This window comes from Miniopterus schreibersii, assembly GCF_964146895.1.
Source record: "Miniopterus schreibersii genome assembly, chromosome: 4".
NCBI lineage: Eukaryota > Metazoa > Chordata > Mammalia > Chiroptera > Miniopteridae > Miniopterus > Miniopterus schreibersii.
This window is the reverse complement of record NC_138105.1, coordinates 35,343,544-35,415,632: the sequence shown is the minus strand read 5'-3', so window position 1 is coordinate 35,415,632 and position 72,089 is coordinate 35,343,544. Positions and strand designations below refer to the sequence as shown.

Below are 72,089 nucleotides of genomic sequence, written 5' to 3'. Positions count from 1 at the left end.
CTATCTATCTATCTATCTATCTATCTATCATCTATCATCTATCTATCTATCTATCATCTATCATCTATCTATCTATCTATCTATCTATCTATCTATCTATCTATCTATCTATCTATCTATCTATCTATCTATCATCATCTATCATCTATCATCTATATCTACCATCTATCATTCCACTCTCTGAAAAGTAGTGGGAAAAATATCCTTGGGTGATAATTTTTTTTAAAAAGTAAGTAAAAATACCACTAAAACCACTTTAAAAATGAAAATAAGTATAGTATTGCTTGAGTAATAGACTGGTAATATTTACATACTAAAATAAATATTTTCTACCTCTCTTCAAAATTCTATTCATACTGCTGAATGTATTGAATGTAAAATGATATAAAATGATCGATTCTATAAAAATATTTTAACAATAAGTGCTTGAGCAGTTTTGCAAAATAAAGTTGATTGAATTTTGAAGTACTAGTTTGGTTGTATAAAGCATGAAAAGCTCATGTAAAAGAGTGCTAAACACTTCAAAACTGGAAACATTTATTTCATCAACTATACTTCATGCCATTCCACCAAAGATATAATGTGGTTTACAAAAGATGCATAAAATATTTTTTTAAAAATCATTAAGATATAAAGGAGTCTCATATGACGAGAGAGGGAGAGAGAGAGAGAGAGAACCAATAAACCCAGGGATAAGATTACCACATAGTTCTTCATATCGGATCCTTATATGGTTTGCTAGAGATAGGCTACTTATTCGATTGAATTTTATGATTCCTGAGCCTCTCCTCCTTTCTTAGTACAGTGTGAGAATATCACCTGCGGACTTTTAATCTGGAAAGCATGTTGCCTGCAACAGCTGCACCATCTCACACAACTTGATTGCCAGCTTCTGCTCTTACACTGTAGACAGTTATCTCAGCATAAAAGGGAAAAAGCAATAATTAGCTGGTGTTTTAGAAGAATTTCTGCATATTAAGCTAGCATAGAATGATAAGTTACACTATTGCAAGGATATCCTATTTTCTCTTTGGACACAAACAAACGCAAGGGGAAAGTCAGTAAAACTTTGAAAATGAAGATTCTTGCTTGAACACTACCCAGAATAAATCGAACAGTACTTTCTTCCTATGCCCTCTCAAGCTGCCATCTTCAGAACACAGTTTATACTTTTATACTAGGGTTTACCTGTTAGAGCAAGATTGGAGAATGCAGTTTGGATTCCACACAAAAATGTAGCTTTCTTCTGTTTACCCCTCCACCACCCCTCCACCAAACCCAAAGGATCTAAGTTACAGGATCCAATCCTTGCGAAAATGGGGTCTGAGTAACAGACACTTACCTCGACAGCAGGATGGAGGATTACAGCAGCTAATAAATGTAATACTGCGGAAAGCACAGTGGAGGATGTGAAAAGCCTGGCTGGGCCTGTCAGAGTCCTAGCAGGCTCCCCAGACTTCCATGCAGAGGCTGCCTCGTGGCTCTGGAGGGTAAGGAACAGTCTGGGCTGTTCCTGCAGCTAGTTACCTATCTGTCATCTATTTGTCTATCATTTATCATCATCTATCATCTATCATCTATCTATCATTTATCTATCATCATTTATCATCTATCATCTATCTATCATCGATCTATCTATTTGTAAAGTGTTGGTAATTACAGTAGACTATTGGGTTTTTGTCTTACTTTAGACAGTATTCTTTGGAGTCTGACACTTATCAGATTTAGGGTGATATTTAGTAGAGCTGATATTAATTGAATGTTATTTTCTATGTGGTCTAGTCCTAGTGAAGAATAATGGTGTATACCCTTACGTAATAATTATCACCGTGGGGTAGAAAACACAGGGGTTTACTCATGTCATCTCCTTCAGTATAACTGCCACAGAACAGTACAGATGGCTCTTAGTGCTCTGTGAATGCTGATAGCTAAGTTCTGCAAGTGCACAAGAAATAATTTGGGAAATTAATTGATAAGAGACGGGGTTCTCTCTCTGTAGTGAAAGATAATGAAGATAATAAGGATCCTGAAGAGAACTCTCAATATTTCTAATAGTGAATGAACCTAGGCCTCTCCTAAAACATGCCAGTTCAATTTTATCATGCTCACAAGATTCAAGCCATTCTCTCAGACTGACAGACGGCCTTGAACCGAGGTATACTTAATTTATTAAAGTCAAACTAAGACGTGACAGATTCCCAAAGACATGTGAGCATAATGCTGACTACGGAGTGTGCTGGGAGCTAGAACGAACTTACAGGTAGTAGCTTCCGTTCTGTTCTAGATTGTGTGTGTGTGTGTGTGTGTGTGTGTGTGTGAGCACATGTCCGCCCGTGTGTATAGATTATATACAATGTGTGATGAACTTATCCAAATTTTTGGTTCCTGTCTTTTAGGTATATTACAAATTACTCTCCCGTAGGTTAACACACTACATGAGGTATATGTCAGTGGATGTTACTTTCTCACCACTTTCACAATCAGGTAATAAAATATCTAGCTTCCATAATAGGAAACAGGGGAGTTTGGGGAAGGGGAATAGAGAATATCCAAGCTAATATACGGACCCTCCTGAGGAATGGAGGCTAAGCCCCCTACTCTCTAAAAGAATGAAAGATGGAGGTGATCATAATAGGGTAAGGGTGGGAACGGCATGATGCTCTAATCAATTAAGTATATTATGCTTCTTGGAATGGAGAAAGTGATATTTAACCTCTTTTAGATGCTATGAATATGTCACACTCTAAGGCATTTAGAGAAAAATACTTATAAACACAATTAAGTTTTACCTTTTTGAAAATCAAACTTAAAAATTTTTAAATACCATTCAACTTAAAAAATGTTTAACTTAGATACTAAGTAGAGACTCTAAAATATATTGCAGCAAAAATTGTTTATTTTAGGGGGCCTGTTCCAAATCAGAATGTTAATTTTTTAAGTGATGTTGACAACACATCATACCTTGAACTTCATTTTGTAGTTAACTTTAAAGTTCGATGGCATACAGATGGGACTTAACCATGGCACCAAAAAAGCATGGGCATCCTGGGGCCTATTTTTTGTTCTAGTTCTACAGAAATCTGGCTAAGCTATGTGATGTAAGGCATAAAAATACATGGGTTTGAATTTTATTATTGTAATTTTAAGTTAAATAAAAATAATAAGTTGAAGATAATCTCTAAGGCCCCTTCCAGCTTCAATACTTGGGTTGATGTATGTGTCTTGGTCATTTTTATTATAAAAATACAGTACTTGATGATGATATTACTTGCTTGCATCTTAATTTTTTTCCAAGAATTAAGAAAGGTAAAAAATAAAACTGTCTTCTCTTTCTAGACCACCATTCTCAGAATTATATACATAGATTAATACCAACTTTCCCATACCTGGTATCACAATGGAGATATAGACCTGCAGTGCACTTTTTTTCACTTAATAAAAGATGTGTATTTTTTCCTTATTTATTATAAATATAATATATATCATCATGAATTCAAACATTCTTTTATTTATGGATATCTTAGTTATTTTCCATTGTCTGATATTGTAAATTAAGAAGAAATGAACATTCTCATAGTTTTTGCTAGATTTTGATAAATTATTCTTCAAGGAAATTTCAAATCCCACCATTAATATACAGAACGGCTCAGTTTTCATACTCTTACCACTACTGGGCAAGATCAGATTTTTCAAAGCTCTGCATATCTTCTCAGGAGAAATGAAATGTTATTGCACAGTCATTCCTGGGTGCCCAAGGAGGATTTCTTTCAGGATACCAAAATCTGCAGGTGCTCAAAACGCTTATGTAAAACGACATAGTATTTGCATATAACCTACACACATCTTTCTGCGTACTTTAAATCACCTCTTGATTACTTACAAGGTAAATGCTATGTAAATATTTGTTATACTGTGTTGTTTAAAGAATAATTTAAAAAAAAAATGTTTGTACACTTTTAGGACAGACATGGCCATTGTGACCTAACTACATAGAACATGTCATCAACAACATAACATTTTTTAACAATAGCTTTGACAGGTGGTTGGTTGAACCTATGAATTTAGAACCCACAGATATAGTGGGTCAACTGTAGCTTGTTCTCCACTTTTTATTGGGAAATAGTTTAAATATATATAAAAATAATAAAATACTACAATGAACATCCATATAACCATCACCTAAATTTAAGAGTTATTTTGTCTTATTTTTCTAACCATTTCAAAGCTAGCATTAAACATGAAACTTCACCCACAAATACTTCAATGTATGCCTCTTTTAATAATCAAGGCATTTACTTGCCTGATCATCATATCATTATGTAATAATATGAATAATAATCCATAACATCATTACCATGAAATCTATATTCAGATCTCAATTGTGTTCCAAATAATGTTGCATAGCTATGTAGCTCTAATGGTCTAATCAAGGCCCACATAATATATTTAGATGTACATCTCCTTTATTTTAATGTAGAAAGATCCTCTTTCTTTCTCTCTCTCTCTCTTTTTTTTTTAAATATATCTTTATTGATTCCAGAGAGAGGAAAGGAGAGGGACAGAGAGATAGAGACATCAATGATGAGAGAGTCATTGATCGAGCCCGCAACCCGGGCATGTGCCCTGACCGGGAATCGAACCCCGATCGCCTGGATCCTAGGTCGACGCTCAACTGCTGAGCCATGCCCGGCCGGGCTCTCTCTCTTTTTTTAATGACATTAACTCTTTGAAAACACCAGGCCAATTTTTTTATAAAATGCTCCACACAGAGGATTTATCTAAGTGTTCTCTTGCGGTGTTATGAAATATTCTTCTAAATCTTTATTACTATAAGCTGAAAGTTAAGTCTCAAGGCTTTATTAGATCAGGTTAAACATTTTGTGCATGAATATTTCATGGGTGATGATCTTTCTTCATTCTGCAGCACAACCTGAGAAGCATAATGTCACCGGTTGTCCCACTATCAGTGTTGTGAGGATTAATCATGTTACCCTCCAGACCTCTCCAGCAGAAAGTGTTTCATTTGGAATTTAGTAAGTTATTGTGAGGTCTTACTTCAGCGCTGAGCAAATATTGCTTCTCAACAACTTGACCTAATCATTTTAACATTAATTACTAATCTTTCTCTGATTCTGTCATTTAAAAGCATGCATTTCTTCTATATTTATTAACAATCGTTTTTCTGTAAAGGAGTTTTCCCCATGCAGTGAAGATAATTTAGTTTTTCCTTAAAGAAAAATTCTTGATTTTTTTTTGTTTAACTGCTAAGCCTATCTATCTATCATCCATCTATCATCATCTATCATCTATCATCTATCATCATCTATCTATATCTATGTATTATCTATCTATCTATCATCTATCTATCTATCTATCATCTATCTATCTATCATCTATCATCATCTATCATCTATCTATCATCTATCTATCTATCTATCTATCTATCTATCTATCTATCTATCTATCTATCATCTATCTATCATCTATCTATCTATCTATCTATCTATCTATCTATCATCTATCATCTATCTATCATCTATCTATCTATCTATCTATCTATCTATCTATCTATCTATCTATCTATCTATCTATCTATCATCTATCATCTGTCTATCTATCTATCTATCTATCTATCTATCTATCTATCTATCATCTGTCTATCTATCTATCTATCTATCTATCTATCTATCTATCTATCTATCTATCTATCATCTATCTATCTATCATCTATCTATCTATCATCTATCTATCTATCTATCTATCTATCTATCTATCTATCTATCTATCATCTATCTATCTATCTATCTATCTATCTATCTATCTATCTATCTATCTATCATCTATCTATCTATCATCTATCTATCTATCTATCTATCTATCTATCTATCTATCTATCATCTATCTATCTATCTATCTATCTATCTATCTATCTATCTATCTATCTATCTATCTCTATCATCTATCTATCATCTATCTATCATCTATCTATCACTATCTATCTATATCTATAAATTTCTACTTGTTGTAAGTAAATTACACTTGTTTTTCTGATTTTTTGTTTATATATTGTGGTGGATTTTATTTCTGTTCACTAAAGTTATTTCCTGCCCCTACTGGAAGATTATACATTTCCATCCTGTAGAAGTCATTTGGGGCTATATTACTTGCTTTGGCCAATGTAGTATGAGCAATGTCCCGTATTTTCCCTCAGCATAAGTAATTGACAATTTTCAAAATAGAGGCTACTCTATCAACTTGGCCCGAGGTAAAGACAATGTGGGCTCAACCGGCATGGCTCAGCAGTTTGGATCTCCTGGGTCCTAGGTTGAGTATTGACCTAGGACCCAGGAGATCACAGTTGACTCCCAGTCAGGGCACGTGCTGAGGTTTCAGGCTTGATCCCCAGTAGGGGGTGTGCAGGAGGCAACCGATCAACTCTCTCATTGATGTTTCTATCTCTCTCTCCCTCTTTCTCTCCCTTCCTCTTTCTGAAATCAATAAAGACATATTAAAAAAAAAAAAAAGACAATATGAGACATGATTTACAATAGATATATAGATATTTTGGATCATTTCTTACTGCAGAATAACCTGGTTTATTCTAACCGATATAAATATGGAGTCATGGATTTTAATTGTTTTAGTTTCACTTTTTTATTTAGTACATATTTAACATTTCATATTAAATTAGATAAATATATTGAATGTTTTGTATATGTGAGGCATATTGTATGAGTTAAGAACTTCTGGCAGTAACTCAATTTTACAAATTAAGAAAGTGAGGCTCAAAGAAGTAAAATGACTTGCCTGTGGTTACACAGCCAGTAAGTTTTAAGCTGAGTTCCGGACTAAGGATTTATGGGGCTCTGAGACCCTTATGTTCTGAAATGGACTCCAGAAATGCCATGTGTAGCTTCTCTTATCTTATCAGAAAAATCTACTTATTGTCACCAAAGCATGTTTAAAGTCATAAATTAATTTTGTTTTTGTTTCAGAAAAGTTAAATGAAAAGTTAAGTTAGTTGCCATATGAGAGTCAGCAGCTGAGAAAAAAATGGAATTAATCTACCCATTCCTGGTATTCCATGGATATTTTCAAGCCTGCCTTTTAGAACCAACACTTTGTCATTTAAGAAGAAAACATTTTTAATTAAGTTGTTTGGGCAGTCACTGATTTTAACTGCCACAGTTTCAGCATCCCTCAAATAAATTATTTTTGACTTTTTATGTTTCAGTCAGTCTTTGAAACCTTTAATCTTTTTACTAAATAAATATGACGGTAAAGAAAAGACCATTTCAGCAGAGTGGGTTAGGAAGGGTACTAGACAATAATAAATTTCCATAGCAGTAGGAAAAATGATATTTGGAATTTATTGTTTATTTTTCAGCCTATGTTAACCTCTATAAGTCAATAAGTCAAATGCATTTATATGTTTTTGCTACAGGTAAGACACTTTCATTTCTTATTCTATGTAAAACAAACTGTTCTCACTTTCAACAAATAATATGCTGTCGTTTATGGGACTAATTTAGTATTTCAGAGCAAATGTTCTTACATGGGAAATCTAAGTATCATACTTCACAAATCTGTTCTTTCCAGCAGATTTGTCATACATCTACCAATCAAAACTAGGTCCTGATTTACTTAGATTGACTGATACTGTTTTTGAGTTTTGCTGCATACAAAGATAAGTAAGTTAGCTGTTCATTTTGTCAATGAGATTTCTGAGACAATTACTTTATCAAGATAACTCAATTGAACACTGGGTGTTATTACAATAGCTAAAAACAAACGGAAGTATCTATACTATTTGGGAATGGGTAATAAATTCTACGACTAATAAATATATTAATATTTTATTGTAACTCATTTATTTAGATATTTATATGTTTTCCTCTTTCTGGTAGGCTGTATGTACCTGAAGGTAAGACTGTATCTGGCATCACTGTCCCCTCAGCATTTAATATAATGCTTGGCAGCTACCAAACAGACATTTGTAGAAAGCATGTCTGAGCTGATTAAAACCACTTTACATATGTATTAAAAAATCACCTGAAATAACACATCCTCAAATAAAAGAGGACCTGATATTCAGATACACTTGTACATTTACTAATTTTTTTACTCTCTGCAATATAAAATAATATGCAAACATATAGCTATATATAACACATAAACATCTGTGCTTAAAAATACATGCATAGATCATTTGTAAAGAATTTTGCTCCTATAAACCCTGAGTCTATACTTGAGAGCAGAATTATACTAATTGTCCTTGCTAACATCAAGAATATTTACTCAAGTAATCTGAAGCTATTTAAGCGGACGTTCTGAAAAGCATAGATTTTCCTCCCTCATAAAAGTGAAAGTGAAGAAAACACTGGAAATATAATCTTGCTGCCTCGTTTTACTTTTAATGATAGGTGTCAATGTTATTGCTTATCAGCATTTAAAAGAAGATATTCCAATAAATATGCATCTATAGTTCACTTTTATAGAAAGGACTAAAAACTTATTATGAAACTAACAACAAACAATATATCCTGATTACCTAACACTCTTAAAAATATCTTTCTACTGTAACTGTTCCAAGCACCTAATAAAAAGAAAATATTCTGTATATACTTTAGTTAAACTTTTATGTGTTTGGAGCACTGATTTTAATATGTTTTATCTCTTGGCCTGATAAAATTATAAAATACACCACAGATAATAAATAAATAAATAAATAAATAAATAAATAAATAAATAAGAATGAACCTGAGAGATCATCTATTCCAGGCTCCATAAAGGAATTCCCCTTGTCATACTTCTGCTGTGTGTTTGTACAGCTTCTGCTTGAATACTTGTTACCACAAAACCAACCAACTTTTACTTTAAATTCCTCTAACTTTTAGTGATTCCTCAAATTATGCTAAAATGCTCCCATATGCAGTTACTACTCCTGTCCTTTAACATAAAGAGATTAAGTTCAAACTCACTCTCTCAAAACCTTAAGATTATAAGATTCAATTTTATAATCGTAGATAAAACATATTAAAATTCATTATAAGATTCCTATTTTCCAAGCTAAAATTCCGTGTTCCTCCAAATATGTATCTTATGAGGAGTTCTGTTTCTAGCTTATTCTAGAATAAACTTTAATATTTTTAAGCAAAATAAGAAAAATGTTATCACTCTTTAATGCTAAAGAAAGGGCAAATATCAACTATAATAATAAGGCTGATTTCTGGAGCATTTGTGAGCTTTATAAGAGCCACATGAGTTGTTACTGCAGAAAACACTTGATATCACTTAGATAAGACATAAAATATGGCTCACAGACAGAGGAAAGAGAGGTAATGATAAGATCATTAGCAAGAGATATATGATAGGAGCCACTGGAGAATTTGTCTCTGGGAGTTAAATTATTGAAAGAGATTTACATCTTAACCACAAATAGGACTGCAACATACCAGATGAGGTAAGTCCATGATCAACAAACATATTGTGTGTGTGTGTGTGTGTGTGTGTGGTGAATGGAAATTAAACCATTCAAAATGAATACAGTAATGGCCATAAAAGAATTAAATTATCAATAAAACAAAAAGTACCAACTAATCAATAGAGGAAGAGAACATAAATTATGGTTTACTAGGGAAAAAGTAAGAGGTAGACGTGTTTTTAAAGACAAATTATATTGGTGAAAGCATAGACGGAAGGTTGCTGAGGACTTTTTAAAATGCATATGACATTTAAAAAGTCAATTAAAAACTCCAGTTTAATAAAAGGTTGTCACAGTTTAGAATGCTTGCCCATAGAGGTTGTGTATCTAAGCCTTCTGGCGGCCCAGTGACCCTGCACTGTAAGAGGGGCTGACTGTCTTCCTGGGCCTAATTTGCATTTTATATGTGGAGTGGGGATGCGGATTATGTTGGTAAAATTGAAACTAAGGAAGTGGTGAGCAAAGTATATTGGGCTAGAGAGAGTGAAAAGGGCAGAGGGTGGCGGGGTAGGGAGGATACTGGGGCCTTCAGGGCAAGGGAAAGCCTTCGGTGGCTCACCAGTGCGTGAAGACCCAAGTCAAGCAATGGGGGCCAGAGGATTAACGAACCACAGACAGGGCTAACTTAGTGGGTGCCTGAGTCAGAGCTGTAATATTGGTACTATGTACAGGACAGCTGCCAGGGAAAACCAGAGACAGCGTGGACACCATCACCACTCCCTTTCCAGAAACAGCCTTCAGAATGGCCATTCAGCATTGTCTGAAGTGAATGGTTAACTCCTACAATATTTCTCATCAGTGAAGAAAAGATAGAACTGACCATACAGTCAGTTTGTCTAGAGTTCTATCTATACGACCTTCAGCAAGTTATGTAAACACTTTGTGCCTCACCTCTTCATCTGCGAATGAAGTTAATAACAGTACCTACCACATACTGTTTTTTATAAAAATTAAATGAGATAATTCATGTAATGTGCTTGTAGTAGAACATGGCTCATAGCAGTCTGCAATTGTTGGCTTTCATTACCATAACAGATAATTTTGCATTCATACACATGTCACAATTTCCCCTTCACCAATGGAAAAGTTAATCCTAGAAAATTTTAGAAAGGTGATTTCCCCTGACATCACCAGAGAAACAGCCTTTTTCCTCAGGTTGATCTAACATGATTCCAGGTCCATTTGTTCTATTTCTGATACATAGCATTTTTTCTGTCTCTCAAAATCATGCATCCCTCTCATTCTTTTTCCTTCTGGATCATCATCTCTGGAATTTCCCTGAGTAGAGGACTTTCAGTCGTTCATCTAAAATTGGCCTATATCTTTTTTGGGAACAGAACAGCTGGAGAGGATTTCAGCTGTCAGTGTAAAAATTCCAGAGGGTCAAGGAGGTCCCTGAGGGCTTCAGCTCAAAGACTCTATCCATCAAAGTGGCACATCTTCTCAGAATCCAACACCACAACCATGGCCTGTTGATACATTTGTCTCCAGTGTCACCTTGGCACACTGTCCATTAGGAATGCACACAGTATAACCTTGCAAATTGTTTAATTAGTTAACTGAGGAGAGGATGAGATGTAGTAGCAAAGTATAAGGGGAAGGTGAATTAGAGAAAAACCTAAATAAAGGCACTGAGAATGAAGATGGGATATTGTAAATGGCTATTGGGTTGAGTCAACAAGTGGGAATACAAATTTGAGTAATGATGGAATTTGAAAATTTCTTGAAGCTTTGTGTGTGTGTGTTTTTTTGGCTTTTTTAGTCAAAATGCTTGCTAGAGTTAATTTTTGTTAAAAAAAAAATAGAGATGCACAGCATAGAGATTATAGTCAACGATACATACTATATTATAAACTTCAAAGTTGCTAAGAGACTAGATCGTAATTATTCTTACCACAAAAGAAGAAATGATAATTATGTAACTGGATAGAGGTGTTAGCTAACTCTATGGTGGTAATTATATTGCAATATATAAATGTATCATTTCAACATATTGTATACCTTAAATTTATACAATGCTATATGTCAATTATATCTCAAATAATTAGACAGTCATTTCAAGTTTACAGAGACATTAAAAAGTATGTTTAAAGTTAATGCAGTATATTATTAGAGTAAATTTAGGAAAATAAATTTTGATTACATACCAGACTGACCTCTTGCGTATCTAACAGTTCTAAACTATTTTAACCCCCAGTGCCACTGTCTTAATTTAGGTCCTCCTCAGTAATCATCCCGTGGCTGTGTTCTGGCTCAGCTGCTCTGTCTCATTAGGTTCCTGTTCTTCCCCTCCTCACCTCTGGTGGAGCAGGGTCTTTAGGAAGGAAAACACATTAAGTTACTTGAAAAAATATTATGACAGCAAGAAGCAACCAATATTAGCATGAAAAAAAATGTGTTTTGTATTATATGTGCTCTTCTTGGAAGAATGTTAGGATCCAATGTTAACAGGTTTTGCTGGCCTTAACCACAAGAAGTGATACAGGATAAATTAGATGCAGAGGAAATAGAGCTAACTATGGAATAAGAATAAGGTATCAGCCTGGCCAGTGTGGCTCAGTTGGTTGAGCATCGTTCCATCACTGAAAGGTTGCCGGTCAGGGTACATACTCTGGTTGCGGGTTCGATTGCCAGTAGAGGGTGTGCAGGAGGCAGTTGATTGGTGTTTCGTTCTCACATCCATGTTTCTCTAGCTCTCTTCCTCTCCTCTCTCCCTAAAAGTCTGTAAAAAGTCTTTTAAAAAATAGAAAAAGATAGCGAAAGAGGACTTGTGGTTTGCCGTTTGAGACTGACTCTGTGTGTCCGAAAATGATTGTGGCTGGCTGTAAACAGAGCTGAGTCTTCCTGGCTACTTCACTGCGCTTGCACACAGCTCTAGACTTTACATAGGACATAATGGAAGGCTTGCATGCCAGGATCTCCCCCCAGATTGTGAAATCTGTAACTGATTACCCGGAATCAAATTACTGTTGTTAGAAACCATTAGAAGAATGGTTCATAGGATTAGCTGTAGATACAGCCTGAAAAGTTATAATCCTGTGATCTCTTCTCCAGAGAAGAATCCAAAGGAGACAAAACACCTTATCACTGAGACAGCTGAAGGAATGCAGTTTTTAAAAAGAGATTTTCTAACAAGAAGACCAGCCAAGACTGTGCTTTTTTATGTAAGTTGATTGAAATGATTCATACAGAGAATTTTCTGCGTGACATATTAGGAAGCCCACGGTGAGTAATGCTGAGAGTCCCGACATTAAAGATAATTGGATGTCTCATTACCGGAGAAAGAAAGAAGTGGCATGCACGCCATGGTAGAGTCAATTGAAGGAACCTAGTCAACTCTGGATTGTACTCTGCCCACCAAGGGACCATGGGCTTTCAGTCTTGGAAAGATAATAGTACAAGCAATCCAAACCCTCCTCAGCATCCTCAGATTGCAAAAGCTCAGGATTTTTGTAAGGCACATGCAGAAAGGAGGCGCTTGGCTTCAGAGACCAAAATGAAATATTCTGGAGACTGAAATTCAAGATTATGGAGATACCAGAGACTTCCTTGCAGGTTGTGGTGGACAGGCGAAATGTTCTCTAAAGTAAGTTTTTGATGGAGTGGACAATGCCAAAAATGTCCTATAAACCCAAGTTGTTTTCAGTTTGTTGTGAGGCTAAAGCTAATTTTGCTAAGAGCATTTGGGACAAATGGGGCTAAGGAAACCCAGTGAAACTTGCAAAATAAAAACCTTAGAAAAGGAAGAGGGAATGACAGCAGGCAGCTTCCAGTCTACTGATGGCCCTTAAGGCCAAGGGAGATGGTGGAGTGGTGCTGAGGGCAGAGACGTACCAGCAACAGATAAGTGAAGAGGGGGAAATGTCATTGAGAAAAGAGCCATCTTCCTCCAGCTCTGCTCCGTACCTGACCGAGCTTATCCATAACTCATTCATTTTTATTGGTTCAACGTCAAGGACTGTAAATGTTTTGATATTTTGCCCTACTTGCAAGGTACCCTAATACCAAGCTCACATCCCACAGTTTTACAGATGCTGGTAGAAGACAAACAACTTGATCTCTTATAGCAATAGCAGCAGCCAGAGCATAAATATTTCCTTTTGCCAGTTCCTCAAACACAACGCCCAAAGGGTCATGAAGAGAATCAGGTGAGCCCTAAATTTCAAGCAGGCTGAAAAGAAGAAAACTTGGGCTTCAGGAATGAAGGTCTTCTATAGGAGATAGTAAGACACTTGTTTTCTGCTTTGGATGGAGACACTATCATAATCTTCCAGGGTTGTTCACTGTATAAACATCCTAAAAAAGACCGTCTGGAAAAATGGCAGTCAGTGCCTCTCTTCACAGTTCATACAGAAGAACAACATGGAGAGCTGGCTCCTATCAACATCCACCTCTTAGTTCTATGCCATCTCGTCTTCAGCAAACTTTCCCATGAATATGCCACTTTGGTGGCCACTGTAACCAGCAGAGACTGGGAGAAAATTCACTCAATTTGCTCCATATTTATTGTTGACATTGGGGCTACTACTAACAGGCATTCAGATAACAGGTTGAGAGAAGCCTATAGTTTTACACTAAACCATGTATCAGAGTTCTAGGCCCAACCAACCAAACAACTCCTATCAACCATCACCCTCTACCTTAGGTAGAAAATTACTTTCTTCTTATTTTTCTTTATTTACCTTTCCACCTGACCTGAGGTAGTTATCTAGGTATGGTAAGGTATGCTTGTGACTGGATGGAAACTGCCCTGGTTTGCAAGGACAAAAAGTCTGGGAGATTCTTTTACCAATAACATACTTGGATAGTGAATTGGAACTGACCTGAATGTCTTCCAAGGCCAAGGTAATATTACTGATCACTTTAGGTAAAGTCAGGAACTGGTTTTGTACCACCTTTTCTAATGGGTAACTCAGATTATAGGGATAACTGTCCACAAGTTGAACATAAATAACGATCCAGTTACCTCTCATCCATGAGTTGCCTCATTTTGGAGAAATCTCCACAGTCCCTTGACAGCTACATGACACACTGGTGGTATTTCCACCACCAGTGGAAGCACTTGAAGGTCTCTTATGGTCATTCTTAAGGTGCAAGTTATCAGGTTTTTACGTGCCAGGCAAGTTAATGTTTGGTTTCTAGACAAAAGCACAACCCACAGACCCACAGAGTACCCCTGGAAAGAAAGTGTAATTACAATTATCTGTGCCCCATATGGAACCTACGCCAGCTGGGGCCACAGGTTGATACTACGTCTGATGTGTCCTCTTATCTTGTTGGTACATCTTAGTATTTCTAGTTCAGATTCCTAGTTCAGCTTAAGGATGTTTTTTGAAGGACTACCTGACAGAGATTGTCAGTACAAACCGTTTTTTCACCTGTGCCAATAGCTGGGTGGCATTCATCTACTGCATGGAACGACTGAACAACAACTGTGGAAAAGGGGGAGTGGGACAAACATCTGAGGCGTTGACGGTTGTGTGGCATGGAAAGCACAGGAGCCAAGACCAGCACCTGCTATCTTCAGTAGACAGTGAGTTTAAAGAAAATGGCATTTGAATCATGGTCAGAGACATGTGGTGGAGAGTGGAAGACAAAGCAGCCAGTTAAACTGAAAATGCTCTCCACAGTTTGGGAGCAGCACAGCAGGGTGCTTTTCTTAATGAGCAAGGTTCTGCAATAATTCCGAAAAAGATCATTACTGTTTCTTCACCACACCTCCTAGCACCTGAGACATTCCCTGGCTCCTTAGGTTGTCACTCTCCCTCCTTCTTCCCAAAACTGCTGTGCCCCTTGCAGGACTTATGACTTCACCCTTTTCCAAATTAGCTCTTTCTTTCACCCAGACCTTTCATCTGTGAGTGCCAGGTATATAAGAGACGAGGCCTTTATTTTTATTTTTTATTTTTGTTTTTATTTTTATTACACTTGCAGTATCCATATGTACCCCATTTTAACTGGCATGGACCAAAAGAGAGGGACTTGGCAAGTAGCGTACTATTTCATACTAACAATATTAGTAGTGTATTACTGACAAATGGTCATTTTTTTCTTATGCCCTAGGAATATGTCCAGCTAATAAAAGGGTATCCATGTGGCTAAATTAGAAGAGTTTTAATCCCTGTGCCCCCTTTGGCCAGGCTACTACTTGGAGGGTATATTACCCAGTCCAGCCTGGTTATGACGTCGGGGGAAAGGAAAAGCAACATGGTCAGGAACAGACAAGGTTAAATGCCACCTATTATATAATAGGTCTATATAAGCCACCCCCTCGATCCTCCTGATCATTACCCAGGAAGCAGCCAAATGAGACGATGGCTTGTTGGGGACAGCCCCACGCGGTGATTAAAACCTCTGACCAAAGGTGCGGACCAGGAGGATCATTGTGAGTTCTGATCCTCCGTCACACCAGATGTCTTTGGACAGAACAGAATATGGAAAATCCATTAAACACCTCGATTATCAGCCCATTGTTGAGTGGCTTTTGTGATAAGAGGTATTGCATTGTCAGACTGTAAATATTCCTGGCAGAAAAAGTAAAAAATACGGCAGTTTATCTTCAAAGGCCACAGTGCTACAGTCACAGTGGAGCTGACTGAACCTGAATAGCACAGTCACAGCAACACCACAACTGGAACGCGCATCCCTACTGGTTAGGCTGGGCTGGCTGCTCCAAGAGGGGATGACTCCAGGAGTGGCAGGGCTCCACGCAAGGTGGCCCTTCTCTCCTCAGACACACAGTCATGCAATGTAAAGAGATGACGATGGGCTTCGGCAGCGGTAGTGGTAACCTGGCCATGGAAAGTCCAATCTGCAGCTCCATTACTGTCAGTCTCATGAGTGAATGAGTCTTCCCGTTGGCGTTTATGCGAGGGACCCAGATGATCCGATAAGGAGCAGCTATTTATGTTTGTAGTTCAGTGACCCTAAAGAAGGTTGTCTTTAATCTGCCAATTTGCAGGAAGGTACAAGCACCTAACACATAAATTTCTAATATAAATTCAGTTGTGAGATCAACAAAAACAGTATATTGAATTGTGTCAAAGGACCCATCCACAAGGTCCACTTAGCTTCTCCTCCCTACTGTGAGCCATGCCCAAACCCCACCAGCTGGATTTGAGCAGTCCCTCCTTCCAGGAGACCAGGTAGGAGGATTATGACTTGGGCATCAACGTCTAACAAAGCCATAAAAATCTGACCCTCCCCCTCGCCTAAAATGCCCTCACATGCTTGAGTGTGTCCATTCGACATTTAGTTTCCCTTTGGGGGCGCTGAAGCCTTGGCCTAATCACTAATTATCTTTCTCATTAAGGTGACTGAAGTGGAGGTAGAGGTGCCAAAAAGAATCAGGGGATGCTTATAAAGAAAGCTGCCTCTTGCCATGGAAAAGGCCTCACATTTATTATCAGGTTCAAGTTTGTGATGGTAGCTTGGGATTCAACTAAGTGAGTTTTCCATATTTTCAGCTTGCTCAAAGGTCTTTATCGGGTGGTATGTTCTTAATGACTGACACCATCTCTTTCAGCTTTGGGGGACACTTACCCAGTGGTCACAGCCAAGCTACTTGCTTTTGGGGCTGCTGTGTTCATGTGCTGTAGCCAACTTAAGCTTTACACTTGCAGCAACCTTTTTAACACACTTCACCTTAATCTGAGGCATTTGCTGCTCTCTTGTCATAATAATATTGCTTAAGTTTTCATCTTGCTCTAATATAGGGGTTTTCCAGGGTAGTGGGGATTACTGCAGGAATTTACAAAACTTTCTTTGACTCTGTGATTTATTCTCCAGCGGCTCATCTTCCTCAAATTTAGTCAAGACAGTTAAGTGTGAACTCAATTACTCATCTGTAATGTCCTAGGAGAGGTCTTCCATTTCAGGAAAATCTCCCTAAGTGGGCCAAAGCCACTTTCTAGTAAAAATAAACAAAAACCTGGGGACCCTTTATTCTTGACTTCGAATGATTCTAAGGTTGGCCTGATAGACTGCAAAGCAGCTGAGCCAGGAGATGTCACACTTGCTGGCCATTCTTCCTGACCAAGCCTTGCCTACTCCACCGCAGCCTCATTGATCATGAGAACCAGCCAGAGGCCTTTTGCTTTGTCTTCTTAATGCCTACAGTGGTCATGAATTCCCTCCTTTTCACACTCAGGATAGGTACACGTCTCCATAACTGTTGTCTGAAAGCTTCAGAATAGCCTGCCAACCCTGGTTTAATCTTAGTATTAGTTGTCTCAGTAGGATGGGCATGAGGCAGACCACTAGGTTAGTGAGGAAACTGCCTGCCCCAGAGGACAGATGGCAACAGCCAGGGCACCATTTGGGCAGCTGACTTTATATCGATTTCCCTGTTCTTAACCTGACACCACCTCTCCAGTTCCTGCTGATTAACAGGCAATAAAATGGGAAAGCCATTTTTTGCCCCATAGATGATGATATTTGGCCAACAGTTTTTGCTACTGGGTCCCATAAATTTATTTCAAATCTCATTAATATGCCTGTGAGTCCTTTAACCTTCTTCCCAGAAAGCTGTGTCTGTAACAGGGTACCATCCTCCTCACCAAAACTCTCAAGGCTTATGAAGAGTCTGAGTGTTTACCTTACTTGTAAGCTGAGTAGTTAGCTTGCCACTGTTTTATGGTAAAAATAGACAGTGCTCCTGGGTTATAGACAAGACTTTATTGCTCACAGTAATAGCAATAGCCAGAATATTAGAATTTTTTGTGACAGTTCCCCAAGCTCAAATTCCCACAGAGTGATGGATGGCTGTTCAGGTAACATCTGCACCCACAGTGGGTTGCATATGAGGAGAGTAACCCAGCGCTTAGAAAACCTGAATGTTTTATAACGGGCAGGAAGCATGCCCGCCCTGTGCTCCAAAGAGAGACAGCATCTCTATCTTGCATGGCTGTGAACAAACTTGCACTTTGCTTCAGAGAGAAACACTATTTCTATCTTCCAAATCTGTTTGCTATATAAACACCATTTAAACCACAGTATTGAACAAAGGCATTGAGTGGATTTATTTACAAGATGTGCAGAAATGTGAGAGAACTATCAATAATTGTCTGCCCACACTCTAACATATGCTTTGAGAACCTACTCTTTGCTAATTCTTATTCTAGGCATTGAGAATATGGTGGTGACTAAATGAAACACAAGTTTTGCCTTCACGGAAATGGCATTTTAGAGATGGTGGTAATGGTGGTAGGGTGTGAGAGTGTGTGTGTGAGTGTTTGTGTGTGTGTGTGTTGGGGGAGTGACAGATAAAACTAGTTGTATATATGGTAATGGGATTGGTAGAGAGGCTATCACATAGCAAATAGCTAAACAGAAGGGTAGTCCCTAACCCTTAACTGAGTATTGGTTCTGGCAGCTTGGCGTTAACAGCAAGCATCAGAAAATGCAATTACATGACAAGGTAAGATCTCAGGAACTGCCACCCGAGGAAAAGATTTTGTTTTGAAGACAGAAGTTAGCTAACTGCAGGGAAGGGATTTTACACCTAGAAGACCTTTCGAGGTATTTAGTGTTTGCCAAATGCAACCAGAAGCCAGGAACAGGCAGAAAAGTTGTTGAATCACAAAACAGTTTCACCCAATTATAGAAATGGACCTGGTACAGGACGAGGGGAAGATAACTACCCACTCTAAACTGGCAACCGTCTGCTCACATTACTTAATAAGGCTCCCCTTCAGGGAGATGCGTGAAGGTGAAGGAGGGGAAATCAATGACACCTAAAGGATCGATTCCCAGTAACCATGTCAATCTCGTACCGCTTTTCTACTGTATTGACTTCCATAGATCTTAATGCAGAGACTTTTGAGGGTAAGCCCATGGGACCCGGGATACTGTTTCCTTAGTAGGTATTTGGCTGACTCATGTTAAGGGCCTCAGTGTAGAGGAGTAACGACTAAAATGAACAGGAAAAGATCTCTCTGACCAGTGAGTGGTTGGTTGAACCTGAAAACCTGGAACCAGTAGACAGGGAGGGCCAACTGTAGTTTGTTTTCCACTTTTTACTAGGAAAATCATAAACATATATAAAAGTAATAAAATAATACAAGGAACATCTATATATACTCACCACCTAAGTTTAAGGGTTCTTTTGCCTTAGCTTTTATTTTTATCCCTTTGAAAGATTTCTGTCCAAAGTAGAAAACATTCTCCCACAATGGGTGTCAAGAACATCATTCCTGTGTGAATGACTAGTAATAACCTCTCTATGGAAGATGCTAGATCTTCCCTGGTTTGAAAAGTAGGATAGTAGCCCTCAATCCCTCTTCCTTCATCAAGTTTAAAGCAAATAGGACTCTCTCTTTTTAAAATATATCTTTATTGATTTCAGAGAGGAAGGGAGAGGGAGAGAGAGAGATAGAAACATCAATAATGAGAGAGTCATTGACTGGTTGCTTCCTGCATGCCCCCTGCTGGAGATCAAACCCACAACTCGGGCATGTGCCCTGACCGGGAATCGAACCATGATCTCCTGGATCATAGATCAATGCTCAACCTCTGAGCCATGCTAGCCGGGCAGGACTCTCTTTTGAATGGCACATTAATAAAGAATGCTCTCCAAGAAGGGGACTCTCTGGCCCTTTCACTTCTTCTGTTCTTTGCTCCTGGTGAAGTTAAGGAGATGTTGTCACAATAATACAGTAGGTTTGTTAGGAGAAGCAATCGACACTGGTGATAGTCTGACTGCTTTGTAGAAACTAACTCTGAAGAATCTGAGAAGACAGGGTGAACAGTTTTCCTGGCTTTGACAATATGGGACAAAACAGTAAGGTGAGTCAGGATTCTGGAGCAAGGACAGAGAAGGTACAAGTGAGGTAAGGAGGGCAGAGAGATAAGAATAAGGTCCTTTGGGCACCCATCTGAGGACAATCAGGTTGGATCTCTAAATGTTTCCCACCACCACTCGTCACTTAGTAACCACTATAGTCTTATCACTGAGCACTATTTTACTCATGGATGGTTACATCACAGCAATGATTTAAGTAGACTTCGTAAACTACTTTTGTCTGATTATTACAACAGATTTCCAGTTTCAAAAGCATTTCCATACTCAAAGTAACTATTTATTTTCCCACAATAAAGACCACGGTAAGCAATGACTTTCACTGGGATCAATATCAGTGAATAGAGTTTTCCAGCCCTTTAGGCAAAACAGCATCTTATTCTGTCTTAAATCTGTGAGCCACCCGTGTAACAAACTTGTAAACTGAAGGGCAATTGAGCTAAAAAAATGAGGCAGACAAAATTACAACTTATTTCAGCACGAGGCAAAATATTGGCAATTAACTGAAATATTTTCAGGATACTTCAAGATTTAAGAAGCCATGCAAGTCAGCAACATACATGGCTGCAGCAATTTACGTGTAGGGTTATCAAAGCTTTGAACTTATGACAAAATTAGTACAGGCTTCCCCCATTCTTGAAAAGCAGAGCGGCATAAAGTGAAGGACACATCTTACTAATGCATGCTGCACAAAGTAAGTGGAGATACAGCACAGGTGCCCACAGACACGGTCCGGAGCTGTGGGCCTGCTGCTGAGATGCTGAGCGTCGCTCCTGGGGAAGGAGCTTGGTGCTGCTTCTATAACAGCTCCTGCAAAACAGAGCCAAGCATGATTTCCACTTTTTGCCTTCTTTTTGTAAAAGCAGATATCCTCTTGGGATTTCTTTGGGTTAATGAAAACAGATACTAATGTAGGTCTTTCGCAAAGGCTAAGTGGCATAAAGTGAACTTGTACATATGAATATGTTAAATTGCTTCAGAAAAGTAAAAGTATGTCAGCAGAACCGTTGAAAGAGAAAAAATATTGGAGAAAATGGGACTGAAGAACAATAGAATTTGATAATCACAGAAAGGATATTTTTAAAAGAAATAACTGCACGTTCATATAGAACAAATGAAGGATTAGTTTGACAGGAGGTAGATGTAGTTAGGATAGGACTGAGATTTTGCAAAGAGTTGAAAGTTATTTGTTATTTTTTACTCAAATCCTATGAAAGAAATGTTAGTAAAATTATCTGGTAGCAAAATGCAAGGTGGACTGTCTAGTAGCTAAAAGAAGATAAATAAATAAATCTCCTGGTAATTAGCAAGGAAATAAGGCAAAGGCAATGGCACTGGGAATGGGGGGAAACGGCACATGTAAAAGACATCCCAAATTAAGAAATTATTGAATGAACACAAATGACAAAAAGATGAGATTTAAAGCTTTAAAGAGAGGGAAGAATCATAGATGTTTAAAAATACATTGTTAAAATATAAAAAAACAAAGACAGCATACTAAGTAAATAGGAGCATGAGTGGTGGTCCCTTAACAAATTTAGGTTAATGCCTGTTGTACATAAGTTGATTAGAGACAAGAATATAGAACTAAATTCCGAATTTGGAAACTCTCACTTTTCACAAAATGTTGAGTGAACATCACACTAAAGTAAAACGAACAGCCTAAGAGTTCTTGAAATATGTTGGCCTCTTGCTATAGTTGAATTATTGTACAAAGAACTAATGTGCTCTTAGGCATTTTTCTTAGAAATAAAGTCTTGAGATAAAATTCTCAGGAAATATACACTTACGGACTTTCTTTTTTAAAAAAATCTTATAATAATGATTCTGGTGATTAGTTTCATTTCTTTTAAATAATGCCAAATAGTGTCTGAATTTTAAAGTACGTGTTGGAATGTTGCTGACATCCACGGTGTCAGCGGTCCACCTTCCTTTTGTAAATTGTAGCTCAGAAGACATGGTTGAAGAAAAGATTACTCAACTTAATTCGAACAAATGATTTCACAAGAGCAACACATATCAGAATAAATTTCACAAACATGAAACATTGTGACTAATTTAGGAGGAATCATAGACCCATTATTCAATTTTAGATACGTTCAAAGCAATTTGGACTTTACAGTGAAAACCATGCTGCATGTTTGGGGGGTGGGGGGGTCGGTCTATTACTAAGAATGAATTTTGCTATTGTTACCTTCTCAAAGAGAAATTTATATATTTTTTAGTTTTATATAAGAAAAGATGCCACGTAGGGACTCACTCATTTAGCGTTGAGGTCTTGATACTTAAGGTAGTGCCCAGAACAAGAGAATTCGCATCACTCAGGAGCTTTTAAGAAAAGTAGAATTTCCAGTACATTCCAAGATACTGAATCAGAACCTGTTTTCAGACAAGATCCCCAGATAATTCCTATGTTGATTAAAGTTTGAAAAACACTAAATTAACCTTATAGAAACCGTTCAGTTTTGCAGGTAATATATTTTCAGATGCATTATGATCAACATGTAAGGTTCTATGTAAACGATGTTAAGGAAGTTATTTATTTAATGCTAGAGGAAGCGAAACCAATGTTACTCAAACCATATTATGTCCCCTATATCGTGTTAGACATTTCCCTATCTGTTGATTCAATCATCCTTCTAACACTCTCGGAGACGAGGCACACTGTCTCCGTGTCCGGGGCACGAGGAGCATCCTCAGGTTAAATCCTCATCTACTCTCACAGTCCATGCACTCAGTGAGTGCTGGGCACCCCACTGCCCAAAGCCCTGGGCAGGCTCGGAAATAAAAGGAGCGTGGTCCCTACTGTCACGGAATGTCCAATAGATTGTAATTTAAACAAACGCTACTACTAAGAATGAATTTTGCTAGAGTATCTCATCTTCTCAAAAGAGAATTTTATATATTTTTTAGTTTTACATAAGAAAAGATGCCCTGATGCCACGTGGGGCATCTTTTCTTATGCCCCCCCAAGAAAATACAAGGTCGTATACGTTTCTAAGAGGGAAACCTAAAGTTTCATAAGTTGTTTAGGGAAAACTGATATTTGGATAAAGAATCTAAATGATTTCAGAGGAACCCATTTTTGTCACGTTGGCTCTGGGGGGGAAAAAAAAAAAGGTGCGTGTGTCCTGGAGTTCAGGGAGGGGAACCGGGCAGCAGCGGAGGCCGGAGCGCGGCAGGAATCCTGCAGAATTTTGGAAAACAAGGTGCAAGCGCAGGAGCCCAGCCCGCAGCGGAGGGCGCGATGGAGGGCGCCCGGCGCGCCGCAGGCCCCGCTCGGCCCCCGGACGGCTCGCGCGCAGACCCCGCGCCGCGGCGGGTGGGTGGCGGGCGCCCCTCCCCCGGGCGGCCCTTCGCGCCGAGTCGCCGCCTCCCGCCCGTCAGCCCCGCCGCCCGAGAGGGGTGGGCAAGGCGGGGAGGGGCGGGCGAGCCGAGAGCGCTCCCCGAACGCGGCGCCGAGAACACGTCCCCCGGGCGGCGAGCGCGCGGGAAGTTCAGCGCGCGAGTTCCGGGGCTCCCGCCCGCCCCGCGGCCGCGCACGGGTGAGCCCCCGACCCCGCTCCGCCGCCGGCCGGCCGGGCCGCGGCCGTCCCCGCGCCTGGCGGTGCGCCCGCCGCCCCCCCTCCCGCCCGCCCGCCGCTGCCGGGGGCCGCCGGGGGGTCTGCGGACCCGACGCTGGCGGGGCCCGCGCTTTCCTGGCCGCAGCGCGGCCGCGGCGCCCGCACCACCCGGTCCCCGCGGCTCCGGCTCCGGCCGGGCCCGCGCCGCGCGTCCCGGCCCGCGGCCTCCAAGGCCACTTGTGGCTCTCCTCTCCCCGCCGCTGTAACTCTAAACCGGCCCGAGCGAGGCCTGTTTTTCACTCGGAAGCCAGCCGCCGGGGCGTCCGTGCGGAGCGCGGGGACCGCGGGCCAGCCCGCCACCTGGAGCCCGTGCGCGCACCGGCCGGGAACGCGCGTCTCCCCCGCCGGCCTTCTCGGAGGTGGGAAAGTTATGTCGCAGGTCTCCTGGCAGGGCCTGGGCGGTTGCCGGGGGCCTTTTGATGAGCCTGTTGCCTGAGCCTGGGGGAGCTGCCCCTGAACCCCATCTCTCCAGCTCTCGGCCGGGACGCAGAGGCCCGCGCGCGCGAGCCCGGCCCCCAGCAGCGGCCCGGCCGCCCGCCTGCAGGAGTCGCTGTGAGCGCCCCTGGGGACAGCAGCATGGACGTCGACCCCAAGTACCGCCAGGCCTCCCTGTACGTGGGCGACCTCCCTGCAGATGTGACCGAGAACATGCTGTTCCTCAAGTTCAGCACGGCGGGGACCGTGCTGTCCATCCGCATCTGCAGGGACCTGGTCACCCAGCGCTCCCTGGGCTACGCGTACGTGAACTTCCTGCACGTGGCCGACGCGCAGAGGGCCCTGGACACCATGAACTTCGACCTGATCCAGGGCAAAGCCATCCGGCTCATGTGGTCCCAGCGTGACGCCTACCTACGGAAATCGGGCATCGGGAACGTGTTCATCAAGAACCTGGACCGGGCCATCGATAACAAAACGCTGTACGAGCATTTCTCCGCCTTCGGGAAGATCCTGAGCTCCAAGGTGATGTGCGATGACCAGGGCTCCAGGGGCTACGGGTTCGTGCACTTCCAGAGCCAGGCGGCGGCCGACCGCGCCATCGCCGAGATGAACGGGCGCCAGCTGGGCGCCTGCCGCCTGTTCGCCGGCCCCTTCAAGAACCGGCGCGCCCGCGAGGCGGAGCTGCAGAACCGCGCGGGCGAGTTCACCAACGTGTACATCAAGAACTTCGGCGACGACGTGGACGACGAGGCGCTCAAGGGCATCTTCAGCCAGTACGGCAAGATCCTGAGCGTCAAGGTGATGACCGACGCCAGCGGCAAGTCCAAGGGCTTCGGCTTCGTGAGCTTCGACACGCACGAGGCGGCCAGGCGCGTGGTGGAGACGATGAACGGCCGCGAGCTGAGCGGGCACCCCATCTTCGTAGGGCGCGCGCAGAAGAAAGCCGAGCGCCAGGCCGAGCTCAAGCAGCTGTTCGAGCAGCAGAAGCAGGAGAGGTTCCGGCGGCTCCGCGGCGTGAAGCTCTACATCAAGAACCTCGACGAGACGGTCGACGAGGAGAAGCTGCGCAGGGAGTTCTCCGCCTTCGGGTCCATCAGCAGGGTCAAGGTGATGCAGGAGGAAGGGCGAAGCAAGGGGTTCGGCCTCATCTGCTTCTGCGCCCCGGAGGAGGCCAGCAGGGCCATGGCCGAGATGAACGGCCGCACCCTGGGCTCCAAGCCGCTCAGCATCGCGCTGGCGCAGCGGCCCTAGGAGAGGGGTCCCCCGGAGAGGGGTTCCCCGGAGAGGGGTCCCCGGGAGAGGGGTCCCCCGGAGAGGGGTCCCCGCGCCGCCCGCGAGCGCCGCTGGGGGGCGCGCGCGGCCGCCTCCGCCGGCCCGGCCCAGCTCCACTCCCACCGGCTGCAGCCGAGCTTAGCAAACTTGGTGATCGAAGGGCCTGTCTACAAAGCTTTTTTTTTTCCTGTTTTTCTTCTTTCTTTTGCTGAAAAATAAATGAGTCTTGAGAAGGTTGGCTCATTTTACAGACGCACATCTTTTCATTACAATATTGTGTGTGCCTGTGTGTTTGTGGGGTTTTTTTTCCCTCCTGATTTTGACGCATTCATGGCGATAGGTTTCATGAGATACATTTTTATTTCACCTTTTGAACCAACGGAAGTGAGGTAATTGAGTGTATTGCGTATTTTCGTATTTGGGTAAACTCGATAGCTTTAACTTTCTTCTAAGGAACTATGTTCGAAATAGTTCTTTTACCTAAGGATGGCCAAGTAATTTGTTTTTACAAACAGAGGTTCTCATTTCTCATCTAAGTTTGTTTTTTTGTGTTTTGTTATTTTTTAAAAAAGAAACCAAAATTTTAAAAATTGCTAGTACAAATTCAGTATCTAGTTTTATTTTGAATGAATGTTTAAAGTACTGGTAATCGCTGGGCTTCTTTTAAATTTATATCCTGGCATGGTTTGTTTTTCTGGCAGCCGAAATTGATGATGGGAGTTTTTAGTGTTGCCTACAAACCCGCTTTATAGGATATTTTGCTCTTCTTTCCGTCGGTTGAGCGTAATTCATTTGCTTGCTAGGTGTCAAAATTGTGACTTGAATATTAAAACCTTAACTTCAACATTCCTTAAGTTATAAAGCAATTTAGGTGACAAAAAGTTGGCCTGGTCTTAATTCTCTTCATACCTAGGTAGCTTAATATTATGCCTTCAGTGTTTATCAGATACCCTATATTAAAAAGATTATATATATATATATAGAACATAGAAATTATGCTTAACAGCTATGTTTTCTAGTGTCTGTTTTCTACTGTTCAATGTAGTGATATTGTCTCAGGGTTCAGAAAAGTAAAAGTTGCTTTATTCTTATGAACTCTTGTCTCCCTTTATTACACGGTGAGAGCTATGTAACCCTTTCAGGTTCGTTTTTAGCCTTGATTGATCAGAAGCTCACTCATTGATTTTCTGATAAATTGAAAGTATATCACTTAGCCTGTTGTCCAGCATAATTTTTGTTTTAGTCCAATTTCCAGACCTTTCCTTCTCTCCTGACTTTCATCTATATTACTTAGATCCTTTTTATCCTTTATAAAGGGCTATTTAAGAGAAGAAAAAGAAAAAAAAAATCCCTGGCTGGGTGGCTCAGTTGGTTGGAGCTTCATCCCATACACCAAAAAGAGGTTGCTGGTTCTGTCCCCTTTTGGGGTGCGTATGGAAGGCAGCCAATTGATGTTTCTCTCATATGGGTTTCTCTCTCTCTCCCTCTTTCTCTCTCAAAATCAATTTTTTTTAAAAAAAAAACAAAAACATCCTTGAGTGAGGATTTTTAAAAAAGGGCTTTAATTACCTCTTGGCTTTTTGGCTGAGATCAAGTGTAAAGGGCTTTATTATATTGCTTATAACTACATGCTGTTTTAAATCCACTTTGAGAATAGAGGTAGTTGGAGTTATTTATTTACATTTAAATAATTACTTTTAAAATTCTGACTTACTCATACCAAAGGTGTCTAGAAAATAGTTTTGTTGTTTTGTGGCTGTTCTGTTTTTTAATCTGTTTAGTTATTTTTCTGTAACCATATAGTCAAATCTTCTGTTTCCTATGTTAGCAGTACAAAATAAATATACAGAGTATCTGATCCACAGACTATAGTGTATCTTTTAAAAGTGTCTTGCTTTTCAATATTTACTAACATGTTTCAGTAAATACTGATCTATTGTAAGAATCTATGTGAATCGCATATGCCAGCTCTAATTCATTGTTTCTCTGAATCACTGTGTTGAGAAGTATTTACCTCAAAAGCAGAGTTTTTAAGAAGGGGTACCAGGCAACAAGATGGGAAGGTAATTGTGTGTGTCAAGTCTTGACATCTCTTTCTGGATAATCCAGTCTATCAAAATGTTTAAATATTTAACCAGTGTTTCATAAGGCCTGTAAATGGATTACCAAAATAATATCAGAGAACTGTGTTCTCTCTTATGTGCACAAAGAATGACTAGAATGTAGTAGAAGATGCCTGGATGAATTATAACCATAATTTCATGGCACAATCTACCATATAGTAGAAATTGCTTATTAGAAATTGCTTATTTTTAATTATTTACCATAGGAAATAACTAAGCCAGTTTACAAAAATATGTAATCCTGTGGAATTTCTTGATTAATTTATTTAAATTTTGTTCATTCTAAATTGTGTGTATGTGATAATATCAAGGTATCCTAGTTGAGAGTAGAGGTTCATTCTTTCAAGCAAATGTAATCTTGCATGTCTTTAGTGCCTTGGTTAAATAAAAGGTGTCTTCACTTTTCTGATAAACATTCTAGTAAAAGGTAATCTACATAGAGACGCCTCGAGCTACTGCTTCTACTCTTGCCTCCCTTCCTGCACACACGTTGCCAAGATTGTTGTGTAAGATGCCTGCCTGCATGTACAGCCAATTCAATAAATGTGCCTTTTAACATTTTATTTTTCAATGGAAATTTATCGTTGCTAAAAGTAAACTTTATTTAAAGTGGTTTAGAATTGGTATTTTTGTGTCGTTAATATTTTTGTAAGTCCGTATGGAAAAGATCAAATAAAGTCTAATATTTCAGTGGAAAGCCATGTCTGAAAATGATTTATATTTATTGAATTTTTAAGTGTTTCTAATTTTTCAAAGATCACTTTTCTTTCTGAAAAGAACTTGCATTTTTAAATGAAAGTACACATATCGCATGTTTTAAAAGACCAACTCGCCTATGAACTATTGTTTCTTTCTTAAGTTACTCATAATTAGGGAACCAGTGATTGAGAAGAACCACTAATATAGATCAAGTTTTCAATTGATATTTTAAGGACACTTCTGAATTGAATTGTTGAAATAAAATTGTTGAGGATTTAGAATTAGCTTACTTGTATTATATTTGGAAAATCTGCTTCCTAATGGAATTTTAAAAAGTAGATAAAAAGCAGTAGGTAGAAAAGAGAATATTTAAAATCTACATTTTAAAATCTAATGAACAAAATAAACTGAGGAACAAAATAGATCCAGAGACGCTGAAGCATGCAACAGACTGATGTATAGCAGAGGGAAAGGAGGGGTGGGGGTGGGAAGAAGTTAACCAAAGAACTTACATGTCTATATGCGTAACCCATAGTATGGTGAAAGCCTGGGGAGGGGGTGGGAGGACGGTGGAGGGGGTAAATGGGTGGGGGAGTGGACATCCGTAAAACTTTAAACAATAAAGATAAAAAAATAAAAGGTGGAACAAATTAAATATCCTCAGGATATCTTTGGCTTCAAGTAACAGAAATTCCCAACTCACACTAGAAAAGGAAATTTTAACAAAGCATTCAGACTTTTATCTTCAGGCAAAACATATCAGGGCTTCAGTGTCATCTCTCTTGGAGTTCCTTGGCTCTTCCCCTCATCTTCAGGCAGACGGTAAGATGGTTACAGGAATCCCTCATCACACCGAGACGCAGCAACATCCAGGCATGCCCTTCCTAGAAACCTTTAAAAAACCTTCCCCCTCTGTTTTCATTGTCCATCACTGGTATACAGGTTCAACAAGATCTGCCACTAAAATTGAGAGAGGAGTCGGCTTTCCCAGCCCAGTTCTATGCAGAGTGGGCTGGTGATGGGAAGAAACGAGTAGAAATGGATGTAAGAGTATGCATCCACTAAATTCTGGGTGTTTTTTAATTTTTTTTTATTTCAGTTTTTAATATTTTCTTTTTTCTTTAAATTCTACTTACAAGTAGGTTTTGAAATTTGTAGGTTTCCTCCCTACAAATAGTTTCCAACACTTGAGTCAACCTGGTGACTTTTCTCTATCTCAAGTTGTACAATTATAGGCAATAAATTATGCAATATATTCTGCATAAAATTAAATTCATTTTTGTTTGGTAATTGGACCCATGTTTTTACATAATTATACTCTATTAGTTCTAAATTAGGCATCTACTAAAAATTATACCTGAAAAGGTTAGATTCAATTTAGTCACCCAAATGGATTTCCACCAAAAATAATTATCAACAGATAACAAATGGCCAAGAATGTTTCAAATAAATCCACATATAGTAAAAAATTATATGCCTAGAAAATGACCCCAATATATAAAAAATAAACCACAAAGATAAATTAATGGGTGCTCATTTTCTTTACTAAAGGATTTATTATTAGGCCCTTTAATACATTTAAATGATAAGAATTAACAAACCTGGACTTACCAAAGCTGTTCAGTATGTATTTTCTGTACTACACAAATGTGGTATAATTCTCACACATTGTAACCATGTAACGTATATTTAAAAAGTATCCAAATATAGGAAATTCTGAGTTATAATACACTAGGATTTGAATTTGTTCAAGTTGGATTATTTGCAAATTTGCTGAGAGGAAACACATAGCTATGGGTGGGTTTTGTCTCATGCTCTTGTTTTACCTTAGAGCTCACAGAATGCTCTTAACTGTATTGAAGTTCCCCTGAATGAAACAATTGGATACATCAAACAAGAGAAGAAAAATGATCCTCTTAGTGGAATTCTTTGCCATCGTAGAGAAAATGCTTAGCTTCTAAGAGATACTGGCAGTTTGTACAATGATATTGCATCAGTTTTTGTTAACCCATTTATATTTACATCACCTTAGATATTACAAATATCGCCAGTTTGAAGTTCTGCCAAATACTTAAGAGCACATTTGAGTTTCGAAGGCAATATCACTGAAATGGTGAATGTTATAAATTTTTTTTTTGCATCGAGGGAATGTTGGTCATGATTCACTGTGTTGTGTGTTTTTATGTGTGTGTTTTTAAATTGGTATTTCCAATGAGATTTGCTTATCTGAGGAAACCATATCTGACAGTCTGTAGTGAATCACAATTTTGATTTACATTCCATTTTATCTTTGTAAATGTGCCAGTGGCATATCAATGTACCACGGTTTTGACATATTGCCAATTCTAGTTCCTTGAAGTTAAAGTCAGCCTTTATAAAAGTAATTCCAGCAAATCTTTGTTAATCAAAGAAGCGCTTCAATTTGAATGCAAGCCAGATCTTAGAATTATAACTAGATTATTTTGACATCATTATTTTACTGAATTACCAAGGGAGGTGTTAGAAATGATAATCTAGTAGTATTCACCACTCTACTCACTAATATTCCATTCGTAGTACTTATAAAAGTGACATTTATATTGTATAGATTACAATCGGTAAAAATTGGTGCTGAGGTCATATGGTAATCTTATCTTTATTTACCCTATGTAATTTTGGCAAATGCAAATTTGATTATGTCATTAGTTTAAAAAACTCTCATGACCTTCCTTTGCTCTTAAAGTCAGGTAGTCAAGTGAAAATTGACCATTTTTATGTCACAAAGAGAATCTTAATACATTCAAAAAATAAAAATAAAACAAAGGGCATTCTCTGAACTCTTTTCAATACAACTAGAAATTTGTAACAAAATTTAAAAATATGAGAATCAAAAAGTTCTTCTACTTAGAAATTAAATGCACAGTGATAATTCTTGGATAAAACTGGAAATACACATCAAACTGGAACATATCTCAACATTTTAACAGGACTTACCAGATCTGAGATACAGCTAAAGTAATTGTGAGAGGAAATTTGATAGCATTAAATAGAGATCCATATCAATTACTAAAATAATTAAACATCAAAGTTTAAAAAGTCATTGAAAATGAACAATAAATTAAAATAAGACAGAAAGAATAACGTGAGGGGATTTCCACCTCAATTAAAGTGGTACTAAAGCTGTTGAATAAACAGAATTCCTACCCTCATGGAGCTTTCTGATGATTTAGATAAAAATGATCAATTTAAGGAAGCAAATTGTTTCATTTTCTTCCCAAAGCTGCAGCATTAAGGTAACAATTATTAACACAATATAGCCACTGTTTGACTATACAGATACAAATTTTTCATATTGAAATATTTAAGATTATCAATGGACATAGTGCTTATCAATAACCACAACACAAATCAGCCATTCCTACACAATTTTTATATTCATAATTTATACTATATTTACAGGCATGCCTCAAAGATATTGTGGTTCAGTTCTAGACCACCACAATAAAGTGAGTCATAACCATTTCGCTGGTGGAGGGTCTTGCCCTCAATTTGTAAAAAACTTAACATTGGTGAGGTGCAATAAAGTGAAGTGCAATAAAATGAAGTGTCCCTGGACAGTATATTTCAGGAGGAGTCTTTTTCTTTCTATAATCTATTGCAATATTATTATTTTCCTGTGCATCCACATTTGTAGGAACATTTTGATGAATATGATGGTTTCTGTTTGATCAATATTAATTTAAAGCTGCTGAATATCCTTGGAGAGCTAATCAAGAAGGTAGAAATTTTTCCACATTAATGTTGTCAAGTGACAGTAGATTTAAGAGGTAATGAACATTATTTACTTAAAAAGAAAATGTTTTCCCTTATGCAATTACTGTTAGAGGAATCATTAGCCACAACAAAAGCTCTATGAGTCAGTTAAACATATGTCTCATTCCATAATTTATACTTCTTAACAGTACGTGATCCCTTGGGTCAAGATTACTTGAGAAATACAAAGAGAACCCTAAAACTAAATAATTTCTATTATAAAATGAACATGTAAATTATCTGCTAAATTACTTGTACTTAATTAGTAATTTTGCATAATGACATACATTTTCTTTGGGTCTCTTCAGGCTCTGACAGATAACACTTTACAAATGTGACTTAAGTTCCAATTACAGCACAACCTTGTAGAAATGTACTATTCATCTAAATACGCAAACGTGAGCAATCCTGGTATTCCTTAGGCAAACTATAATTCAACATTTCTGCTAAAGGGGACAGCGGCTCATTCTGAATGTAGTGTTTCTTACATTGTTGTTTCTTACATGAGACACTAAAAATGGCAATTTTTTAAAGTTTGTAAGTGGATTAACACATTGTACAATGATTAGAATCAGCTCATTTCACTTCTAGTTTAGAAATTCAAATTACAAAAATACATATTTTGGGTTTAAAAGCCGTCTTTTTATGGTAGTTTATATTAAAATAACTGTACAACACAGCTACTACTAATCAGGCCACAGCAGTGTTCCACCTGAATTGTAATCTTGTCATAGTTACTTTGTGTCTTAAACTATGATGGGAACCAGGGTTTGCCACCCCAAAATATGTCTTTTGAGATACTAAATTTAAGCCTGTTATTTTTAAGAAACAAGAGACACAGAAAGAACCTTTGACCCTTTACCTGCCTAAAGGAATTTAGGTAGAAAAATCTGCTTTTGAAGGGAAACTTAGCATATTCACTTTAGCACATGTACCTTGATATATATGAATTAAGTGTGGCAACAGGGATGATCCAAGCAAGTCTGTTTGTTAGCTTCCCCTCGGTGTCCCCTTGTCTCTGGGTGCCAAGCAAGAATTTGTGCACCAAGTGTTCCCTCTTTCCCATCTACTTATGCATGGCTTATTGTCCCTCTCGCTCTCCTTTATTCAGAACGGCATATGAGCCCCAACTGCCCAGTGTGTCCTGGGATCTCATATTCTTCTGAAGTCCATGTCTAGACTTAGGTAATACATTGGGTCATTTTTTCCTATTAATCTTTATCATGTTAATTTGATATTAATCTTCATCATGTTAATTCATTCAGCCAGAAGAATTTAGAAGGTGGAAGGAGAATTATTTTTCTACTCCCACACACTAAAATATATAAAATCAACCGAACCAAAAGTTGCTTCTTTGAAATGATTTATGATTAATAAAAACTTGGTAAGACTTATCAAGAAAGAAGACAGACTAAAAATCAGGAATAAGAAAAGGGGATATCACTTAGATCCTACAGTAAGTATAAGCAAACAATATACTACCATAAGCACATTTATCTCAACATATTTAACAATTTTAGTAATGTTACAAAGTCCATGAAAAATATGACTTACAGAACTGAAATAAAGAATAGAAAATCTGATACTAAAATATTTTTACAAAGAACACTCTAGGACCAGAAATCCTCATCAGTGAATTTTCCCAAATATTTAAGTAGGAAATTCCAAGAATCTTACACAAAATTATTCAGAGAATACTAAATCATAGTACTTCTTAACTTAAAATGCAACATATTCTTGACAAGAAAATCTGAAACTAATATTTAAAAAAAAGGATAATTATAGCCAATGTCTCTCATATTAAATGCAAAAAACTTAAAACAAAAGGATTATTACAATATGAAATTATTTTTATCAGAAAAATTAATGGAGACAAACACAAGCCAAAGAAAGAGAAAAATAGTTATAATTCATACATCTGACAAAGGACCTGGTTTCAGTTTATATGAAACACTCTTGTAAATCAATTAATAAAAGAGGGACAATCTATTAGAAAATAGGGAAAAGACTGGGAAAGACCTTTAAAAATAAGAGTATTAAATTAATGTAAATATAAAAGACTGCTTGACTTTATTTGCTGCAAGTTAAAATTACAATATTACACCACTTGGTTGAGAGTTCTGAATGAAGTCTTCTTGCCAGTTCCAATGCTAGCAACAAGATGGCCATGCAGGAGTTTATATTCCTTCCCGTTGGTGCAATAAACTTCAGGGAAGCCGTGTGCATTGGAACAGAGATTTATCACAACCTGAATATTGTCATCAAGAAGAAATATATGAAAGATGCCACCAATGTGGGAGACGAAGGCAGATTTGCTGCTGGAGACTGAAGCAGCCCTCGAGCTGCTGGAAAATGCGATGGGAATAGCCAGCCACATGGAAACCGTTGTCACTGGCCTGTTTGTGGCTGCCTCTGACTTCTTCAGGTTGGAAAAGTATGACTGGAACTTCAAGTCACCCAGTGACTCCAGCAGGTACAGTGCATGGGACAAGCCAGCTGATCTCAATGATCCTGAAAGGTTAAGGTCGGTGGCGCTCGGGCAGGCTAAATAGCCATCTCAGACAGTAGATTAAGAAAAATTGAATTTAATTAAGGAAAAGGGGGTGGAGGATGGGGATATCCGAAGGGAAGGGCTACACAGCACTGAGCCAAAGGGCATTGGGTCCATGATGGCAGCAAAAATATACTTGGGACAGTGAAACAAGGAAGGGCACAGACGAGGCAACAGGAGAGCCCAGGCTGGGCTGCTTTGGCTCCCTGGGAAGTCAGGGAGAGGGGGGCCTCGGAGACAGGTTCAGGGGGTAAGCCCCAGACAGGCTGCCACTGCACATTGCTCCCCTGGTTGCAAGTCTCATAGGGACCCCTCGGAGGAAAGAAGGAGAGGGTGCTGGCCTGCTCCCCTGCTGGGGAACACACACTAGATCCTATGCAGGTGGGAATCTTAGGGGAGGGCTCAGGGGAGGGTCTCAATAGAATATTCGTCAGCTTTCCAGTTGTGCTCTTTCAGGGCAGTGGCCTCTGCTGATAGGTCAGTGCCAGGGCAGGGGGTCAGTAGTCAATGTAGCTGGTCCCCAGGCAGTCATAGCACCACTTGTTTGGTTTTGCTGCTTTTCTAGGCCTGGAGCTGAAATACGACTGAGGCCTAGATGTTACCTGTAGGGAGGAAATGCTCAGGGGGTCTAAACAACATCACCAGCGATAGGCTGGGAGAGGATAGGTTACCTTGGGGACAAGATTGTTGTTTTCCCAGTTTTGCCCCTTGCTAGGCATCTGGGGCTTCCTGCCCTGGTGAGTCTCTGTACTTGGGTTTCTGTACCTGGGTTTCTGTACCTGCCCCATGTAACAAAGCCTTTCATCTGGGACTACCCAGTGGTGTCTTTTGAAGATCTTTTTGTCTAAGATAACTGGGGAACTCAGCAGAAGTACACTGCCAAGTACAGGAATCCGGGCGATGGGGGATGATGTCGAAGTGACAAATCCTAAACAGATTTTCAAGGCCATGGGAGAGAAATCGTTCAACTGCTTCCCACTCAATATGAACCACATGGGCTCTGTGACCAAGTCTCTTCAGTTCTGTAAGCTGGCCTTGTCCAGTGGGTGGGGCATCACCATATCTCAGTCATCGTTCTGGGGAGACTGGTCCTCTTCCCTGGGCAGATCCACACTGGTGCACCTTGATGATCTGAGCATTGGCTTATACAACCAACTCCTCATAATTGAAGAACTGGGCAGCAAAGCTCAGTATGTTGACAGGAACTTTAGAAACCCCATAGCCAAGTAAGTTATAGTCAGGTGAGCCCTGAGTCAATAGTTGGCTGATTAAACTTCTGCTCCTGATGTTCACCAGGACAGTTCAAGGTCCCAGTTGATGCTAGAAGGGACCTCTGATAGTTAGCTCCTCTCTCTCATCCCTGTGATGTTCTCTCATTTCTTTCTTAGAGCTAACTCAGAAACCAAGCTTGACCATACAGAATGCTGTTGAACACCCTAGTTCTGTAATCCTTCGATTGACCCAATTCATTGTTTTTCTCATTTGGCTTGGCACCAAGTGTCTGTAGCTATATGTATCCACAGGGTAACCTCCCAGATGTCCACAGGGAAGATCCCCAGTGGTTTGGGGTGCAAAATAAAAAGTCCTCAGTGACCAGGAAAAATTATCAGAAAGAATATTTAATTAATAGAGGTTAATATCTGAAGAAATTTCCTATACTCACTTATTTTATTATCATTAAAATACGTTCTTTTTGATGAACAAAAAAAATTCAAGTAAAACAATTTTTACAAAGTACTGGGAAAAGTCTAACCATGTTTTAGGAAATAATCATTTTATACACAACTGTGAGATCTTAGATTTTTATTCTTTTTATTTTGTATTGTGAGTCATAATAGATATACATTAAAGTATATAGAACACCATTGTCCAGCTCCATAATTTTTACATAAAGGCCTGTGTAATCACAAACAGGTCAAGAATAAGACTTTGTCAGCATTCTAACAATGTAAAATATCAGTACAAGTATAATTGATTAAACAACTCAAGCAAAATTAGTCCTACAGCTAGGCCCGCGTAAGTGAGCAAAGATATAGTACATGCTTATTAATTGTAGCATTGCTAAAATACCAAATAATAAAACCAAAAAACAGACATTGCCTTTCCTGTCTCTTCCAATCCCACCCAGCCCCCTCTTTCCTTTTCCAAAGTGAGCATTACCCTGAATTCTAACATAATACAGTAGTTTGGGCTGGTTTTTACTAATCTAAATGGAATGAAATAGCACGTGTTTATTTGGGTCTGACTTCAGTTACTTAACATAATGCACGTGTATCCATCCCCATACTCATGGCTATCTGATGCCTCATTTATTAATATACTAACATGCATTTATCACTTCAACTGCTTATGGACATTTGGGTTATTTTTGAGTTTAAGCTATTATGAAGAATGTTACAAAATATCAAAAAACACTCTTGAACATGAAATCATCATTCAGGTATTGCTATTGTGTTAGGATTTAATTAGTTAATTAAATCTATTGCTAACTCTAACAGAAATCCCAGAAGTCCACAAATACCAAGGGTCAGAAGGTTCTGTACATTGAGTTGGGACTCAGAAGATCTATGGGGCAGGAGTCAAAGTGAACAGAAAAACCCCACAAAACCCATGATCATTAATGGGACTGTATCTAGCCCAGCTTTGAAACATCTCCATCCCTCAAATTAGTTTAATTAAATTAATTGATCAAAATTATCTACAAAATATCAGTACAAGCATAATTAACTAAACAACTCAAGCAAAATTAGTCCTACAACTAGGCCTACATAAGTGAGCAAAGATATAGTGCACGTTTATTAATTGTAGCATTGCTAAAATACCAAATAATAAAACCAACCAACCAACAAAAAACAGAAAGCAACAATAATATTCTGTCTTTACCACCAGAATGCTTACACTTTGTCCAAATGAAAAGAGCAGCCATAACAAGGTTGGCAATGTGCCTGGGCCCAACAATGTGGGCTCCCTCTCACTGAGCCTGTAACAGGCATTGCTGATGTTCAAAACTCAACCACTTAGCAGTTGAGACTAATGTTAAGTTACCGGTACGGCTCTATCTTTTGAGGAGTTCAGCTATCATGTGATAGATTGATCACACTGAATCCTTTCCACCCCTGAAGGATAAATAATTCATTCATACTGGATTGATACATATTCTGGGTCACTATGATGACCTTAAATTTCCCCTCAGCTACACTAAACTTTAGACAAGTTTCTTCCTGACTAAAGGTTTCTGATCTGCTTTTTCTTAGAGCATTTACCTCAGAAAATTTTCAATTGTAGATTCTTTTTCTGTCCCTTTGAAATGTATGTAAATCTTCCAGAACCTCTTGCCAGTTTTATAACTCAAGTAATGCCTTTCTCAAGGACCTGAAACTCATCTCTTTGAAATGTAAACATCAAAGGAGATAACACCCTATTTCCCACCCTTCTGAGAAAGGGTGGGAACCCAACTTCAATGGGCAAGAATTAACAAATCACCTAATTACTGAGAAGAGAAAAGAGAAACACATCTGCAAACTCAGGAATGTGCTGGACACATACCGCTGATCAAACTCTTATAGTCCTCTAATACTTTCCCACTAGCTCAGCCCAGTGCTTAAAATCTCTCCCACAATTTTGTTTAAGTGGAATTGAATTCAGTCTGCTTCCTTATTGCAATAATCTTAAATAAGCTATTTCTTGCCTTTTAACATTGGTGCAATTTTTGCTTTGACATGGGTGTGGCTATGCATTTTCCTTCTCTATCTGCAGTGTCTGGGCCAGCAAGTCTACTCAAGGGCTAGCAAATGGACTGATTTATTATAATGAGATCATGATCAGTGCCTTGGAAAAGCAATCCACAATGTGGCAAAGTTGGTTCAACATGCGCACAATGTTCATGGAATCCTTTGACCCTAATACCTGTAATATCCCCAGTAGATAGAATACCTTTTTCTTAGCACCTTCTCATCATTGTTCCCAGTGACACTTCTGAGTAATTTTTGCCTCTCCACGCAACTTTTGGCCTTCTGAACTAGAAGTCCTGGTTCTGAGGGGAGGGACATGTGTGCTCAAGACCATATTAAGGACCCCACTAAATTTAACATTATTGATTCAACTTAGATATTTTGAGCCTGTCATGCCAGTAAAACAATAAGCAAAAACTGAGTTACTATACTGGCAAAGATAAGTGACCATAGTTATCATGAGGCAGTAGGGTTGCTGTTGCACAGTGGGGGCAGGAAGAAATATTTTTGGAGCTAAAGAGATTCCTTATGGAACTCCTTAGTGTTGCCAGTGGAAATAGGGCTCTTTCATGGAGTCACAAGGAAAGCATTTTGGGGACCCATTTATTTGGGGACCCTGGACCCATGACCAAGTGACTCAGCTCTCTCCTGCTTTGGAAGAAGTCCAGCCTTGTCTTTAACCAAGCCCAAGGGCCAGGGTCTAGAGATGTCCCTCTCATACCTGGCATGCACAGGGCATCTGAAGCTGCCCTAGTTCAGTTTCATCCGTGCCAAAGCTTAGTCCAGCTCAGTCTCTGTCCCCAAACAGCCCGCTTAGTCTCTGTTCCTGGCTGCATTCCGGCTGGAGCTTGGTGCCCACCCAAGCTGGGCCCACACGGCCACACGGGAGACGGCATGCAGAGCGCGTGCAAACCAACGGGGAACCAATGGACAAACACGCGCCACTGACACAGGCCTTTGTTAAGCTTTGATTATAGTACCTCAGGCTTGGGAAGGGGTAAACTTTCTTTCACACTAATGAATCTCTTTCCTGGCTCTTCATGGACTTGTGCTGGGGCCTCCCCCTACCCAATCCCAGGGTCTCGTTCCCTCCTTCAGTTTGCTCCCTACCGAGGGGAGGGTCATCCTGACTCCTGCTGCACATGCCTCCTGGTAGCTTGAAGGCCTTCCCCTAAGCCATCTGGGCTTCTGCTGCGCAGGTGCCCCGCAGAGGAATTTCCCCTTCACTGTTTATCCCTCCCTAAGGTAGTCCCGGGGAGTGGACAAGTTGTGCCCCAGGGAAGATTGGAAAGCTGGTCCTTCCTCCCCAACAGAGAGATGGAGGGGCGTTAATCCTTGGGCGGGGAATTTAGCTATCTCCTGGGGTGTCTGAAGCTGTACCGTTCAGATTTAAGCCTGGTTAAGTGTAATTTCTGGACTCAGTCAGTCCCAGCCAGTCTAGCTCCCTCTCTTTTGTTAGCTCTAGCTGCCCAGGCTAACATTAGTGCTCCATTAAGATAAAATCTGAAGTAGCAATTGCAGGAAACGCAATCTGAATAAGACATTGTAACCAAAGGACTGGAACCCTCAGGCACGAAGGTATGATTTATCACTGGGCCAGTCTTCTTTGCTAGCAGAAGTGCTGACTTGAGCAGAGGGAAATATATGAGCAGAAGAGAAATATAAAGAATATCAGCTTTGGCCAGCCTCAGGACCGACTACAGCAGCAGGGGTGCCTACAAACCATCATTTTGTGATTTGTTGGTTTTTGTTGTTATATATATATATATATTTAAAAATGTATACACATTTTAACAGCTGAGAGCTCTATTGTTGTTTCTTTCTTTTCAGATTTAACCCATTGGAATTAATAATTCTCAAAGTGTGTATACATTTCTTTGGGACACCATACATATTTAAATTGTGACCAAACTTTAAGAAGCAGTAACATTAAGGAACATTCACACTTCTCTGGGAGTTGATGGAAAAGTATACAGCTCCCTTGCCTCTCAAGTGAGAGGCTTTTGAGGTGTGATTTTACACTGCTTTCTAGAGCTTCTCCAGTAGATTAAATTCCAGTTGCCCACTATGATAGCTGACTGTAATACACCCTTTATGACTGCTTGTTCTTCCGTCTTGTTTTCTCACATCTCTACCAGTGACATTTATACTCCAAAATAGTTATTTGCACTCAAATGTTTATCTCAATGTCTCCTCCAGGAAAACACACACCCACGTTATGATCTCTGACCCCTGGATACCATAGAAAGGGGATAATTTCTAAATCCCTATGTTATGTACAATGGTGGTCATCTGTATAGTTTTTTAAGCTCATAATAGAATGGTATTTCTAGGTCAAATTGAATTTCCTTGTCTCTCTTTTAGTTTATTAGTTTATGTACATAATGAATGATTTTTTTATATAAATCTGTACAGACATTATTTACTATATAATAAACTTTTGTGATAAGATAAAGGTTATCTTGATTACTTATTTAACCTTAGTTTTCCAGCTAAATTCATCAGATTTCATTCCTGAAAAATAAATATTAACAAAACAGTTAAGTCCTTGATAAATTGTGTGGATTCAAAAGTATGTCTTGGGATTAAGTTAAAAGAAATTTAATTAAACACCTGCTACATTTAGTGATGGACATTGCCTTTACTTTAAATTTAAACTAGGAATCATTCTCAAGCAAAAATATTTACTACTTATTATTTCATATTATATTTGTAAAAATTAAACTGAAAAAATGAATTCAAAATTTTAAATTGAGTCAGCATGTGATTAAAAATATGAAGTTGCGGTCTTTTGGTCAGGCCCTGGGAGCCAGCAGGATGGGCAAGTGTCGTGGTCTGCGTACTGGCAGGAAGCTCCGGAGCTACTAACGAGATCAGAAGTGGCCTGATAAACAGTCCAAGAAAGCTCACTTGGGCGCAGCCCTGAAGGCCAACCCTTTTGGAGGCGCTTCCCATGCAAAGGGAATTGTGCTGCAAAAAGTAGGGGTTGAAGCCAAACAGCCAAATTCTGCCATCAGGAAGTGTGTCAGGGTCCAGCTGATCACGAATGGCAAAAAAATCACAGCCTTGGTACCCAAAGATGGTTGTTTGAATTTTAGTGAGGAAAATGATGAAGTGCTGGTTGCTGGGTTTGGTTGCAAAAGTCATGCTGTTGGTGACATTCCTGGAGTTCGCTTTAAGGTTGTCAAAGTAGCCAATGTCTCTTTTTTGGCCTTGTACAAAGGCAAGAAGGGAAAGATCAAGATCATAAGTTTTGATGGTGAAAACTCAAAAGTAATAAATTTTTCATTTGCCAAAAAAAAAATAAAAAATGAAGTTATGACTTGTTGCTTTCTGACTGACACAAACTGGGATTTGTAGTTCAAAAGTGAATGAAATAAAAAGCATAACTGTATATGTGAGAAACACTGATGTATGGAACAAAACTGCATTATTCTGTAATGATAATGTTTTTGTTGTGTTCATTATCAAGGTGAAATGAAAGTATAGCATACTTCATTAATCTGATTACTAGGTTCCTGAGTTTTATTTATTTTTTCATAATAAATTTCTTATATAGAAGAAATATGCTCATTTTGTTCTTTTAATTATTGTATTGCATTTTAAATGAAATTATATATATCAATTATTTTATCATTTTTATCATTTCACATGAATAATGTTATGGTCATTAGACATGAGAATGTTTTAACCTGGATTAAAATGCATTTACCCTGATTATATTACTTACGCAATTAATCTACTTTAATGATTCAGGAATCTCAAAAGATTGCATCAGCTATTTTTTTATTTAGTAATTTGTACTTTATGAATATAACCTTTGGAGTGATCATTATAGTTGTTATCAAGTTAAGAAATGATACACAAAACCAAGATAAACCCAAAATAAAAATTATCAGAATTTCAACTCACATAACTGAATAAAATGTGTCTATCTCTACGTGTACATTTTACTAAGTTTATTATCCAAATAAAAAACATTTCCCAATACAAAATAAATTCACAACAATGTGATGTCTTAGAAAATTTTAAATATTGACTAGCCCATGATTGGATACATAAAAATCACATAATCACTTCCATATTCAACACAGAGTGAAATGGTTGTTATTTTAGAAGCATCTTTTCAATAATTTCTTCACTCAAATTAAAATTTTCAAAACTAAATGTTTGCAAATATCTAAAAGCAGGAATATGCCTGTTTGATATAATGGATATAATGGATACTTATTATAGGACTAAAGAATTATACTATTTGTGAAATGCTATCCTAGAAAACCATATTATTGACTTCATAGAAAAAGACTTTAAAAAGTACCAAGAATTTGTTTTTCTTAATTTTAGTATAAGTTCTATCAAGTCTTAGGGACTAAATGTACAACTCTACATTGAACCTTATGCACCCCTTTTCTCAGGACCTTCAGAGACCTCTCCGTATATTAGCACAACACTTTTATCACCTCTTAGGTCTCTAGTTCTGCTTCAATTGCCTCATTTACATGTGGTTTACTCACTCAGCAATACTGAGAGCTTCTAAGAAGGAAACACGCTGTATATGGACAGGAAAATTAAGCAGTAGCTCTAAATTTACATTTTTAAAATGTCTATTTTTATTCCTATCAACATCCTTTGGGACTTAGTTATTTTTCTTTTTACATTGTTTATGTTAGCTTGCATTACTCCTGTTATTTTTATTCCTTTTTTAAAAAAAATAGAAATAATGCCTGCAATTTGTTTTATCCCAGTTCCTTTCTTTTAAACTCCTTTGTTCCATCTAAACAATACTTACCTATAGATAGCCTATCACTGGAATTATTTTGCCAACCTTTTAGAATGGCTGTAATGCCAGACAGGCTCATCAAGATGCTGGAGTATAATATAACTGAATACCAATTATACTTGGGAATGATCATGCAATTCGATTACCTGGATCCACAAACACTTGAGGATGCCATGAAAAGTTAGAGCATTGATTTCAAACCTTTTCAAATAACTGCAGACTGCCTCCTGGCAGTGAGTTTATATTTTGTCCTACACAGGAGTTTTAATTAGATGCATTACAGGTAGGCCTCAAATCAGAAACAAGGAAAGAATAAAATGAGACAGCATAAATTTTACACAAACAAGGGCAGAGTTATTCAGACGAGAAGGGGAAAAATAGAAGGAAAAGATGCAGCTTGGATTAAAAATAATTTAATGTAATTGAATTGAGATGTGCAAATATAGTTTGAAAACCCTGCGATGAAAGTGCATCAGAAAGCACATCCTGAATCACAGCACGGTCCTTAGTATAACAGAGCAGTCAGTGAGAAAAATAATTACAACTGTAAATCCACAGTTTATAGTGGGCCTAAAGAAGTATTTCTTTCGTGTAAACAGAGGTAAACTGCTTGAAGCTGGTGGGCAGTGGCTTAAAGAAAGCTCTAAGCTGTTTCTTTTTGCCTGTGCCCCTGCCTCAGTTGGGTAACAATTTAATTATAAATACAATGATTTATAAAATCAATCGATAAGTATTAAAAGTAAATTTGCATCTTTTAAAGTGTAGTTTGCATAACCAAATGGATCGATGGTGATAAATACACAGAGAACAGTTAATAGATGTGTCTACCTATGGAAAATTCAGGTAAGGGCTGTAATTTTATGCGCTAGAAGGTAAGGAAGTGGAGGGATCACGGTGAGGAAGTTGCGACGTTGCCTGCTGCGCTTGTCCAGCCTGACCCAAGTCTCCCTCACGCTCCCTTACGAAGTTGTTGCTAACCCATGTGAAGTGAATTCTGATGATCAAATAGAAATACTTGCAGGGGAGTTTCACAATGGTTTTGAATACCACAAAGACAAAGATAAAGCAGCCTGTTTTAAAAATGTGTTGAATTCTGATACTGTTGCTGGCGAGACGAGACCTCGGCTCTTGTCTTCGTGAGGGCAAGATTTCAATCAAGAGACGAAGTGTAGAAAGGAAAGCAAGAATTTATTGACAGCAGCAAAAATATACTGGGATGGTGAAACGAGGAAGGGCACAGAAGGGGCAGCAGGAGAGCCCGGGCTGGGCTGCTTTGGCTCGCTGGGAAGGCAGGGAGAGATGGGGGCTTTGGGGCAGGTTCGGGGGTAAGCCTGGGAAGGGCTGCTGCTGCCCATCGCTGCCCTGGTGGCAAGCCTTGTGGGCAGTGTCCCTTAGAAGGAAGAAAGAGCAAGGGAATGGCATGGGCATGCTCCCCTAGTGAGAAGCTTGCGCTGGGTCCTTTGTCCTCAGCATATTTCTCTCTTTCTTGCAGGTGGAAATCTTAGGGGACGTCTCAGGGGAGGGTCTTAATAGAATATTCATCAGCTTTCCAGGGGTGCTCTTTTTCACACACCCGGTGTCCACTGATTGGTTGGTTCCAGGGCAGGGGGTCAGTAGTCAATGTAGCTGGTCCCAAGGCAGTCAGGGCTCCACTTGTCTGGTTTTGCTGCTTTTCTGGGCCTGGACCTGAAATACAACTGAGGCCTAGACGTTATTTTTAGGGAGGAAACATTCAGGGGACCTATGCTGTGGGAGAACAGGTTACCCTGGGGACGTGGTTGTTGCTTTCCCAGTTTTGCCCCTTGCCAGGCATCTGGGGCTTTCTGCTCTGGCGAGTTTCTGTACCTAGCCCATCGTCCTTGCTCTGCTCATGTCTAACTACCTACATAGCAATACACCATGGAATCCAAATCTTACACTATTCTCACCTTTGACTGAGAGGTTACCTTAATGTAATATTTTCAAATAAAGCAGTTGCCATCAGAAGACCTATTTTGCATATTTCCTTTTGAACATTTCAGTTGTCATGAGCAAAATAAGCAGGTGCAATGTAAGAATAATAAAACTGGAGACATTTAAAACCCTTTCTATTTGTATAGTAATAGAAAACATGAATCAGTATTAAAAAGAAATTTTAGCCATATCTGTGAAATTACAGACAACCAGCTAGAGGTATTTTTTTTTTTTAAAGTTTTACATAACCAGGCCGGGCGTGGCTCAGCGGTTGAGCATCGTCCTAGGATCCTGGCACATGCCCGTTTGAGGGCTTGATCAATGACTCTCTCATCATTGATGTTTCTATCTCTTTCTCTCCCTCTCCTTTCCTCTCTCTGAAAGCAATAAAGATATATTTTTAAAAAAAGTTTTCTATAATTAACTATCATGACCTACTATTAAAAGTATCTATAGTTCCCCTTGTATTTAGTTGATTAATGCATCTTTGCAATATACTTCAATATACTTATGGACACTACCTGATTCAAGATTGAGTTGTAGTGCTGGCTTGTTTTGTTCCAGTTTATTTTATTTGTATTATTTTGTTTTACTTCACTTGAAATAATAGAGGATAGAGAAAAAATGAAATTATGACTGTAGATATATCTGCTTTGAAACAAAATAGAACCAATACATTCTTCTTTTCATTTTCAGACAGTTAAGATGATAACAAATTCATTATGAAAATATAGACATAAAAAGTCATTAAGGGCAATTTTTTCAGAAGCAGCTTTCCCTATTAGATGATGTCTCAATAAAAACAAAATCTTGTTATTTGTGCCTCCTGACTTTAATTATTACCAAAAGCTACTGACAATATTTTGTATTAGAACATAAACCTGGGAATAACTACATTTCATCATTAGAAATTTATTGGCATTGAGAAGCCCTAATCAACTGAGAATGAAAATAAAATGAAGGGAAATAAAATTATCTATTTTGCCACAAGTAAATATTTTCATTTAAAATTGAATTAATGGGATACCTAAGAGTCAGATCCCAGGGAACATTTCCTCTGCTGCACTTCTCCCACTCACTCAGACAAGTATCTAATTATTTTTATGAACTGGTAAAATAAGGCCCTTTTATTTCTAGTTTTTTAGAGTATAGCTGAAACATTTCAGAACTTTTTTTGTTTTTACCTAACATAAGTTTCATTTTATATAAATGCTTTATCACAGTGGTAAGGGATTGAGAAATCCATGCTTTAGAGTTGTCTGTGTTTTTCAGTAGCCCAATGGAGTTTGATTTTATTGTACATCTTAATTTAAAATTTTCTTCCTTTGAAATTTTAAATCTTCAAGTCATCTGGAGTTGGGTCTCATATGTGTAAGCAACGTGTTCCATGGCCTACTCAGCATAAAGAGCCTTTGTTCTTTAAAAGGAATAGCATGCTTCTTGCCTTTTGAATAGGTATGATTTTCTTTGAAGGCAGGTATTATGATAAAACTTCTATATCAGCTTTGCCTTCATATAAACTAACTTTGCTGTAGACACCAAATTTTTAGAATCAAATTTCTATCATTTAAATACAAACTGACCATTGTTAGACAACCGTGGAAGGAAAATAAGAAAATAAGTTTTAATAAGAAAATAAGTTTTACTGAAAAGTCAATGTATGGCAAACAATATGGTAACCATTTTACATTTAAAATCTCATTTAATCCTAAAAAAGAAAAAATCCTATAGTTACATTGTATTCTAACTTCATAGATGTGCCTATAGAAGCTTACAGAGCATATTAGAAAGTGATGCAGCTACTCCGTGGTGAATCGGGTGTCACAACTGAGCTCTGAAGAGCCCCACAGTACATATCCCTTCCATGACTCACTCCCACATTGTGTGGCATAAACTAGCCTCCATCCACCCACTAGACACTTATCACCCATAGGTGTGCAGGAACTTTGCTGCACTCTAGAATTTAACAAAAGCACACAAGGAAAGCACAAAACACAGACACAAAAATACTCTTCTCAGAATAAGTTATGTCCATTTAACAAGGTTTTGATATTGCCAAATTCAGAGCTTTGAAAGTATGAGTAATTCTTCCATACATTTAGAACAGTGCCAGTCCCTTAACCTTGAAGTGATATTTACTGAATCCCAGATATACTGAGTTAGATAATGGGTGGTTTATGATAATAACAGGATTTTCAAGTGGCTGCTTTATGGTGGGCAGAAGAAATCAAATAAATGTACAATGATTCATGACATGGAGCAATGAAGCATTGCTGCTGAGTGCTAGAAATTGACAGCCATCAATCAGTTTGACATGCAGCAATTAAAAACAAGGTGGCTGGAACTGAGCAAAGGTGTCAACCAGCTTATAAGTGAAAGGGCACACAGCCTCACGAATAGTAACAAGATCTAAAAACATTGGAACTTTCAGCCATCAAAGGGCGACTTCATAACTATCCTCAGTAATGAGCTTTCCAGGTAATGTCTTTTTTAATATTCAAGTATCATCTAAGTAAAAAAATATGAATATAGTAGAGTCATATATAAATAGATAGCAAAGCTGAGCTTTACAAGTAATGTTTTGTGGGCTTAACCTTCATTCTTTTAAAATGATACTACAGACAAGGATGCTATGGTGTGAAAGGGACCAAACAACTTTCTATAGCATTTATACAGCATGAAAAATTAGATCTCTCAAGAATGCAGGATGCTTCTTGTTAAGACAAAGTGCATTTTCAATCAGAGTAATAGGAAGATTGTGAATTGTGTGTGTGCTGATGCATTTAAACACAAAACATATAATTTGTTTTTACACTGTCAATTTTATTCTTTAGCTTATAGGAAAGTAAGAAAAAAAAGAAATAAGGATAATTTTAGTAGCACAAGTAATTATAGATTTAGTGCTTTCTCTGAATTTTAAGTAACTTTTGGAGACTGAAGTCCAAGGTGAAATTAAAATATTCATCATTATCAGATTTTTGTGGCATTTCTCTTTAACCTTTAATACATCGGTAAAACAGGATTTTGTGAAGCACATTGTAGACTTCCAGCCATGCCGACTTTACTGTTTTTCCCACTGTAATGTATAAGGATGAGGGGCAGACTTAATGTCAGTCCCTTGTCAATTAGTTGCTTCATGTAAGAGCAGATACATGTAGGAATTTTTAATCAAGTAGAATATTTATGTTGCTCATATATAATTTACAGGACAAAGACATTAGCAATATTTATGTGCTTTTATTTATTTGCAAAGATAATTATACACTGATTCAATATGCAGATGTTTGCTTGTGTTGAACATAGTTTTAGACAATGGAATGCACTTGCAAGTTGACTGAAAGGTGTCAGGGGATGATCTGTGGCTATCGATCATTAGAAATAAATAAGTTCTGCCCGGCTGGGCGTGGCTCAGCGGTTGAGCGTCAACCTAGGATCCAGGCAATCGGGGTTCGATACCCGGTCAGGGCACATGCTCTGGTTGTGGGCTGCAGCCCATCAATGACTCTCTCATCATTGATGTTTCTGTCTGTCTCTCTCCCTCTCCCTTCCTTTCTCTGAAATCAATAAAGATATATTTAAAAAAAAAAAAAAAGAAAGAAATAAGTTCTTAGAAACTATTAGGTTAAGATGTGACAAATGTCTACTAAGTCTATCTAGAATTTAGTCTGCTTCACTACATAGTAATTGGTTCCATCATAAATATTAAATGAAAACTTTATGTAGTAGAAAAAGGGTAGATTTGAAATTAGGATGTGTGGATTTTATTCTTCACTGGAGCAGGAAATGAGCCAATGGAAAACCACATTGTACCGTCAGTGCCAACTATCCCTTTGAATCATGTATTTTTCCTGAAAAAGGGACAGAATTGAAACCACTCAAAATATAAATGGTCCAAGCCATGCAACCCCCAAAGAATCAGTAGCCCTAAATCATGAGCAGAAGATACAAACTGTTCCCTACGGCAGGTTGAAAGCAGAGATGGTAAGCAAAACGTATTCCCAGTAATAAAGATACCAAAAATTAAAAGGATAAACTGAGAGGAAAAGTTTTTTAAAAAAGTCCTGTGCTTCCCACCTCTCCTTATTTTTCTTAATCAGCAATAATTTTCTATGAGAAAAAGGAAAAGTGTATATTTTTCTCCACTTGGCACTCTTACCATAAAGAGAAAATATTTGAAAAATAATTATTTTATTAATCAAATAAAAGACAGTGGCATTAAATCTTGCTCAATATATATACCTTATATATAGTCAGAGACTTAAATATCTGGTGAATTTGGAGGTGGGCATGATTCAAGCAATTATTGTTAAATATTTAGCAGTTGTCTAATCAATATTTAGACCCTGACTAAAAACAAGTAATTATTATTATTATATTTTAAAATATATATTGATTTCAGAGAGGAAGGGAGAGGGAGAACGAGAGATAGAAACATCAATGATGAGAGAGTCATTGATCGGCGGCCTCCCGCACGCCCCCCACTGGGGATGGAGCCCGCAACCCGGGCATGTGCCCCGACAGGGGATCGAACCTCAATCTCCTGGATCCTAGGTTGATGCTCAACTGATGAGCCACGCTGGCCAGGCAAGTAATTCTTATTGATTCATGTTATCTTCCTCTTCCTAAATTCACTGCACAAATGCTCAATTTTCACTTCTATTTTTCCCATGTTTACGTATTTTTATAAATACCAGATACTAGAGTGATGGAGTGGTTGAGAACCTTTCTTTTAAATCCCATAAAGGCAATGTCAAAAGGTCATCAGGGATGAGAAATTCAGGCACATTCTGAAATCCTGAACACTGTACTGCTAACCTGCCCTGATAGACACATCAGAAAATATCTCATAAATGCAAATGGCATTCCAGAACAAAAGACGATCACTTCTTTCTTTGAGAAATCGCTGTCTAGCTTATCTGTCTCTCCTCAACCTCACAATTGCCTTCGTAGAAGAAGATACACAGTGTGGTTAAAAGGCACATTTCATATTTCTGCACAAGAGAAAGGGAATTTATAAAAATGAATATAATGAGATAAATGAGTAAAAAATACATCCCTATATGCAACATGAACTCTCAGATATATAAAATGATCTAAGTAGTCCCAAATTTTCCAAATATGTTTAGTTCTTACCCAATAGCAAAAAACAGATAATTTATTTTGAAAACATCATCAAATTTTTTTTTAAACCAAACACAAAATCCAGATTTACTTTTTTAAAAAAATCTCTTCTGACTAGTCATCTGTAGGGGTGAAAGTATGAGAAATAAGAACTGTCATCCAGCATGAGGTAACGAACAGGGAAGGGACATATTTTATCCTGGGAAGAGATGATCTAAGCAACATAGTCCATGTGAACAGTGTGGGAATATTTATAAAATTATCAATTATTTGGCATGATGCTTAATTTCATGTGTTAACTTGACTGGGCCACAAATATTTCTTCAAACATTCTCTGGGGGTGGTTTAGATGATTTTAAGCTTTGAATATGTACTTTAAATGAAGTAGATTGCTCTGCCTAATGTGGGTGGGCCTCATCCAATCAGTTGAAGGCCTGAATAAACAAATGAATAACACTACTATGAGTAATGAGGAACTCCTGTTAATTGACTGCCTTGAGATGGAAGATTTTTCCCTGCCATATCTTTGTCTTTTTGTTTGTTTATTCTCAAAATAACATTTTATTGCATTTACAAATTATCACGTAAAATTGTCTTGCAGTCTACAACTATATAAGGACTTTAAAGAACAAATAGATACCACAATTGAACCATGGTGCCCCATTGGCACATATAACACTTATATTAGAAGTTGGTTTTTTTTGTAAGCATGAATTTGTGTCAAACTATAACATCAGCTCTGGGTCTCAAGCCAGCCAGCTTTTAGACTGAACTACGCTACTGGTTCTCCTGTGTTTCCAATTTGCCAACTACTGATCTCTGGCCTTTTCAGCCTCCACAATTGCATGAGCCAATTCTTTATAAAATAGGCATCCTATTGGTTCTGTTTCTTTGGAGAACCCTAACTTGGCAATTGTCAAAACTGACAAATCCTTCTGGTGCCTTTAGGATTTCTATATGAGAATGGTCCAAATATGTAAATTATATATTTGTCTAATACTACACTGCACACCCAAAACTAATATAAAATATTATTGAATAGCAACTGTAATAGAAACAAAAAGGAGTGATCCAACTAAACATTTACTGGCCATGTATTATATGTAAGGCAATCTTTGATGTACTGTTTGAAGTAAAAACAGAACAAAAAAATAATATTACATGCTCTCTATTGTCAAGGAATTACAATATAATGGGAGATACAGGACATGTACACAACTGACAATAATGCACGCTAAGCAATCACTGGTATAATTAAGGAACATATAAACTGCTAAGGTATTTAGGAAAATATGTGATTTAGTCTCTCTAATATGTACATTCAAACATACTTCTTACTGTGTCAGTAAGAATTCCTTCAGCAGGAAGTTTTGATTCAGATATGGAAAATTTACCAATGAAGAGAGGAATTTTTTTTTTAATGGCATGTTAGTACAAAGCTTTTGCAATAGCTCTTCTCTTAATGTAATTATTTGTAGCTGGTTCAACTTCCCTTATCCTAACCTTGTGGAGCCTTGAGTGTGTGGCCTTGACTAGTCTAGCAATAGCCTTTGTTTTGCAAATCTAAGACAATTTCTATTGGCACAGCTCACTGAGCTTTTTACGTTGAGAGGGAGTCAGGCTAACCATAAATGACCACAGATCCCTTGGTCCTCACAAACTACTGGCATAAATGAGTAAGATTCATAAAATCTATTTCCTTCCTAAAGACGGAATATAAACCTTCACAGTTTTTATGACAAATTACATTGTACTAAAGCATCTATAACAGTCAGAGAAACAAGTGTAGCCCATTTATTCTTAAATAAATAAACTTCAGCTTTATCTACTCAGCTGCAGTTTAGACATCCTCTCACCATCCACTCAGGCCATGCTCAGCCCTCAGACTACAGCTCAGAGGGCCAAACGAACTGTCCTCAGATACAGTGAGAAGAATGACAAGAATTCACACAGCCAGCAAAGCAAGTTTCAGTGTTGACAGGACTGGACCAGGATAAGTAGGCCTAGATGAATAAGAGCAGGTAATGAAGGAAATATCTTATGCTAATATATGGATAAAACAAGTTAAAACAGATAAAGTAATAGGAATGGAGTATCCCCAAGTCTAAGAAGCCAGTTCAAAACGGAAAGAACATGTGTCTCTATTACTTCTTGCCATATAAACCAGCATATTAAGAATATAATTTAGTGAAATAAGAGCTCAAACATTAAATGATTAAACAACAGAATGAGATAAAAAAGGGGGTTCAGACTTAAGAAAATTCAGAATCAACACACACCAATTTGGACTTTAAGTTAGAAAGAACAAGAAAGAATAGGTATACTGCCAATAATCAGATCGCTGTCAGTGGAAAGGCTTGAGATGATCCTAATTGTTGCAAAAACATTTAAAAAGAAAACAGTTGAAACAAACAACAGGATATCATAATGTATTCCTAGAGTGTAGCAATTCGTAATGGAAGACAAAATGCACTTTCTTACAATGAGGAAACATCTGAATATCAAAAAAGAGACCTCTCTTCTAAAGAATTCAATGCCACTGAGACATATCAATAAAGCGATTGTTTCAGATGGAAAAAAAAGAAAAAAGCATTTGGTAAACAGGAAGGAAAAGTAAATTGTTACGTAAGTGAAAATAATCAGACGTCTCAGTTCGCTTTTCTTTTTTTAAAGGTAAATAAATAAAGTGAATGTCAAAGGTAATGTAAGGAGGTCTACAAAGTTTGAGGGTGAGAATGCCTTCAAAAATGTGCCACCAGCACACAGGCCATTCAGGAAGAGAGTCAGCAGACAGACTTCTGAAATATCAACCAACTCAATGAATAGAAGAACCGTAAAGTTCTTCTTGGGGGTGAAATGGGAAATAACCTGCTTGACACTACATTTAGTCAAATAAAAAATGAATTTAAATATTGAACTTGGTGAAGGTGTGGCTGTGTCTAAGAACTGGTGATAAATTTTGAATCAATAGAAGTTCTTTGCGTTGATACATAATGTTCCTAATTGGGATCATGTTTATAAACGGCATAGTCTGGATTCAAGTATCTCTTCATGCTTTTTCTGGTAATGTTTGAAAATTTTATTATAATAATATATCATTTACACAAAACAAGTAATTTAAAAAAATACTGTGTACAAAAAAAAAAGGAAAGAAAGAAAGAAGAAAGAAAGAAAGAAGAAAGAAAGAAAGAGAAAGAAAGAAAGAAAGAAAGAGAAAGAAAGAAAGAAAGAAAGAAAGAAAGAAAGAAAGAAAGAAAGAAAGAAAGAAAGAGGGAGAGAAAGAAAGGAAAGAAAGGGAAAGAAAGAAGGAAAGAAAAAGAAAGACTAGTAGCAACTACATCACAATATTAGTACAGACTGAATCAGGTGGTGGGAAAATGGATATTGTTCCTTGATTTTCTGTACTTTTATTTTTAAAAACATCTAGAAAGTTTTTTTAAAAATTAGAAAACTGAGTAAAAGATATGTTAAGCTTGAGGTGTCGTTAAGATAACTTAGGGGAGACACTTACCAGGAATCCTGAAATGAGAAAGGAAGGTCAAGTTTTGAGATAGAGATTTGACAAGGATTTGACTGGAATGATAAATGAAACCTACAGAACGGAGATTGTTTTAGAAAATTACCAACAGAGCATCTGAGGACAGAGACCCGAGGGCATGACTGCATTTAAAGAAGCAGATGGTAGAATAAATTCAGGAAATACCAGAAACCTTACCCACTTACTCCTTTAAATTGGTGAGTAGACCGAAAATCACTAGCAAAAAAAAGTGATAAAAGGCGATAGAACAAAGTTTCTTTTCTGACATTAGTGTATTTCCCACTTCAAGGAAACGTATTTCTACTAACTCATGGTGTCTTGCCAGTGCTTAGCCTAATCTGTGAAGGTCCTGCAGGTCTACTTCTATTGCTGCAAATGTTCTATCATTCAGTAACGACTAATTTTCTAGCCCCCATTTCTTTCTGGATGCCATTCTTTGCAAAAAATAACTCTTAAGAGTATTGAATGTTTTCTATTGATTTCTTGTTCTCCCTACCTGGGATTCAAGGATTTGCCCATGAACTGAATACCACCCTGTCATATTGGGTCCTCTGCCAAATTATCCAGTTCCCAGTGGTGCAGAAGGAAGAAACACTTTTTCAGTTTTTTGTATTTTTCCCAAAGGAAAATACAATCGCTATTTTGGGTGACTAGATTATTACATATATATTTTGTTCTCTTTCTACAGCTCATTTAAACTTTAGTTAGTCAACTTCCTTCTGCTTTAGTTATCTACACATTATGATATGCCACAATTTCATTTATGATTTTAAAAAGAAAATTTAATACTTTTAAAAATTAGTTTGTTCAGGTAAAAAAAAAAAGCCTTATTAGATTTGAACACATCTAGAATTACATATCATGTATGTTATCCTAGCTTTGAAAATTATCTATTTTGTGATTCAAGTTCTATTTAACAGAACTTGTTACAACTGTTTACAACTGACCTGTATGTTAGGATCAATTTGTATTAATGTTTTGAAAACCAGACTCATTTATTTAAAATAACTTTCATTGAAATTATAACACTAAGCTACATGCTTCAACTGTTAAGAATGAGATTTAAATTCACAGTTCTACATAAGTAGTTAGCAGTAAAATCAGATGACTACAAGAAATAAAAATTAAATATCTCAGTTTTAATATAGGAAAATTTCAATTATAATTTGAGTATTTCATTTAAATTTACAATAGCATTTATATTGTTAAAAGTATTTATCAATGAAATATGTGTAATGGTTCAAATAGGCAAAGTAGTATTTTTCTTTCTTTCAGTGTAGCATTTGCATTAAAAAGTGGGAATAACATCTCTTTTACATTATTAAGACCATACTATTTTTAAGAAAAATTTCATTTAACAACCTTCATAAAATTTCATTTGACAGCTAATAATTATACCGAGAGCTCTGAATTAACAATGGCCTAGTCCCAACCAAAAGAAATTCTAATAGTTTTAAGGGGAAAAAGGATTGCAAATGGAATTTTCATATGAAACTAAACAGAGGTGTCTTAGGTACGACCTGAAATTCAGTAAAAGCATCTGAATGCATCGGGTTATAAAGTATCCCTCCAGACTTGTTTAATTGGCATAGAAAACAGCACCAGCTTTGAAGAAGACAGCATTTCTTAGTGTTAGACACAGATCCTTAGTCTGGTAGTAAAGAATCAAGGCATATTTCCAAAGACTGTGATAGGTGAGAATGCAATGGTAAGACTAAGCCTGCACTTCATTGCATGGTTACAATAAAGTAGGTGTGGTCTTGTCTTCAGGCTGTTGGGTCAGCATAGCTCAGTGTAAGTATCCCCCCAGTAGGCAGGAGCAGAGCCTTAAAGCGACTGCTGAAGTCACAGAAGCAGTGTGCGTGGTCTGGCTCCATGGTCTGCCATCTTGGTGGTTCCAGAGTTGACAAGCATCTCCCATTAAAAGTCAGTGTGGTTTCAAGGTTCTGAGTGGAGCATCTCTACCAGCTGAGACCAAGAGTTAGACTCCTCTTCACAAAACCTGAAATTGGGACTTGGCCAGTGAAATCCAATTGTCACAGACTGTGAATATATTTTGAAGTTCAAGTTGTATTATCACAAGAGGCCTATAGGGCAAATCTAAATTCAACCCCAAAATATACCAACTTGGTTGTAGAAGGAAATTTTTAATATTGCTCTACATAAACTTATCCATGAGAATGTTTTGTTCACAGGCAGGTAGATGATATACGGCAAGAAATTTTGGACTGTCATATTCGTTCTCAATCTCTCTCTCTCTGCCCACTCTCTCTTCTCTCTTTCCTCTGTGTGTGCATGCATCTATAGAAAAATATCATGACTTTATCAAATTTTTTGTAGCAGATTATAAGACCTACATATATACAATATTTTCAATATTCAGAGCTTAATATTTAGATATCTACTGAAATGGCTTGAGAGTTATTTACTCTTTCCTGAGGTACTGGTCCCAGAGTACGTGTGTTTAGCCCAATGTGCACTTGAAAGCAGTAAAAGCTCTGTGCGTGTGTATGTGTCTAAATTAAAGTTATAATAAACAGATTTTAGAGTATCTGATGAATGACTATCAATTTAGCTGTTAATTTTAAACCCTAAGATTTTCTTACTTCTGGGAAGAGCAGTATCCAAGATTTATTTATTTTATTAATGCCCATTTTAAGACACATTTTTGATATGAGTAGTAGAATTTAATAATAGTTTTAGATATGTAGTTACTGATTTAAAAATAAGCATCTATATTTGAATTATAATAAAAACATTTTGGCTGCTGACATGACAACATACTCGCTTCATATAATAATGGTCTTTGAAGTTGTTTAATTTTTAACCACATATTTTAAATCATATTATCCATGTATAGTAACTTCTTAAACCAGGACACCAGTTTATAGCAAAATGAACATCCAATGATTTTGAATATAAACTTCTACAAAAGGTAGAACTCACACTATACTTTTAAGAGGAGTATATTATTGATTTTTGAAGGAAAAAATACTTAGACATACCAGAGGCAAGCAGCCACACAAAACTAGAGGGAGTATCAGGTTCAAATATAAAACTTTAGGTTTTTCCATCAAAGATTTTTTTTTTTAATTTTTTATTTAGTATTCTCCATTTGTGTTGGAAAAATATGCAAAATGACTCTGAATATTTTATGATTGTGCAATATTTCTTTTAAAAACCCTGTTTCTGTGTTCCGCAATATACTTTAATACTTTAGGGTTAATACTGGTCATTTTCTTTAATCTCTACATTACCAACTCCTATATGTACAAAAAACACATGATCAGATGGCCTGTGTGACTTCCAATACTTGTTATATCAGTGATGATGCAATATGGGTTATTCAGAATACTTTTTATTTTAGGTCCCCGAGGCAAAGAAAAGTATAATAAAAGGAAGCAGGTACATGGGTATTTTCTGGGTATTTAGTGATGTCTGATATGTTGATCTGGGTGATGCTTACGGGGTATGTTTGTCAGGTAAAAATCTATTGATCTGTAAATGTAAGATTAGTGCACTTTTCTTCTTTATACTTTGACATAAAAAGGTTACATAAAAATTAAAAAGTGTAATATTTTTAGTAAATCACTTATCCTATATAGTTTAGTTAATTCTTCTACAAGAAGTAAACACTGCCCGGCGGGGCGTAGCTCAGCGGTTGAGCGTCGACCTAGGATCCAGGAGATCGGGGTTCGATTCCCTGTCAGGGCCCATGCTCGGGTTGCGGGCTGCAGCTCATCAATGACTCTCTCATCATTGATGTTTCTATCTCTCTCTCTCCCTCCCCCTTCCTCTCTCTGAAATCAATAAAGATAGAAAAAAACAAAACAAAAAGTAAACACCATTCTCTTCCTTCTTGTCATCTTCCTGACCACACTCTGAAGGCCATTGTTCTGATGAGAGTGAAATCATCTGAACTAATTATATGAGGCCAATGTATAAAACATGTGAGAATAAAGAAGAGTATTCCAATTTCTACTAAAAATAATTTAAAATTATAAATGTAGTAAAAAATATTGTAAAAACTATATACGGTACCAGGTGGGACCTGGAAATCTCAGGGGGAACACTTTGCAAAGTACATGATTGTCTAACCACTATGCATACACCTGAAACTAACACAAAATAATATTTAATATAAACTATAATTTGAAAAAATAAATGTTCATAAAAAAATTATATTCCTTTTTATTCAGGTTACTTGTATTTTAAATATAGCCCTTCATTTAACTTACTATATGTAATTATGTAACAATACTAGTTTAAGAAACATTTGTCAAATTTCATAACTATATATTTGAAAATCCAAGCCTATACTTCAAAAAAATAGTGTCACTACATAGATTAACAATGTTAAGTAAGATTCATCATGGATAACAATGACTGTATCTATATCGAGTACCTTAATTAGGAGGAACTTAAGCCATTTTAGGGAAAAAGATTCTGTAGAACAAGAAACTATCTTCATATTGTTCTTAAGATACAAGTAATTTACTTGATATAATTGTCTGTAACTATTTTCCCCTAGTCCACATTTTAAGTTGATGAATCATGTTGCAGCACACAAGAGAATCACATTTTTAAAAAACCTGTGGTAATTGGCAGTTACTAATTGAGAACTTGCCAGTCCATTGACGCAAACTTGGGATACACTTTTCAGATGGAAGGTAAAAATTAAGGAAATGAAGATGGAAGGGAAGGCCTTCTGTGAATTCTAACACCAATAGATGGAATCCAGCTGCAGATCAACCAAATTTTAAGATGTCAACAATAAGGTAAAATTGATTTTTCAGCTATTTGTTTGAAACTCTTGATCAAACAACAGAAAATCAAATTTTTATCTAGCAGTCTAAGTGTTGTCTTAGACTGTCACTAATTCCAATCATGATCTTACATTTATAGATCTTGCACTACCGTTAAAAATATCATTTAGAAAATTATATTTTAAAGCAGTTAGTTTTAATTTCCCATTAGTGAAATAGGCAGCCTATACAACCATGAAAATGGAGTGTGTTATCCCACCTAGACCTTAGAAGCTATAAAAGTTCAACTGTGACTACTGCTGAACTAATGAGCCGGACAGTCGCTGTCTCTTGGGTGGTGGCAGAAGGCATGGCTCTACTGGTTCAGAGGCAGAGAACTTATTACTCCGGGCAGAGTAACCAGCATGCGTATCACAGTTTGAAGGTGCTATAAACACAGCCCTGGCAAATGTATGCCTGGTGCACTCAGCAAAAGACAATAATGTGAAGGCTTAGGGAGAGGACAGAGTGAGGTGGAGTGGGCAATGAGGGGGAATGGAACACCTGCAATACTTTCAACAATAAAGAGAAATAAATAAAAAAATAATAAAAGTAAATAATAATAATAATAATAATAATAATAATAAAAGAACGTTCGGGGATGCTCTGGGCCCAAAGGTCCTCTGGGCTTCCCAAGCATCGTGTGTTTCGCTCTGTTGTTTCATGGTTTGCATTGCATTGTCATTTTTAATGTATTAATTATTTTCTTTCAACTAGACTGTGAAAATGTGGAGAAAAGAGCCCCCTCATTTTTGGGACCACAGCATCTATGGACACCCACATAAACTTAGTGTTTTCTTTGTTTCTCTATTGCTGTGTAATGAATCACCCACATTTAGTAGCTTAAAGCAACAATAATTTGTTGTTCTGGGCCCAAACTCCACAGAGACAGAAGCTCCTTTGTTTGGGACTTCGCCCTGTGCATTTCTCCTTCTAGGGCTGTTGATCTGTGTCTTTTAATACCCTTTGTAATAAACCAGTAATCTAGAGAGTAAACTGGTTTCCTGGGTCCTGTGAGTGGTTCTAGCAAATTAATAGAACCTAAGGAGGGAGCCGTGGAAACCTCTAATTTATAGCCATTTGGTCAGAAGCACAGGTGATAAGCTGGGCCTGAAATGAGCATCTGAAATGGAGGAAAGGCCGTGGGTCTAAGCCCTTAACTGTGGAAGCTGATGCTATCTCTGGGTAGATAGTGTCAGAATTAAATTGAATTGTAGGACACCTAGCTGGTGTTGGAGAATTGCTTGGTGTTGTGGGAAACACTCCCCTCCCCCAATACGCACATTGGAATAATTGGGTGCAGAGCCTTTAGAAGAAAAGGAAAGACAAAAGAGAGAGGGAAGAAAGGACAATAGCAATAACCTAAATATCACAGAAATATAATGACAGTAATAATGCAAAACTGTAAAATACAGACACTTTATATCTGTATATTTTATCTTATTGTGGCTACATACAGTTAATTATTTTATTCATATGCTAAGAGTATAGTTGTTAATTAAGTTTATCTCAAATGAAGTCACTGACAAATACAATATTAAAAAACATTTAAATATGATTGAAATCTTATCAAATGATTCAAACATAAAAATAAGATATGAATCTCCTAATTTTAAAATGAGCTCATTCATCTTGCCATTATTTTCTGTTTTCTTTCAAACATTAGTAGCACAGTGTTATTTTGTTCTTACTGAACCCTGATTTACACCAACTAGTTGTTTGAATAAACCAAAAATAGCTGTTTTATTATGAGCATGGATATAATGAATGAAAGGAAAAAATGAACGAATAAATAAATAGATGGGTTCACATGATTTTAAATTTCAGTTCCCTTACACTAGAATGGGGTTCTGTGATTCCGATTGCCTTTATTTCTGAACAAAGAGCTTTGTGGATTTTCTAATACCTTTTTGAGTCCTTAAAAAACATCAAAGAGCTATAACTTAAAATAGATACTGTCTGTCTTATAGCATCGTTGGCCAGTCGGCTTTTTATTACTTTTCTTTTGACCTTTGCATCATTTCTTGAGAAGTTTCTACTGTTGTAGGCTGATAGGCAATTTACTTACGTGCAACGTGACTCTTCCACTTGCTCCTATAATTGTCACCTTCTTTGAATGCTCCCAGGAGCTCCCTGAGTGGGTGTGAATGACAGATCTGCTGATAATGGAGGTCATGCCACGTGAAGATGATGTCTCCAGCCTTGCAGTCCTGGAGGCAGCTTCTGCCTATCAATTGTTTTCTCCGTCGTTATTGCTAAGTGGGGGACCCTCTGTATGTGAGGAAATAATCACAATATTGGAGTGTTTTATGGCATTAAATTATGCTATAATTATGTCTATTTTTCAAGAGTGTTCCTTTCCCTATGCAAACAATTTCAATCCATTTAATCAGTTTTTCAGTCAGCACATTATCTTTTAAAAATCTAATCAGAGAGCAGTGTTCTTTTATAGAAATAATATTTAAGTTAATTGTATAAAAATACCATTTTCTCCATCCTACTCAAGTCAGTTTCATATTTCCTATATTCCCAGATGTGATAATAATTAGAAGTATTCTGATTCCGATGTTCTTTCTCAGATGGATTTTTGCTTTAAGATCTATCTTGCTAGCTATAAGTGTTTCTTAAGGTAGTATTCTTCCTGTAGTAACAGCACTAATTTTGACATCCTTGACAGCTGTGACTCTGTGTTTTTCCCTCCAGGACCTGTTTTTCAGGCCAACTGAACTTCTTTATCCCTGGAAGATACTGTATCATTTTCTGCATCAGGACATTAAAGGAGGTCCTTTTTTTATTCTGGAAAAACTCTTATTCCCCTAGTGGTGCCTAAATAACCCTTCCTCATAGGCTAGTTATTCTAAACATTCTTCTCTGAAGACTGATATTCCCACAGTGTATCAGGTTCCTGTGCTGTGATGCCATAAAAATTCAATGCCTCTCTCTCAAATTCCCTCTCTCTCTCCCTCTCTCCACACCCAGACACGGACACTCCAACACTTCTTTAATTGCCTGTCTTACCTGGTGGCCTACAAGCTTAGCGAGGACAGAGACCACATTTGCCCCATTACCACAGTGCCCGGCCCATTGTAAGTGCCCAACAAACAATACACAGATACATTGAACTCTATCAATAATAATCCCTATTCCTAGCCTGTATCAGTATTTTGAGAAAGGCTCTCTGGGAAAAAAAGAGAGGAACTGAGGAAATAAATACAAAGAGAAAAAAGAGAGAGTCAGAAGTGGAGGGTAACGTAGGAATGAAAAAGGATGGAGGAGAGTTAAGATAAGTAAGCAGGGGTCTGTTCCCAATATTAAAAAAAAAAAAAAAAAAAGATCTAAAACCAGGGTGGCTAAAAGGACTGTTTAGTTTCTCATAATAAATCTGAGTTTAATAAGACTATTACCAAAGATATTCACAGCTTTGGAATTCTGCAAGATGCTTTGACAGATCCTATCTGATTTGTCCTTACACAGGCGGTATGAATGCGTTTCACATTTTCACCTGTGTGATAAGTGCAGAAAGAGCCTCTGAAAGTGTCCCCAGCCCGGGCCTGTGGAGGGCCCCTCCTGGTTATCCCCTGAGTCTCTCGTCTCCTCCTCACCCCGTCCCCCAACTTAGCTCAGCTATTCACCTGTTCTCAGCAGAAGTTTCAAATAGGTTCCTCATCGCTCTCCCCATGCTTTCCTGACCACTCCCTATCCTCCACAGTGCACCCAGTGTGTTCTAAAATTTAAAATTTATCATTGCACCCAGCTTTAAATCTTTCTGCGGCTTCCCATCAACTCGGGGAAAGGTTGAGTATAATTTGTCGCCTGTCTTATTTATATTCCTTTTTCCATTATGCCTCCCTCTTCTCCCTACACTTTTGATTATTTATAGATGCTTGAAAATGACCTTCTCTCTTACTCCTCAGGGCCTTTATACAGGTTTCCGCTGTCCAGCATGACTTTCTCCCACATTTTCACTCGGTTAAATGCCACTTAGGCTCAAACATGCAGTTCCAGTGTCGTCCCTTTAACTGGATGAGTTACCTCTCTTCTTTAATTTTCCAAAATATGTTCATTATATTCTGCATTATAATGTTTTTGGTTCTTATTACAAAACTCCTTATTACTACATCCATTTAGTGAAGGCACGGACATTTCTCTAATTATATAAATATTCTGAACACTTAAATCTGGACCTGGCTTAGTACATGCATTACAGACTATGGGCTGAATACTATGTTTTTTAATCCAGGTTTTCTAGGTTGCCAATGATAGAAATCCATTCCAATTTTACTTAAGAATTACAATAAAATATTTGATATAACCCAAGTAAAAGTTGAACAAATGGAACCTGGAATGCTATATATATATATATTTTTTTTTCTGTGTCTCCTTCGTTTCTGTGTCCTTCCCCTCTTTGCTTCTGGGTTTTTAATGCTTCTAGGGGCATATGGCCACTGCAACGCTCCTAGTTTATACCCCTTCATTGGTATTGACAGTAACTTACTTGCCTTTCTGAATTCTATTTCCAATTTCTATTAAAAAAATTAGTGAAAAAAATTTCAAAGAGCTTAACCCGTGTTGACATGGCCACCCCTCTGTCAATTGCTGGTTTTCACATAAATCCAAATAGGAATTACTTGGAGGGAATCATCTCCATTTGCAAAAACAACCCTTTAAAAGTAAAAGGATTATTATAAGCTGAGTAGATAAACTCACATAGGTCGCCAGACTTCTTTAGGCAACCTAAATACAGAGAAACTTATGAGTAACAACATATGGAGCACAGAAATGAAAACGGAGAGAAGTCAAATGATGGGCGAGCTATGTCATGCTTGGAGAGAGGGTGAAACTATTAGGAGATAAAATGAAAACCAGTGTTTCACTAGTAAAAAGGAGGTTTTTAAAACTTTAGTAGCTGTTGTAAGGCTATTTTACTTTGTCTTCTGAGTATCGATTTTGCTGTGTCATCATTTTATATAAAGTGGCAATTTTCATTGCTTCCTGGGTAGTTTGATATTTCATTTTCTTCTTAGTCTTCCTTTCCCCATTATTTCCAAGCTATTAAGATTTTCTGTTTATCTTTTTAAAATTATCCAAAATACTGTAGAGATTTAGATCATAAAATCTTTCAATTAAAAATTTTATCTAAATTTTTTTGTGGCCAACATATTAGTCTGGGTTCACCAGAGAAAGAGACTAATAAAATGTGTGTGCATGTATATTTATAAAACATATATCTACATACTACCATATGATACTTTCTCATTTATATATATAAAATATACCAATAAAAATATTTTTAAAATATAAGAATTGGAAAAGTAAATGTATGGCACAAAATTTTTACAAAATTCTTTCAGTTTTAGAAAAATCTAGTAAAAGAGTAAATAATAAGACCATAGAGGAGCTAAGTAAGAGGAGCTAAGTAATACAATCAACACACCTAAAATTATTTAGGTGTAAATAAAGAAAACCTTCTATCTCATATATTTGCATTATATACATATATCAACATCAATCAAACACTTGAATGGGTTGCTTAATTTTATGTGTCAACTTGCCTAGAACGTGGTAGGCAATTTTCAGTCAAATACAGTCTAGGCATTGCTGTAAATGTTGATATGAGTAACATTTAAATCTGTAGACTCTGAGTAAAACAACTATGGGCCTTATCCTGCCAGCTGAAGGCCTTAAGAAAAAAAAAATCTGAGTCCCATAAAGAAGAAATAATTCTGCCTCCAGTCTTCCTTTGTACTTGAGACTGTATCTCCAGTCTGCCAACCTGCCTGAAAATTTCAGACTTGCTGATGCTGCCTACCTCCCATTGCACGAACCAATTCCTTAAAATAAATCTCTGAGATTAAATATCACCTCAGATAAAATACTTTAAAAATATTTGTGTTTGTATAGTTTCTATATTTATACTGCATTATATAAATTTTTATATTTTTAAATAATATCATCTTGTTTATTCTTTTAATCATTCTATTCTTAAATTTTACCTTTCTGACATTTATATCATTGTAATTAGCTAGTTATTAATATGAATAATAGGAAGAGAGCAAAGGGGAGGCCAGACATTATAAGCATGGTCCTCTGGGCAGCTTCACCAGGAAACTATAGCTTCATGTTCCCCAGGGAACCACCAATGCATTTCTTGAAAAATCACTGGGGGAAGGGATCAAACAAAGGAAGAGATGGACACATCCACAGTGAAGTGGTAGTGATGTAGAGAAGATGCTTGTCTGTCACTCTAACCTGGGAAAAAGATCATTGGCTAGGGGCATGGACCCCAATGCAAGCCCATGAAAGTTTGGAATACATAATCCCCTGACAAAGAGTTCTCTCTCTCCTGCTCTCTTGCTCTTGTGCTCTCTTGCTCCATGACCCACACTCAGCTGTGCGCTTTCCTCCATCGCCATGTGGCCTTAGAAACCCCATGGCCAATGGCCATGCGGCACCACACACAACGGATTGCAGCTGGGAACACAAGCTAAGCTAGCCAGGTGCTGGATTGGACCGTCTATAATATGGAGCTGAGACTCTGGGCCGTAGCCTTAATTCCCGCCCTGATGAAGACAACGTTAGACTTTTTCCATGGCAGGATGGAGGGAAATGAGACATTGGAAATGCGGGGGTTTAATTCCATGGAAATAAAGATCATTTACCTCCTGTGTGAGTCTTAGGAAATTCCTCTCTGTGTGACATCACAAGAACTCTATTTCCACCAGTAACAGATGGGACGCAAAGGGCACCGCACCAATAACATTTATATTATGGCATATTTTGCTCATTTTTTTGCTTTTCCTCTTTCTTTATTATTGACTTGGCCATATTTCTTACTCCAGTTTGGAATCTGTCTATGGGATCATTCCACCTATTCACATTTAAAATGAAAAACTGATACATATAATTTTCTCCTGTCTTCATTTGTTTATTATTTTAAATTTTAATTTTTTCTTCTTACCTTTACTTTAAGTTCTGATCAAATTTCTGTACCTTGACCTTTTTTAACTTATTAATTTTGAATATTGATTGTACTTTTCCATTTCATTACTGTACTTTTTCCTATCTTTTCCTGTATATATACTTATACTACTATCTAAAAGAAAAAAATAGGTATATGTATTTATACTGGGTTATTCTGTTCTCCATGGCCTCTTTCTACTAAAATTAAAAAGATCCTTTAGAACAATTTCACTTTCTTATAACAAACCCTATTCTGTCAAAGTATTCAAAGTTTTCTTAGCTACAATAACATTTTTAGTTGAGCTATTATTACTTTTACTTTCGTAGCAGCATTTTCTTTTCCAACAATAGTTATTTTGGAATTATAGTTCACACTGTATTAATTTACACTTTTATTTATATGCTGAAGTTTATTGCTCACCATGGATTTCTTTCCTCTGTGTGTTCTCAAAGCTTCCTTGAGGTTCTGCTCTAGTTGCTTTGTTGGTTTGCTAGATTCCTTTCAAGTTTTTCTCTCAAATAGTAGAGTGAGTGATCTATTTTCTTTGTTATACAAATTAATTTATTTTTACTTTGTGAAATGAATGACATCATTGCTGCCTGTAGGATTCTGAGGAGCAGCCCTTTTCTTTCAGCAGTTGTATTTGCTGCCTTTGGGTTTTAGTGTTGATGAAGAGACACTTAATTTACTTATTAAATAGCTTGTGGGTTTTTTTTCTGAGTGGGACTTTTTGAATTTCTCAAAGTTGGTGTTGTTTTGTCATCAGTCCCACCCAGCATAATGCCAAGTTGCATATTCAGTCATTATTTATCTTCCGGATGTTATTTTTCTTTTATTGGAGTAGCTATTGTCTCACCTCCATTCATTTCTTTTTCTCCTCCTGTTATCTGTATATTAGATTTTCTGGATTTATCTTTCAGTTTTCTTATTTTTTTTCCTTTGTGATTCTCATATCTTTGATTTCACTCCTCCTTTTTGTTTGTAATTATTGTTTCTACTTGAAATCCAAAGCCTCTGATATGTCTCATCTGTAATCATTCTTCACTAGCTACCAAGTTTTTGTGGGGGAAATCACATTTTTACATAAATATGTTTGTTATATACATAAAGACACATATTCTGTGTATACACAAATATACATGTATGAAGATTATAATTTGTGTTTAAACAAAATTTTTATTATACGTGATTTTAGTACTTGACTTTTCTCACTTAGTGTTTCTATATGGAAAACAAAAACTTTACAAGCCAACTTATGTGGGTTTTTGTTTAGGGCTGCATAAAGTACTTTGATACAGGTAACCCCCAGTAGACTGAACTGTTTGCCTGGCATAAGTTTATCTCTCAACTTTGGTTTATTTCTTTTAAGCAAGGAAATGTCAGTGGGGCAAGTTTCGGAATGGTTTGGAAGTGAGTCAAGGATTCCTATTGAATGTATTGTTAGTCTGTTAAAACTTACTTTAACAGTTATGTAAAACGTTCTTCCTTGCTGCCTTTATATTTATCCAAAACTGACCATGTCAAAACGGTATTTTACAGATAGAGTGAAAACACCATCCTCAATCAAGGTGTTGGGGAGAGGTCAGAAATAAAATCAGACTTAAATCAGTTAAATGTTTAGCTCAGGGCAAATGAGGCAGCCCAGAAAATGAACCTCAGATAAAAACTGGAGTCAGTGAACATTGAAGCTCATCCATGGGATTCACAATTAAGATCACAAGCCTTTCACAGTCAAGACTCCATAAGACAACAGGGCAAATTTGTGTAACGCCTCAAGTTGTATGTTCTGGAAGGGAATTACTAAGTCTATTTATGGGCATCACTTGTGGGTTCTGCACCCCTTCACTCCTATTCTTAAAGTGCTCAGGTGCCAGCCATGCTGCAGTCCAGTGCAAGTAACGATAGACCTGAGTATTTAATTTTCTGTTCAGCTTTAATGATTACTTCGTTTTTATTAAACCTAACTAGAGGTTCTTGCCAGTGTCAAATGTAAACAAGAGAAATAACATGTAGGCGATGTTAAGAAAAGAATCTACATTAAAATGATCAATTCTTTCTTTGCATAAAAGTTAATTACTCTGCCTCTTTCCTTTAATAGGCTGAAATGAGTAAGACCTTTGAGAATGGAAAAATAGCTTCAGTGCATTCTGCTGTAACATGAAAACCAATCTTGATAGGTCCTTTTTAGCTCCATTTTCAATTGAGCTGGAATATAAAATCTTTTTGTAAAGTTCATTGTATGGGCAGAAACATAAATTTATCTTTTGGATTAAATTCAGTTAAAGATAATATACATTCCAGTTGTTATCCACCAGGACTGATCAGTGTATGCGCACATAAGATTACATGCTCACGCCCCATGTGTGTAATCTATGTTCTTATTTAGCGTGATTCAGTTTTATAGAATCTCAGCTTTCTTGCAGGGGCTAAATAAAAATACTTTTCCTCCATAATTGTAATTTAGCCCAATGAGGATTATAGGTATCTCTGGTTGTGAACGAGTGTGTGACTAATAAGAATGACATTCCTTGATACAACAGGAGTTAGATCTGTGGTCCACAGGCCAAATACCACTGTCTGCATATTTTCCTATGTTTGGCAAGCTAGGAATGTTTTCACATGTGTGAGTAGTTGAAAAAAAATGAAAACAAGAATATTATTTCATGGTACATGAAAATTATGTGAAATGTACATTTCAGAGTCCATGAATAAAGTCCATGGAACACAGCCATATCCTTGTACATATTTTCTGCAGTTGCTTCCAAGGGACAACCAGAGTTGAGTAGTGAAACAAAGAAGGTGTGGCTTGAAAAGCCACAAATATTTACTCTCCAGCCCTTTATAGAAAATGTTTGTTGACTTTTGTTGACATATATATTTCAGAACTGGCAATATATGTAAGGTATAGCTTTTATTTGAATACCTATTGCTAACTATTATTCCAATTCCCTCTTTTTTCAATATGAATTTTGAAATAATTAGATTAAGGACAAATTATACATGTAGCAAATATAGATTATAAAGTAAACTGAGAAATAGAATAAGCTATAGAATAAGCTATAGAATGGAATTTTCTTTTAAACAGTATATTTTCAATTAACTTGCAACCTTAACGTAGCATGAGTAATAATGTTGGAACCAATCCATTTGTTTCAAATGAGACAAGGTTATTTCAATGAATATTATGTGCAGGACACTAGAAGATGTGGGAAATAAAAGGGTGAGTAGGACACTGTTCAAACCACCAAGGTCCTTTAATTCTGGTAAAAAATATTTGATAAGTGTTTTTCATGACTAATCTAAAATCAAAATAAGAAATGTTCTTAAGAAAACAGCAATGCTAGAGAAATTCAGAGCATGTTTCTCTGTGTGTTGTATGGGGTTTGGGACATTCATCTCTGATTAACAGCTTCTGTATAAATAAAAGCATAAAGAAGCTCCTTTTTGACTCATATTGTAAGTAAAAAAAATGTTACCCAGGGAACCGTATAGTTTTTATTGAAATAAGAGATTTTAACAGTCTGTATTGTTCATCATATCGGAATAAAGTGACTTTTGCAAATACCTGACTTTATATTAAGTAAAATGGCTGCAGTCTTCACTTCTATCTTCTCTATATGGACTTGTGTAGAAAATGATATTACAAAGGAATGAAGTGTACTTTTTGTTTGCTTGTGGGCAAGAAACACTTTTCTAACACTTCATCTACAAAAATTTGATCCTAGTAAATTAGGATGAATACATTTCCTAATTTTCCGCCCTGGTTCATTAAACTAAGATGACTATAATCTCCCTCCCTTTACCTCTCAAAAGTCTTGGTTTGGGCGATAGGTTACATGATCACCCTAATCATTACAGCAACGTTCTGAATACTGGTAGTGGGTGGTTTTAATGCTAGAAATTTAATTCTTAATATCATATTTTAATTGCTGTTCATAATATTTGGTAGACTTTTCTTTAGATTTTTTTGAGAAAGAAAACAATTATAGTAGAATAAAACTTTATTTTCTTGTCAATGCAGGAAAGCTTTTAACTTTCTTAAAACAAGACTCAGTACAACACAACATTAGAAATAACATTAGTCTTTTTTCAATTTCTACCACATAATTTTAGTTAGTTAAAAGGACATTTTTATAATAGCCACAATGTAATGTCACTGTCATGAGACTAAAGCTGTATATGTCAGTCTGTATGTGGGCATGTGTGTATATACTCTTCCCTCTGTTTTATAAATAAAGGATATCAGAAAATATGAATAGGGATTACACCACTGGCCTATATTTCTAGTTAAAATTAAATGACTTACTTTTTAAATGGACTTGAAAATTCTGAAGTATATATGAAAATGGTCTTTATTTTATTATTTGAAACATCTAAATTGGTCTCATAGCTTTAATGTAATAAGTCCTTGAATTATATCTGTCCTATTATAATTGTGTGATTTTAAAAGTGGGTAGAATAAATTTATGTTATATTTTGGGTATATACAAAATTTAGGGAGCATGAGAGGTTATATTTAGAAAGAAGCCGTTGAATATTTAATGTTAAGAATATTTAAAATTTAATTTAAGGTGAAGTAACAAATCTTACTCATTGAACATCTGGGATTGAGAATCCATAACAATGTATCAAATTATGGGGTTTTAATGAAGAGATACTTGAATCCAGACTATGTCGTTTATAAACTAAATCACCTTGAGTAAATTATTGATTCATTAGAGGTTTTGTTTCCTCACCCCTGAAATTAGGTAAGTGCTACCTACTGAAGAAGGCCGTTGTAACAAAATAACATAGAAAAATGTTTGGTAAAAAGGTGTTCAATAAAATTATCGATGTTAGCTTTGCATCCTGTTACAAAGAGTGGCAGTGTCCACACTTGAATGTACCCTCTTCATCCAGTGTTTTACGTGGCATTTTATGGAAATGTTTCCATTATTTCATATAATTAAACCAGCTTGAACTCAGTTGAGACTTCATATTTTATTTTCTATGAATAAAAGGATTTATTAAGCAAATTAATGATGTAAATGTAACATTTGTGAAGAAAATATTAAAATATTAATCATAGTACCTAACTTTGGTGGGTCCTTAGAGATCCTGTCTACCTACTTTACTTCACAGATGAAGAAATAGTGGTGAAATAATCTTTCCAAAATCATTTTGCTAAATCATCCTTGTGTTTATGAATTTTATATTTACTGTAGGCAGACCTTTTTTAACTCTGTGAGGTAAAAATAAAACAAAAAGTGGGAAGCAGTAAACTTGGAAGGCTGCAATGAAGCTCCACAAAGGTCACAGTATTTGAATATGCATTAAAAGTGTTAAGTCACAAAATGAATATGTTATTGTTAATAAACGAGTGTTCTTACCAGGTAAATCCTCCACTTAGTTTACTAAACCAAGCTACTCTCTTAGACTTGAAAGAAGTAGTGTTAAATCTTTGCCAGTGCTCTAGATGCCTGTTATAGAAATGGGTTAAAGATGGGCCCCGTATAGGGGCCCTATATTGTTTACTTTCTTCAAGGCAGGCTGAGACCATTAGCTCAAAAGGCCAACCTCAAATTTCTTCAAAGCCAGTTGCTTTAGCTGTAGCGGAGATAAGCAGGCGTTTAGGCATTTAAAGCCTTCTGGCTCTGCATACTCCACAAACTACACCCAGCATCCACGAGCCATAAATGAGATAAAACTTGGGACTGGGAACAGACCCCCCCCCCCCCCACACACACACTGCTGCCCTTCAGACACCCCCAGAGCTCCCTTACCTTCTTCCCCTTTTAGTTGGTGGCCCAACCCGTTGCCTTTGAAAGGTCACAGGCTGTGAGGGGTAGCTCCTCACATACACCCTCTCAAAGTGGCATCGACGTAAAGCTCATCGTGTGCTATTGTCGCATTACTTTTTACCTTCATTAGTCCCCAAATCAGTTCAACTCACTGCAGTCAAAGTTAAAAACGTGGGCTTTCTAACTAATTTGGATTAATAGAATGTTTAAAAATGTAAATAATATTTTATTTTTTTAACATATGAAACTAATTAAACCCAAATAAAGAGTCATATGTCACATATTTCCCCGTTTCTCTGAACAGATTTACGCTCAAGTGAAAGGAAAAAATCTGTTCTGATACAACTGGCTTAAATAACTAACAGAGAAGCAGCACTGTGTTTGTCACATAAAGAGAGTCTTAAAGATGTAGAGCAATTTCCCAAAGCATAACTTCTTGTACAACCACATCCCTAAGCCTGTCTATCACTAAACCATATGGTGCGCTTGGGGACTATGGAATTGAAAATCCTATGATGATAGTATGAGGGAAAGGGGGCGATCTTCTCCCTAAACCTCTAAATAAAGTCCGCATTTTTTGAGTATCAGAATCAGACTGGAAAAAGTCCCATAAGCCCCTCCTCACTGAATAAGTTTCATC

General features: G+C 37.4%; 1 protein-coding gene and 1 pseudogene across 2 annotated transcripts; both read left to right on the top strand.

Moving 5' to 3' along the window:
* Positions 1 to 23,964: 23,964 nt before the first annotated feature.
* Positions 23,965 to 25,680, top strand: PABPC4L (poly(A) binding protein cytoplasmic 4 like). The gene has a single exon (XM_081135988.1). The coding sequence runs from the start codon at positions 24,482 to 24,484 to the stop codon at positions 25,592 to 25,594; it is 1,113 nt and encodes a 370-aa protein (XP_080992114.1). The 5' UTR covers positions 23,965 to 24,481; the 3' UTR covers positions 25,595 to 25,680.
* A 15,648-nt stretch (positions 25,681 to 41,328) lies between these two features.
* On the top strand, positions 41,329 to 41,992 carry LOC308555669 (small ribosomal subunit protein uS12 pseudogene; annotated as a pseudogene). Its single transcript has 2 exons — positions 41,329 to 41,784; positions 41,984 to 41,992. The product of its transcript is annotated as a small ribosomal subunit protein uS12 pseudogene (transcript).
* Positions 41,993 to 72,089: the final 30,097 nt, after the last annotated feature.

Bases quoted from the DNA above. Each gene is read 5' to 3' on its own strand.
- PABPC4L (XM_081135988.1), top strand. From the start codon at position 24,482: ATGGACGTCGACCCCAAGTACCGCCAGGCCTCCCTGTACGTGGGCGAC.